The following is a 70,602-nucleotide window of genomic DNA, read 5'->3' on the forward strand; positions in this document are numbered from 1 at the left end:
CCAGGGAAGTTCCTGGACCTTCCTGTTGGCAGCAACCCCAGAGACAGACGTTCACCCTCTTGAATTGCCTAAGAAAAGACCATAAACAGTCCAGTAACACAAAGATCTGTGTTCAAGTACCGAAGGCGTTTCCCAGCTTCCCAAGGGGGACAAACAGTAAAATCAGCTGCAGCCACTGAAAGGTGAAGCTAGGAGCCTGGAGGGAAGGCTTCCCTCCTTCATGGGAAGGTCAGCCCCACAGGAAACAGTGGGAAGAGGAGCCAAAGCCCTGGTCCTGGGAGACGGCCTGCGGCTCTGGGTGGAGCCGGGGATGCTGCATTCAACAGACACCTCCCTGGTGATGCCGATACTCTAAGAGGGGCCCAGGGAGGACCTCGGAGGAGATGAAGGCCCCTGGACTTTAGAGCCTGGCCCAGGTTGCCCTTACTGAGTCACTCTGGCCATGAAGCGTGGAGGATGGGTTGGAAGGTCCAAGACGGTGGCCGTGGGAATGAGGAGGGCTACTGTCAGTATCCGACGGCCAGGGAGGAGGGTCTCAGCGGAGGGGTGGGGGGCGGCTGTTTGGTTGGAAGGCTGAAGGTGTGCAGAGGGCTTGTCCAGAGCTGCAGGAAGCCTTCATCTTCTCTCCTTGACCCCTTCCCCCGGCATCCCCCCGCCCTTCCCCCCTCCCCAGTCATCCTGCCGGCCCCAGCCACCCCTGAGGGCTGCCCAATTTAGATGCTTCCAGCTTCCAGCTTCCAGGGCACAGCGGAAGGAGACCTGCCTTATGACACAGGGCGTGGCCCGAGGGCCTGAAAGACCTTCCCAGGCCTCCATATTTTCTCTCCTCCAATTCACTCCATTCATTCAAACTATGTTTAATGGGTCTTCCCCGGTGGCTCAGTGATAAAGAATCTGCCTGTCAATGCAGGAGCCGCAGGAGGCATGGGTTCGACCCCTGGGTCGGGAAGATCCCTCGGACAAGGGAATGACAACCCACTCCAGTATTCTTGCCTGGGAAATCCCACGGACAGAGGAGCCTGCAGAGGACTACCGTCCGTGGGTTCTCAAAGAGTTGGACACGCCTGAGCAACTGAGCACGCATGCGCGACCTCTTTTTCTGTGCCAGGCCCTGGACTGGAATAACCAGGCTGGTGGGGTTTGGAGTTTCACCCAACCCGAGTCCCGAACAGCAAGGGCTGTGCCCGCAGGCACGACGGTCCTCCTGGGGGTCCCCGTGGGGGAGTTCATGGTTTCTGTTGGAGCCGGGAGGCAGGAGGAGCGGGGCGGGGAGGAGGGGGGCGGGCGGTGCTCCCTAAATGGCCGTTCCCACTCGACGCTGCTCTGCAAGGCCGGGCTTGTCCACGGCGGACATCACTCTGCAAAAACCCGTGCCTGCTTGCAGTCCCGTCTCCTTCGCTTGTTCTAAAGCAGGGAGTGTGTGTGTGTGTGTGTGTGTGGGATCACTACCTCCCTCTCCTCTCTCACGGGGCTGCTGTGACGCCCCAATGGGACAGTGAGAATCAGAACCATCTTGCCTGCCTCCCCCAGGGTCGGAAAATCGCCGCCCAGCCCTGGGTGTAGTTCCCACCAGTGGCCACACGAGGGTGCTGAGGCTGTGACTGGAAATAGGAAGGGACGGAACCGGCCGTTGTCTGCCTTGAATCCTAAAATCTCCGACTGAGAGCACGTACATAAATTAGAGGTAATATTTGTATGGTATTTCATACCTGACGGGGTGCTCTCATATCTACCATCTCATATAATTTCTAAGAGGCCCCCAAGAGGCCCATGCCGTCGGCTGCCGGCAGGGCTGGCCTTTAAACCATCCTGGCTGGGGGTTGTTTATTAAACCTTAAAGGTTTTCAGCCCCGAGGGGAGAGGGTAGGGTGCCTCTGGCTGAATTTGGTTACTTGGGGAAAGGACGCGGACGGAGGGAAAGAGGCAGGGTGTGGGCACGGGGCTGGTGCTTTTATGGGGGGGGGGGGGGGGGCGTGGACCAGAGGTGGCTAAAGGGATGCAGGGTTCTCCCCTCCTCCACCCTCAAAGAGTAACCTCAGGTCCTCCCGCCCCCAACCTCCCACCCCGGCCCCGGAGATGGAGGTTTAATATTCTCCCAGCTGGTGTGCTAAAAGTCATAAGGCATGGCTGGTCAGACTGGAACAGGGTTTCTCAAACTCAGACTGCCGACTTTTGGACCAGGTCATTCTCCTTTCGTTGCGGGTGGGGTGCGGGTGGGGAGCAGTTCTGAACACGTAGCATGTTCGGTTCTCCCTGGCCTCTACCTGCCAGATGCCGGACCCTCACCCCTGTGACAGACAAGTGCATCTCCAGACATGGCCATGTGTCCCTGGGGAGCAAAAAAATCGCTCCACATTGAGAGCCACTGGACCAGAAACCAAGAGGACATTCTTTACTATAGTGATGCCTGTCCTGCACCTGTGGCCAGGTACCCCCGTGCTCAGGCCACTGTCTTTGCACCCAGTGGCCATTGCTCATTGGTACCTGGCCCTTGCCCTGGGATGCTCAAAGGCCCAGCATCTTCCTCTACTGCTTCTGTGTGGGTCTCTGGCCGGCCGGCAAGGACGGGTGTGGGCAGGTAGTCAGTCACAGGAGCACGTGCAGGCCCATCGGCCAGGAGCCCCGGCCCTTAGGAATGGTGCTCTCTTCTTCAGCAACGGGAGGACCATTTCCAGTGGGGGTCCTTGTCTGAGTATGGGGTCTGGTGAGGGGGGGGTGGAGGCAGGAGGCAGAAAAGGCTCCCGGGGAGCTTGTTGTTAAGGGGCCTTTAAGGGAGCAGACGCCCACCTGCCCAGACAGCTCATTGACTGATTAAATGGATTCAACCCATTTTTAGAGAGCTCCTTCTGTCAGCTCCTTCAGGCAGGTGGTGAAGACACAGAAATAAGATCCGGTCTGCGTCTCTGTCTCCATCTCCAGAAACTCACAGACTAGCAGGAGAGGCAATAAGGCAGTAAGTGCTTCTCGTTCGCGGGGGGACCAGATGGGGACCGTGGGAGCCTAATCCAGGCTGGGGATGGGCTGGGCTCAGGGAAACCCTCCAGGAGGAAGTTACGATGATGCCCATTCACAGCTGAGAGAACCCACCCAACATGCTCAGCAGCCTGCCAGCAAGAGCAAACCTTCACCGCAAATATGTTCCAGGTGGGGGGGGACAAGAACAGCAATGAGCAATAATAGCAAAAGAAGCCATGAGACTGGGTGGCCTCAATCCAGGAGGTCTTCCTGGAGGAAGTGCTGTGATAGTATTTGAGGAAAACTGTCCCTGGAGACGGAGAGTCTTGGATTGAAGTCCTATGTCTGATTGAGAGACCTTGAACCAGTCTCCTGGCATCTCTGAGCCTCAGTCTCTGTTGAGGAGGGGTGTGAATCCTTCTAAGACTTCCCAGTCCCTGTGCTGAGCGGGTGGAGTCCACACAACTGTCGGCAGCGGAAACCACAATAGCAAGTTATTAGCCTAGCAGCTGGCTCTGGGGCTGTGAACTGAGTGTAAGCCAAGAGTTGCCAATGGGGCCTCCTGGGTGGCTCAGTGGGAAAGAATCCGCCTGCCAAAGCAGAAGACATGGGTTCGATCCCTGGTCTGGGAAGATCCCACATGCCACGGAGCTACCAAGCCCGTGTGCCACAACTACTGAGCCTGTGCCCTGGAGCCCAGGAGCCACAACTACGGAGCCCACACGCCACAGCTATTGACGCCTAAATGCCCTAGAGCCCGTGCTCTGCAACCAGAGAAGACACCGCAATGAGAAGCCTGCGCACCGCAACTCGAGGAAAGCCCCCACAGCAAGGAAGACCCAGCATAGCCAAGAAAGTAAGAGTTGCCAGTGGATCTGGAGCACTACAACCCGGAGAAGAGGGGGTGCGCTGGGGTGGCCCCGGACCTGGGTGAGGCAGGACCCCTGGGGAAACCCGCTTGGTGCCCAGAGGGGACCCAGCCAGTGTGACAGATGCCACTTCCTCAATTCCCCTGCCTCCACCCCCCGCTTTACACCGTGAATGGCTTCCATGGTGTCCAACCTGCTACCGTAAAAACGATGGATTAGACAGCGTCCACCAGCAGCGAGGAAAATAATATCAGGGCAGAGGAGGATCCATCCTGAGCGTAAGAGATGCCAAGGATGAGGGGCGCATGAGAGAGAGGAAGAAAAAAGGGCACAGGCCCTTCAGAGTAAGGGACGGGGGCCCGGCCTATCGGCTTGTATATATCTTGCATTATGCAGCGGGAGAGAGAAAATCAATAGAGCTGTCAGCAGTGTAATGCATTCAGTATTGCAGACAGCCCCATCTCAGGATGCTCCAGACAGATGCTTCAAATTAAAAGAAGGGGGGAGGGAGAGAAGGACTGCAGGGGTGGGAGACAAACGCCCTGACAAACCAGAGGGAAAGAAGGGGCATGACTGAGGTGCTGGGAAAATTAAAGTCCATTAATCACCAGGCTGGGAGAGCATCCTGGGTGTGACTGACTGGAGACCCTTATCATCGGGGTGGCCGGGCCTTGGCCCCTTCTGCCAGGCGGGCTTCATGGTGGGGGAGAGGGGAGAGCGTGGGGGCCTCTAGTCTGAGCGGGCGGTGGAGGCTGGGCTAGACTGGGGGGTGGGGGTGGGGGAAGCCAGATGCAGTGAATGATAACCTTTGAGCCTCCGGGGGTGTGGGGGTCTTTGGGTTGGTGGGGCAGCTCCATGGACCTGCCCGCTGGGTCCCTGCTTTCCCCTCAACCTCAGTCTCTGGCCTCCTACCCCCTCCTTACAGGAGCCCCAAGGGCTGCCTGCATCACCCCCTCCTTGGAGGTGACCCCCGTCGGGGAGCCTGGATGGTCTGTATGTCCTTCCCAGAACTAGCTGGCTCAGAACTTAGGAGCCCTGGGGAAGACGTGTGCATGGGGCGTGTGTGTGTGTGTGTGTGTGTGTGTGTGTGTGTGTGAAGGGCCCCCCCGCCCCCCCTCCCCTCCTGCAGGAAGCCCCGTGCACCCACCCTCCCCGAAGGGTTCACCTGCCCAGGGTGGGCCAGCTGAGAAGGAAACCAGAGCCGACCCCACATCGAGGTGTGGGGAGGGGGCAGGACAGTGCTGCCTCCAGGATGGGGTCACTTCTCACCAACAGTTGGCCCCCACTGCCCTCTGGATGCTTCCAGACCCCGACTGGAAACAGCACAGCAATGACTGGAGGGTCGTTTTCACCTCGGGGCTGGTTTTAAGCAGGTGTGGGCAGCAGGCGCAGGGAACCGAGAGGGAGACCGACCCCTGGCCCAGAGTGTGGCAGGGGCGCCTCAGCTGACCTCGGACAGGCTGTGGTTGGGGCGGGCGCCCCACTGACCAGGCAGCACCTCCCACTGAAGGATGCGCTCAACCCTCCGCAGCCTCTCGGGGAGGCTCGCGGTCTCTCCCCCCCATCCTGCCCTCTCTCCACGTCTCCCTCTTCTCCTCCCTTCCATCTCCCCCAGAGCACCCCACTGGCTGAACCCCACAGGGTCATGGCCACCCAGGGGACCCGGAGCAGGGTGGAGTTCCGACCTGGAGGGGCCAGCCGGCCTGCCCTCACGGCGCCGGGAGCCCGTGGACGGCAGCCTTCCGGGGGCCCTGTGACCCGGTGTGACCGCCCCGCCGTCCGGCTCCTGCGTGGTTCAGAGGCAGAGTAGTCCCTGGGCTCACCCTGCTCCCGTCTGTCCCGCCCCTCATCCCAGCGTCCGCTGCACTCCCTGGTCCCCGGAAGCCCCGCCACATCTGCAGGTTCAGGCTGGCATCCACAGGCGCAGACGCGCCCTGGCCGGTGAGCCTCCCGCCCACCCGAAAGACAGGTAGGCCCGAGGCTGCTTCTCCGGGTAGCATCGCCCAGGACACGTTCTACCAATTAAACAGGTGACCGCGTTTCCAGAAGCAATTACGGAGAGCTGCACTGCCTCCCAAGGCGAGGTGATTAAGGAGAGTGCTCGAGGCCGCCGTGCGGCTGGAAGCAGGGCCCCGAGGGGTCAGGGGACCGAGGGGTCAGGGGACCGCAGGGACGCCAGGCTGCGCGGCTCCCTGCCCCCGAGCGCGCGTGCGCCAGCGGAGAGGGTCCCGCGGAGGAAGCTGGAGTTGGGAGAAGAGGAAGCTGGACACGGCCGGGGAGGCCCTCAGCCCCAGACTTCAGAGCCACAGCTGGGTCTCTGAGCCCCTGTCCTTCCCGTCTCCTTCTCTGGTGTGTGCCAGTTTGGAAAAAAGATTTGTGCGAATCTCGGCTCCATCCCAGGGGTCAGGGAGGCGCGCTGCCTGCTTGGGAGCGAGAAGGAACGAACTGTCCCGGGTCTCCCTGGTGAGAAACCTTTGCCACAGTCTCCTTGACTTCCTCACAAAGGCTGGTGAGCCGCTGGAGGCCGCCCACGTGGGGAAAGTCGCAGCACCTTTGGAGCAGGAAGGATGGAGTCAGAAGTGGCCCCGACCAGCCTCCTTCCTGGCTGAGGCTCGGGAAAGGGCGGCTCTGGCTGCTCCCCACGTTCTCCAACTCCAAGGAACAACCCTGCCCGCCCCGCCTTCCTTCCACCTGCTCTCTGGATCACCTGTAAGGTAACATGGGCTCTGCTCTCATCCTCCCCCTGGGCTTCCCAGGTGGTTCTACCTGGGTAAAGAATCCGCCCGCCAATGCAGGAGACTCAGGAGATGCAGGTTCGATCCCTGGGTGGGGAAGATCCCCTGGACAAGGCTACTCACTCCGGTAGTCTTGCCTGGAGAACTCCATGGAGAGAGGAGCCTGGTGGGCTACAGTCCGTGGGGCAGGGCTGCCATGAGTCAGACATGACTGAGCAGGACACATTCCTCCCCGAGAGGTGTCCTGTGGTCTCTGGAAAGTTCGCCTCCCAGACGGAGAGTGATAGAAAGCGGGGGGGAAGGCCGAAGGGCAGTTGGGTCTCCCCAATTCTGCTTCCTTCTTTCCTGTTCAGAATTCCCCCTCAGCCCTTGCGGGGCAGACTGCTGTCGTGTTGGTGGAGGAGGACAGCTGTAGCTGGCTTGTGAAGGACGGCAGGTGAGGTCTTGGGGGGATACCTGGGGGCAGGGGCGGGAGTAGACAGGAGTGGCTGCGCTTGGGTGTCCACATGGACTTACCTCTCTGGGAGCAGGGCCCCGGTGGGGTTGGAAGAGGCGCTGTGTGCGGCTGGCTGGAGTCACGTCAGACCTGGAGAGGAAGCCTAATGGGAGAGCGGTGGGGGATGCTGTTCTGTGGGTTCAGGGTAGATCAGGACAGAAGCTCCAGGGGCTTCCTGGTGGCTCAGTGGTAAAGACTCTGCCTGCGGTGCAGGAGACCGGGTTCTACCCCTGGGTTGGGAGGATCCCCTGGAGGAGGGCATGGCAGCCCCCTCCAGGATTCTTGCCTGGAGAATCCCATGGACAGAGGAGCCTGGCGGGCTACAGTCCAGGGGGCTGCCAAGAGGCAGACACGACTGAGTGTCTAACACACACACTCACAGACACACACAGACACAACGCAGTTTCAGGTGCCACGCCAGCTGCTGTGGGACCCCCATGTCCCACCGTCCTCACCACAATCCTGCATTAGGCGGGATCACAGTCCTTGTGTTGCGAGTGAGGTCCTTGAAGCCCAGAGATGTTAAGCCACTTGCTCAAGGTCACGCAGCCAGAAACTGAAGGAAAAGGATGCTTTGTTACTTGAGCTTGGAGCATTTCCCCATTGAATTCCTCAAAGCCCTTTGCCTCCCTCTCCAGGGACCAAGTGGGTCACAGGTTGCTGAGAGAAGGATTCAGAATGAGGTGATTGCTTGAATTTACAAATATGTATTGGGCGCCTGCTCTGTGCTGGGACTGGGGGCGTCTTGAGATGAGTAAACACATTTTCTGTCCTCATGGGCTTGACCTCTAGTCTGTGAGGTGGGCCAGTTTCTTGGCTCTGAGTTGGCCCCACAGCTCCTGGCTAAAGAGACAGCAGCCATGTCGCTCCCCCTTCCCCATGGCAATGTGACCCTGCCCCATGGCCTTCGGAGGATCGGGCCAAGCTGGGACAATCCTGGGTTTGGAGCCAGAGCTTAGAGCCTCTGATTTGTTTTGTGGCTGATCATCTGGGGTTTCACGCAAACCAGGGGTCTGAGGAGCCTCATCCGGAGAAGCCAAGATGGGTGCATGAACGCTGGAGTCAGGGACTGGAGCTTTAGAGAAAGAGGAGTTGGTGGACACCTTCCTCGCGGCTGTGACAGCAGCTTAACTTTCTCCCCCAGGTCCTGTGATGTTCACTGCTCCCCACACACATATTTCTACCTTTTCTTGAAGCTGCTTTGAATTGGTTTGCATTTTGGGAACCAAAGGACCCCTAGGATAGAAGACAAGGTGAGAAATCCAGGTTGGGCACAGGATCCCTGCACTGGAGAGGCATGGGGGAAGGGGGTTGGGATCTTCCTGGGGTCTCACCAGGCAGAGAAGAGAGACAGAAGGGGCATCCCAGGGAGTAGGGGCAGCCTGGCAGAGGGAACAGCCCACTCAGAGATGGGCGGATGTGCAAGTGGCCGACACGCCCTGGGGCCTTCCTACAGGGGCGTGCTGGCAAGTGATTAAAGTCTGGCTTTCTGACCTAAATTAGAAGTCAGTCATTCATCTGTAGCATGTGCTCATTCCCACGTGTTAGTCCTATCACCATGGTCATCGCAGCCTGCTGATGTGATGTCAGCATTTGAATGTGGAGCGAACAGTTCCGGTTCCCGTGAACTGGTCGGAGCCAATTCGAGGAGACCACCCATGAGGTCAGCAGGTCATCACCTAAATGCAGGGGCCATGTGGAGAGGACAGGAGAGGAGGAACAAGGTGGGGTTGGGAGGGTTTTTAAGCTTTTTTTTCCTATTTTTATTTTTTGGCTGCGCTGGGTCTTCGTTGCTGTGCCTGGGCTTTCTCAGGCTTCTCACTGCGGTATGCGGGCTTCTCACTGCGGTGCCTTCTCTTTTTGCAGAGCACGGACTCCAGGACCCACAGGCTTCAGTAGTTGTGGTGCACGGACTTAGCTGCCCTGAAGCTTTTGGGATCTTCCCGGACCAGGTATAGAGCCTGTGTCCCCTGCATTGGCAGGCGGATTCTTAACCACCAGGGAAGTCCCTGGGAGGGGTTTTGAATGTCATGTTCGGGAGGTTGAGCTTCAGTCTGAACTGGCAGAAGCCCAGGCTTGATTGGGTGCTTTGGGCGGGTGGGTGAGTCAGCGGCTCTAGGCTCTTTGTGGTCTACTGCTGCCTGGCCTCCCCTTAGGCTGGTCCCCCAAACAATCCCAGGGGGGTCTGTTCGAGCCTGGTACTGGACCTGGGGAGGGGTGCATAGCATGCGAGGTGCACTTTCCCAACAGAGAGGGAGAAGGCGCGCTCTGGCTCCTCCAGCCAGCTGTGCCGCGGGCCCATCCCTCATCTTAATGAGTCCATCCAAATCTCGTTTGCTAATGAGGATTTTAATGGTCACAGGCTGACAAGCAAGACTGAGAGGGGAGATGGGAAGGTCGTTACGAAAATGAAGTGCACAGCTAAGTGGCACGCCGCTGCCACCCACCTGCCCGCGCAGAGTGACTGAGACGTGGGAAGCAAGCCCCGCTTGCCTCACTCCGGGGGCTCCTGGCTGGGCCGGGGGTCAGCACCACGGACAGGGCACAGCTTCATTCTGCTTTCCCTTGGTCTGGCACGCCAGCTCCTTCTGCTCCCTGATAAAGTTTGTTTTTCCTAAGCCTCAGATGGGGTGTCATCCCCCTCTGGAAATCTTGAGTGCAGCCCCAGATGGTGTCTGCAGGGCAATCTTTGCACAATCTCATAGCACCTATGACAGGGTGTTAAAATGCTTCATTTCCTTGGCTGTTTTCCCTGCTCATTTGTAAACCACCTTGAACGCAGGGTGTGTGTTACCCTCTCCATATTCCTGAGTCCTGACCACGTGCCCAGCACTCAGGGAGAGAATTTGTTGGGGAATGAATGAATGAGCCGGTGAATAAATGCGTAGATGGACAATGTGTTCAATGAAAGAATCAATGGGTATAGAATCCCGGCTTGGCTATTGAAGGGGTGGGTAAAGATGCAGATACAAAAAGAAACATCCCATACTTTAGACTGCACAAGAGGGACAGGGACGTTAGAACAGAGATTTCCAGAAATCTTCATATCCATCCCTTCACCATTCTTCCTTGCTACAGAGCTATTCAGATAAAAACAACACATTTCAGCATTCCATACAGTTATCTGTGGCCATGTGACTAATTTATAGCCAACAGGGTATAAGGAGAAATAGTGTAAGGGGAGGGGGCACGCCCTTCTCCTTCCCTTCCTCCTTCCTATTGCCTGAACTGTGGGGCTGATGGCTGGAGCTGGAGCAGCCATCTAAGACTTTGAAGCCAGCCAGTTTGGAGCAACAGGATAGAGTGAGTCTTTTGAGGACTCTGTAGAACAGAGCTTCTGGTCTAGTCCTGGGTTGCTAACATCTAGATTGCAGTGGGAGAGAGAAATGAATCTCTAACATTTTACCTGTTATTTTAGGCTTCAGTGCTTAGCTGAAACTAATCCTAAGTAATATATGCACCACCATGAAAGAGAGACTCCAACATAAGAATCAAGGGCAGATCAGTACGATGCAAATTATGGAGGCTGGCACTGAGCAGGGTTGTCCGAGATTCACCCAGGGTGACATCTAAGCTGGGTGCTGAAGGAGGGAGGAGGCGTGTGAGGAGCAGTAATGTGAGGAAATTGTTAGAATGCTGACTGGGTTCCCAAATCCCGGGTTCCTGTCCTCATCCAGCCTGGAGGAGCTCCCTGCATCTCTTCCTGTATTCAGCATCCTGGAAGAAGGAAGGTAGCTAGTCAGGGCTCCCAGGTCAGGGCAGCCAGGAATCCTGGCAGGGGCTTGGGACGCCGAGAAGACCAGAGACCAGGAGACAAGCGCCAGAGCCAGATTGTGTCAGATCTGTGATTGCTTTCTCCATTTCCTCCCCCAAGTGGGGAGGCTCTCAGTCATGGCTGGCTGCTGGGTCCACCAGGCTGTGTCACTCTCCCATGGCCTGATTCTGTGCCTTTGGGGGAGGAGAGCTTGGCGAGGCATGCCAAGGGGAGGTATGAGGGGCAGGATTCTCAGATGACCTCCAGTGACCCACAGCCTTCAAAATTCCCCTCCCTTGAGTGCGGGTGGGGCCTCTAACTTGCTTCTCACCCAGAGTATATGGCAAAGGCAAAGGACTTTTGCAGATGTCATTAAGGTCCCTAAACAGTTAACGGTTGAGTTAATCACAACGGAGATTATCCTGGTGGTCCTGATCTAATCAGGGAGAGCGACCAGAAATCAGAGGCCCACCCCCCCTTTCCTGCTGGATTTTGAAGAAGCAAGCTGCCAGGAATTCTATTGCTGTCAGGAAAAATGGATCCTACAAAGAACCATGTGTGTTTGCCAGGGGCCTCTAAGCCTCCGAGGAGACCCCAGTCCCAGCCACACCTAGAGTGCAGCCTGGTGAGACCCCAGCAGAGGCCCCAGCTAGACTGTGATCAGACTCCTGACCCACAGAAACTTTAGTGTCATAAACATGTTTTGTTCGAAGCCACTACATTTGGAGTAATTTGCTATGCGGCCATAAAGATTTCATGCAGAGAGTCCAGCGTGTCTGGACTAACACTGCTTTGGTCCTGCCTCCCGGCCCACCTCTCTCAAGCTGGGATGTTAGACTGTGTGTGATCTCCACTTATGGCGACGTGATGATGGGAGAGAAAATTAAAATCCAAGATGGAACGATTGGAAAACTGTAATCTCGGTGCACAGTGGTACTTAGATTTCCCATTATTGATCCCCTCAGTAGATATTCTCCAATCTCGTAATTACAGGAGGACATTTTCAATTTGGGCTGAATTGCCTCCCCCCCCCCCACACCCCTCCTTGATTTCTCTGAACTCACAGTAAGGCCAGGTGGGTTGTAGGCAGCTGTGGAGTCTAAACAAACAGTGCTAATCACTTTAATTGAAATCCGATCCCAGCCATAGGAAGGCTCCAGCAAGTGGTGTCTTCCTCTTACCTCCATGGGTCAAAGGGTGAATTCTGCCCTAGGTTTGAGGTCACTCAGGGCCATCAGCTTCCTGAGGCTGACCTCCTGTGAATTCCTGAGTTCCTGTTTAACCCTGGGAGATGCTGACAGCTGCTGGGGTCTCCTGAGCTACACGTTATCCCCCTGCCTCTGGTACGATTTAAGCATCTCTGCCAGGACCCCTGGGCCAGCACACTGAATCCTCCATTCTCTGCCTTGTTGGCCATGGGGTGGTTCTCCTTATCAGCTGGCTAACCCACTGGTTCTCGAGGTGGGAGGATCTGTTCTCCCCACCCCCAGGGATCCTGGGCAGTGACTGGAGACATCTTGGGGGTCACAACCTGGGAGGAGAGTGAGTAGGGACTGGGGGTGCTGTTCCACACCCTCCAGGGCACAGGACGGACTCCGGGTGATCTGGCCCCAAATGTCAGTAAATAGTGCAGAGGCTGGGAAAGGAAAAATAAACATGGAGTCAGCATTGCTAAGAGAGCTCTCTGAAATGGATCGTGGAGGCCGTGCGGGAAGTGTGACTTATGCATGTCTCAGCCTGGCTGGAGTCTGACCTTTTGACCTCATGCAAGAAATGCAAGATGCCTGTTGGACCCTTACCCTAAAATAACTTGTGGCAGTCTATCTACTTATCAGACCCCTGTCCAGAGCCCCTCCCACTATTGGCCAGGAGCATGTCAGGGAGACATTGTCCCACGGAAGAAATTACCACTGCAGACACCAGGGAGACATATACCGCTCACGAAAAAACATTTTCCCCTAGCACGCCCATTAAACCTGGCATTCAACCAGGAATCACAAATCTCAATCCCAGAGCGACTCTGCTGCTCTGTAGCCCAGGAACACGGGGAGCCACTGGCTTTACAGTTTTTGCTTCTCATGGCTCCTTTCTCCAGTTTTTATCAGGGAAAGATGACTCCCTGGCTGCCTTCCTGGCTCCCGCCAGCCCCCGAGAAGCCACGACGCTTTGGCTTATGGAGTGTTTGCCAGGCTGGGCTCTGAGGGTACAGAGAGTAACTCAGTTCAGGTAGAGAGTCTGCAGGACTCTTAAAGGACATGGTCCAATCCTGTCCCCATCTGAAGTGAGGGGCCTCCAGGGAGCACCTATTCACTGGCATTGTGTTGTCCATGGTCCTGAAAACTTGGCCACAGCTGTTGAAACCCATTGGGGCCAACATCCCAGACAAACAGCGGTATAGATGAGACTTGAGGAAGGCCACCTGCCCAGGAGGTGACTCTGCAGGGTGATGCCTTCTCCCCTTAGAGAAAATGGCAGCAGTGAAGCTTCCCCGGAGGGTGACAGGCTGAGGGCCAGGAGAGGAGCAGCTGGTCCCCAGGGAGGGGGCCCATTGCTCGGACCTCTCTAGTGCTCGTCATCTTCTCGTCTGTCCGTTTTCTCGTGTCCTTTCTGTAGAGCCTCCCTGTGGCCGAGGTCCTTTGTTTGAGGGACCACACATCCTCACTGGCCAGGTGGATGCCTCGTCTCCTGGCATGATAATTAAAGGCTCTTCTTTTCAAGCCAAGAGACGTTCTGGCTTAGGACCTTCAGTTACATGGGAGGGGGCCGTGAGGACACCTGGGGACAGTGTGGCCATGAGACAAGGGTCGTCCGCAGCTGGTGCAGTTTTGAGAACAGTCCCTTACTTGTCCACTAGCGAGTAAGTGCAGACCTTGAGAGGATGCGTGTAGAAACTTTCACAGCAGTTGACAAAGACATTTTATGGCTAATGATTTAATAGTAATAGAAATTAGATTTCTTTTGGTAAGTTATTTAAATTTCATTTTTCTAATAATTCCTCTTTATATTACTCTTCCAGAGTGTTAATGGTGCAGCCATTTGAGAAAAGAGGTTGGCAGTTTCTAAAAAAGTTAAACGTCAGGACCTCCCAGGTGGTCCAGTGGTTAAGACTCTGCACTTTCACTGTAGGAGGCATGGGTTCGATCCCTGGTCAAGGAACTAAGATCTTGCATGCTGTGTGGCTAGGCCAAAAAATTAAAAACAAAATTAAACATATGGCCCCTATGTTTAAAGTTACCATATGACCCAGCAATTCTGGATATATACACATATATGGCTTCCCGTATGCAATCGACATGAACATGGGCAAACTTCAGGAGATGGTGAGGGGCAGAGAGGTCTGGCGTGCTGCAGTCCATGGGGTCACAAAGAGTCAGACACGACTGGGCGACTGAACAATAGCAACAACGATACATGACTTCCCAGGGGGCACAGTGGTGAAGAACGTGCCTGCCACTGCAGGAGAATCAGGCTGTATCCCTGGGTGGGGAAGAGCCCCTGGAGGAGGGCGTGGCCACCCGCTCCAGTATTCTTGCCTGGAGAGCCCCATGGACAGGGGAGCCTGGGGGGCTGCAGTCCACGGGGTCATGAAGAGCCGGACAGGACTGAGTGAGCACACACACACAGCACTGCAGGTAGCCGAGAACCACTGAGAATCTTTTCAGACACGGGGACTGAGTTCCAGTCAAGGGCAAGGGGGGCCCAGATTCACCCCCCTGGGTGTCACAGCAGGGAGCCCAGGTCCCCAAGCGGGCCAGTGAGCTCACCGTTAGGACAGTCACCCAAACACCTGTTACTCTCTGTGAAGGACAACTCTGGACATCGGGCAGGTCATGAGAAACGGGGCACTGGGGGATCCTCCTGACACCTTGGTCCCCCAATACCTCAAAGCAAAATTTCTACAGGAAAAGAGTTTTTCTGGAAGACAGTGAGAATGGACTGGCCTTCTCGAACTTGTCTCTCTCTCCTCCCACTTCAGCTGGAAGTTGGTCACCCCAGAGACCAGGTCCCCTCTGTCGGGCAGAAGATGTGCTGCTCTGCTGGCATCCGGGGCCCACCTGCCTCCACCAGCAGAAGAGGAGAAAGGCGACTTGTTTTCCTTGCCCTGATTCTAGCAAAATCCCCAATTCCATTGACTCTGCAAAAACCGAGGGGGGTCTGCAGCCATGAGCAGGTGTGGGTAGCCAGGGCCACCTGCTGGATCCGTACCTGGCCTGCTGGGCCATGAGCAAAACAGAAACTGCCTGAGTCAGGCAGCATTCTGACCACCAGGACGGGATCACTGCTTTTAACCGGCATCTCTTTCATGCTTGGTTCTATGCTAAGAGCTTTGCAAATGCAGTCACCAGATGTTCCCAAACCTAGCTTGTTTTTAGCTTTTCTTATGTATTTACTTCCTGGAGAAGGAAAAGGCAACCCACTCCAGTATTCTTGCCTGGAGAATCCCGTGGACAGAGGAGCCTGGTCCATAGGGTCACAGAGAGTCGGACATGACTGATGCGACTAAGCACGCATGCACGCACATGTATTTACTTGGCTGCTGTGGGTCTTAGTTTCCGCACTCGGGATCTTCGATCTTCATTGTGGCGTGCGGGATCTTTAGTTGCAACACATGAAGTCTTAGCTGCATCATGTGGGATCTAGTTCCCTGACCAGGGATGGAACCTGGGCCCCCAGCACTGGGAGCTTGGAGTCTTGGCCACTGGACCACCACAGAAGTCCCCCCAGACCTCTCTTGTGGGTGCTGTTATTGTCTTGAAGTTACTATTGAACAAAAGGTGTCTTCGAGAGAAGCTAAGGCTACTTTGTGGAGGAGCTTTGAATGCAGATCTGCTTGTCTTCACCCTGCGCCCCTCTGCCCTCCAGGTGCCTGGATGGAGTGGATGGAGCAGCAGACGGAGAGGAATGAACCTGTAGAGGCAAAGAGGGAGGCGGGAGGAGACACCGGATGTAGCAGGGCCCCCTCGATGGTGTGATTTTCCCCATCACAGCACTGCTGGGGTAGATCAGTGGTTGGAAAGCTGGCTCTGGTGCTGTGGAACCCCAGTGCCCAGCTTATAGAGAGGCCGGGGAATGGACAAGATGAGTCTAACATAGCATGGTTGACACAAGGAAGGTCTGGGAGCATCACAGAATCTGGGCTTTCCGGCACTCTCTCCGGGTGTTTCCATGCTTGAGATCTGACTGCTGGATGTGTGTCTGGAGGCGCTGACATCTTGGTCCAACCATGGGGGAGCAGGAAAGATGAAGGAGACCCAGGTCATCTTGGGGTTTCAGGGAAACAAAAGAGCGTACAGAGGCCATATAAAGCAAACACTGCCAACAAGAGCAAGCTGAGACCTCCACGATGCAAGATCTCCAGGCTCCCTGGGGGAAGCTTCTAGAAGATAGCACTTTGGGGTGGAGCCTGGCAGAGAAGGGAAGGAAGTAGGCTGATGGAGGAGGTGGAGGCTGGGGGGCTGGGGGCATTCCAGGACACCTCTACCATCACCGTCATTTAACTTTCATTTTGTAACTCCAGGCATCACTCACTCGGAATGCAGATCATAAAAATTACAATTGATGTTTCAATTAGTTATAATTTACAGAGCGATTATATTTAATTTCTCTTTTATTGTATTTTAATGGCTTCAAATTTCTTGTTGATGAGATTCAGCCCCTGGTCTGAAGTCACCAGGCTGTAAAGTGGGGAAGGGGTCTCGGGTTCTTAAGGGGGTGGGTGGGCCAACGATCGCTCCAGAGCTTCTCGCTGGCCCAGTAGCCTCACCCCAGCCTTTGCTGTCACAGGTGGGCAGTGGGGTGGGAGGCAGAATAAGACCTGCCGGGTAGTCAGGGGGTGGACCGGGGGGAGGGAGGCTTGGGGGCCTTTGCCCTGCAGGAATCTGTTGAAATGATGGGAGAAGTTGAAATGATCGGAGAAAAAGCATTAGCAGCTTTTTAACTAAGGATCTGGGGGAATGAAGCGGAGACATGAGGCAGGGCGGGGAGAGAGCTGAGCGTGGCTGCGGGGGAAGCACTGAGCTGCGCCCCTCCCCCAGGCCGCCGAATCCGGGGGTGCCGGGGGTGGGAGCGCAGGGGCCCGGAGCCTGCAGCGTAGAGGAGAGAAGCTGGGAGAGCGGAAGCTGTGCTTGGCACGTTCGCATCCTGGGCAGTGCCGGCTCGGGCAGCACGTGGTCACCGCCTGCGCTTCATAAATATCAGACCCGCCGCCTCGGTTTGCTTGGCCCCGAGCTCCGGACGGGAACTCCTCCGGACCCGATCCTTCTGAAGCTCCTTGTTATTTGGAAGGAGTTCCCAGCACCCGGCCGGCCTCTCCCTTCCTCCTGCGGTGGAGGGGTAGGGGTGGGGGTGGGCGGGGGGCGATGGGGAGCTTGGGCGCAGAAGGGGGCGTCGATGTGCTTTCCAGAGACTGAGGCCTCCCAGCCCTGGCTCCGCTCCCGAGGGACCGACCCCTCTAACCTGGGTTAGTGCGGGGAGAGCGGCGGCCGCTCCTTCGTGGGGCTCGGTAATTGGACATGGCCCCGGGTGCAAGGCCTTTCTGCCGCTCGGTGACTGGACACAATGCCGCCGCCTTTGAAGAGGCTTCAAAGTGTTTGCCGGGGAGGCCCCCGAATCATCTGAGAAGCAGACTGGACTCTGCCAAGGCTGAGAACGAGGACAGGGGACGGCTCCGCGGGGCCCCCCTCCTCCCAGCTTCCCAGGTGGGGGCCAGGAGTCCGCACATCAAAGTCCCAGGAAGGAGGACCTTGGCGCAGATCACGGGTCCTGCATCAAACCGCTCCCACCGGTGGTTTTGAATTTCTATCCAGCAGGACACTGGGAGGGCTGGGGGGAGGCTGTAGAGTCTTGAGAGCTGAGGCTGGGCTTGCTGAGCAACGGTCACGCCAGCTCCCCCGGCTGGGGGCTGCTGGAGAAGGTGGAGGAAGGGTCTGACCCAGCACACCCCTTCCCCTGCCCTGCCGCCCACAGGGTGGGTGAGCAGATTGCCAACTAGCCTTTGGAGGTTCTGGAAATCTTAGCAGGGAAAGAAAGATGTTTCAAGGAATGGACATTTCAGGCTGGAGAAGGAAAGCCGGAGGGTGACTGCGTTTTCTAACTTCCAGACAATTAACCAAGGAGTAGGGTGAACGGGCCTTGTAGGGGTTTTACATCCTCTCCACCCTGTCAGAATTTTAGGCTGAAACCCTGACAGCTCTGTCTCCATGGCTTTGCGTGTACCTGGAATCATCCAATTTCCAGATAATTCCAGTGTTCTCGGCGATAACTACTGAAGCTCCAAGTTTTCCTAATCAGATTGTTTATTAAAAAAAAAGAGGTAGATCATGTATCAGTTGTACTGAAGGATCCTCCCCTTATTCGGAAATCCTGTAAACCAGGAGTCCCCAAACTTCTTGGCGTCAAGGATTGGTTTCATTCCAATCCCAAAGAAAGGCAATGCCAAAGAATGCTCAAATTACCGCCCAATTGCACTCATCTCACAAGCTAGTAAAGTAATGCTCAAAATTCTCCAAGCCAGGCTTCAACAGTACATGAACCGTGAACTTCCAGATGTTGAAGCTGGTTTTAGAAAAGGCAGAGGAACCAGATATCGAATTGTCAACATCTGCTGGATCTTTGAAAAAGCAAGAGAGTTCAGAAAAACATCTATTTCTGCTTTATTGACTATGCCAAAGCCTTCGACTGTGTGGATCACAATAAACTGTGGAAAATTCTGAAAGAGATGGGAATACCAGACCACCTGACCTGCCTCTTGAGAAATCTGTATGCAGGTCAGGAAGCAACAGTTAAACTGGACATGGAATAACAGATTGGTTCCAAATCGGGAAAGGAGTACGTCAAGGCTGTATATTGTCACCCTGCTTATTTAACTTATATGCAGAGTAAATTATGTGAAATGTTGGGCTGGATGAAGCATAAGCTGGAATCAAGATTGCCAGGAGAAATATCAATAACTTCAGATATGCAGATGACACCACCCTTACAGCAGAAAGCAAAGAAGAACTAAACTTCTTGATGAAAATGAAAGAGGAGAGTGAAAAAGTTGGCTTAAAACTCAGCATTCAGAAACTAAGATCATGGCATCTGGACCCATCACCTCATGGCAAATATATGGGGAAACAATGGAAACAGTGAGAGGCTTTAATTTTTGGGCTCCAAAATCACTGCAGATGGTGACTGCAGCCATGAAATTAAAAGATGCTTGCTCCTTGAAAGAAAAGTTATGACCAACCTAGACAGCATGTTAAAAAGCAGAGACATTACTTTGCCAACAAAGGTCCATCTAGTCACAGCAATCGTTTTTCCAGTAGTCATGTATGAATGTGAGAGTTGGACCGTAAAGAAAGCTGAGGGCTGAAGAATTGATGCTTTTGAACTATGGTGTTGGAGAAGACTCTTGAGAGTCCCTTGGACTGCAAGGAGATCCAACCAGTCCATCCTAAAGGAAATCAGTCCTGAATATTCATTGGAAGGACTGATGCTAAAGCTGAAAGTCTAATACTTGGGCCACCTGATGCAAAGAACTAACTCATTTGAAAAGACCCCAATGCTGGGAAAGATTGAAGGCAGGAAGAGAAGGGGATGACAGAGGATGAGATGGTTGGATGGTATCACCGACTCAATGGACATGAGTTTGAGCAAACTATGGGAGTTGGTGATAGACAGGGAGGCCTGGCGTGCTGCAGTCCATGGGGTCGCAAAGAGTCGGACACAACTCATTGACTGAACTGAACTAACTGATTGGTTTCACTGAAGACAGTTTTTCCACAGGCCAGGAATGGGGTGGCGGGGGGTGGTTTTAGGATGATTCAAGCTCATTACTTTTATTGTGCAGCTTATTTCTGTTATTTTTTAAAAAGTATTTTTAATGTGGACCATTTTTAAAGTCTTATGCATTCCAATATTGCTTCTGTTTTGTGTTCTGTTTTTTTCACCACGAGGCAGGCGGGATCTAGCTCTCCCACCAGGAACTGAACCTTCACCTGCATCGGAAGGCGAAGTCCCAACCACTGGCTGCCAGGGAAGTCATTGGTGTTATTCAGTCACTAGGTCGTGTCCGACTCTTTGTGACCCCATGGACTACAGCATGCTAGGCTTCCTTGTCCTTCATTATTTCCCAGAGTTTGCTGAAACTCATGTCCATTGAGTCAGTGATGCCATCCAACCATCTCATCTTCTGTTGCCTCTGTCTCCTATTGCCCTCAATCTTTTCCAATGAATAGGCCCTTCAAATCAGATGGCCAAAGTATTGGAGGTTCAGCTTCAGCACCAGTCCTTCCAGTGAAGTCCCTATTTCTGTTATTAGTACATCAGCTCCACTTTGGATCATCAGGCATTAGATGCAGAAGGTTGGGGACCCCTGCTTTAAGCAATCCAAATGGGCAGGCTCGCTCAGCATCTTGGGTCTGTTTACACGTCCAGGAGGGGTGGTGATGGGGGCATTACCTCGAGGAGCCTCTGTGTGGCCACGTGTGTCCTCACCCTGGACACACCCCTGAGGATGGGGGTCACATGACCTGTGGCTCCCGCAGCAGAACCGTAATCAGCGGCTGTGGATTTGGGAAGGGATCTGGGCTCTGCTCCACCCCCTCCCCAGTGGCTGGCGATGGGCACCTCTTGGCCTCTCTTCCTGTATTATTTCCTGCATGCTAAGTCACTTCAGTCATATTTGACTCTTTGTGACCCCTTGGACTGTAGCCCGCCAGGCTCCTCTGTCCATGGGATTCTCCAGGCAAGAACACTGGAGTGGGTTGCCATGCCCTCCTCCAGGGGCTCTTCCCGACTCAGGGCTCGAACCTGTGTTTCTTCCTGCCTTGGCCAGCAGGTTCTTTACCACCAATGCCACCGGGGAAGCCCATATTATTTCCTAGAGCTGCACTAACAAATGACCACAAACGGGGCAGCTTAGAACAACAGAAGTAGCTTCTCCTGCAGAGGCCAGAGTCCAGCTCCCGCTGAAGGCTCTGGGGCAGAATCTTTCATTACCTCTTCTGGCTTCTGGGGGCTCTGGCGTTCCTTGGCTTGTGGCCGCGTGACTCCAGTCTCTGCCTCTGTCTTCCTGTGGCCTCGTCCCTCTGTGTCCGTGGGGGTCCTTTTCTGTCTCTTACAGGACGGTCTCGTGGGACTCAGGCCCCACCCTAAGCCAGGACCATCTCAAGTCCTCACTATCACTACATCTGCAAAGATTCTATTTCCAAACGAGGTTACATTCTGAGGTTCTGGGTGGTACCAAAGGTTTTGGGAGACACTGTTCAATAAACTGCACCCCTGCAGCCCCTCCCGCCTCCTTTCCCTGGTAACACACCCTCCTCTGTTTGGGAAACTCTCCTGTCATCCCCTCCCCCTACTCATGGTTCAGTGATAGTGTCCTTCCTGTCTGCCTGGTCCCAGAGGCAGACCTGAACCCCCGGGGAAATCACTCCTGTCTCCCAGGCTCTGGGAATGGATCCAGGGACAAGAGGATCTGAGCTGCCAGTCATCCCAGAGATTCAGATGCTCCTCAGCATCAGCAGGAGAGGGAGAGGGAGATGGAGTCCCTGAGCTAGGAACACACGTGTGTGGAAGGGCCTTGGCCATCTCCCTCCTGCTGCGTGGAGCAAGCTTAGCTGCAGAAGGACACGGCAAGGCCCCACCCCCACCCCATCTCTGCTCAAGTGAGTCTGAGCTGCGTTTCTGCCACCTGCCATGGAGCCCTAACGCAACAGCACATGAAAGGATGAATAACCATCAGCAGAGGTGTTGAGGAGGGCTGAGCGAGCAACCATCAGTGGCGCTGTTAGGACAGAGTTCTGTTTTGGGCAGCTTCCCACGTGGCTCAGTGGTACAGAAACTGCCGGCCAACGCAGGAGACGCTGATTCGATCCCTGGGTCGGGAAGATCCCCTGGAAGAGGAAATGGCAGCCCACTCCAGTATTCTTGCCTGGGAAACCCCATGGACAGAGGAGTCTGGCGGGCTACAGTCCATGGGGTTGCAAAAGAGTCTTAACCTTAGCGACCAAACAACAACCGGCTTCGGGCAGGGGCTTGGACTGGGTGAGTGGTTTTGATAAGCACGTATTAGGCACCTCCTGTGTGCCACTGCGGGCACGCAGGTGAAGGACAATGATGAAGTTGTCTTGCATTGACCAAGCGGAGGGGCTGCCTCAGTTAGAGGTTGGGGGTGAGGGGACAGCGAGGCTCCGTAGCTGCCGGGTGGTCGGCGGGGGCGCCCCCCGCGGTCCTGGGGGTTTATGCACTGCAGGTATTCAGGAAGCGTCTGTTGAATAAAGGAGTTTGGATCATTTGGTGGTTCACCTGTTTGTGTCTGTCGGTGATTCATGCTGTGTACATCCTCTCCTTCGTTTGCATACCTGCCCTCCAGCCCACGCGTACACACACACACACACACACACACAGAGTCAGTTGCCAGGTATGACGCCGGGCACCTGGGAGAGCTGAGTAAGCATCTGTGGTCCACATGATGGAGTGGCTGGCAGGTGAATGATTGGCAGAAAGCTGCCTCCATCCATCTTGCTGTCGGGGCCCTCCCCGATGTGGCAGTGGGGGGTGGTGCGTGACTGGCTCCTGGAATCTGGCTTGTACCCAGCTCCTCTGACTCGCTGTGTGGATGATCCACGCTGTGTTTTATCCAAGGTCTCTCTCCCCTTGCCACCCAGGATGCTTCCGGGTCATCTCTAGCAAGAACCTCGCACCCCGGGGTCATTTCAGCGCTGGTTCTTGATTCTCAGGCTGTCTCGGCGACCTTGGGAGCATGTCCGGGGGAGAGGGAGGGAGACTGCAGCGGGAAACGTGGGATGGAGTGGGGTGGGGGTGGTGGTCTTTCTGCTTCTAGACACTTCTACCATCCCTCTCCTCGGAGGGTGAGTCTGTGCTGCAGGTTCCTTCTACGACCACTAGATGTCAGTGTTTCTTAATGGATGGAAACTGGGGTCTCAAGCTGGGGTGATGAAGCCAGGATTAAGGTGCCTGGATTGTGCCTGTTTTAGAGACAGGGCCGAAGCCGCCAGAGAACAGAGCCAAGGCTTAGGCAGGGATTCCACTGGGGGAGACGCAGTGAACTGGTTGAAAGACCCCCGGGGTCCTGACTCCCAATTCCCTGGTGTCCCCAGGACAAGAGCTGCAGACAGGTGAGCGTGAAGGTGTGGGGTTGGGGAGCGGGCCAGGTACAGGAGAATCAACCCTGGGAGGCATGAAGGAGGCCGGACCATGAGCGGGGGTGAGAGAGAGAACGTGGAAGGGCCGCAGCTGGGGCAGGCCCGTCCACCCTTCCTGGCGTGCCTCCTCTCAGCCGGTTTCTCATCCTCCTTTCTGATTTCTGCTGTCCGAGGTCAGTGGAGGAGGGACAGGCCGAGAGGCTCCACTTCTCAAAGGAGGCCCTTCTGACCCTGAACTGAAGCGCAGACTGCGTGGCAGCCCTCTTTGGGGTTCATCCTTCCACACCCCCTGGTTCCCTGTCCTGCAGCCCTGGTGTAGCGCTGGGAACCCAGGATGCCCTCCATCCGAGTGCCCAAGGAGGGGCGGGGTGGGGTGGGGAGAGGTTTGCAGAGACTGAGCAATAGAGGAGGGGGCTGGATCCTAGTACTCCGGGAGACCTGGAGATCCCAGAATATAAAGCAGGGTTTGGATTCTGAGCCCCACTTAGGGTGGCGATAGTTAAACAACCTCTGCCCCCTCTCCAGTGGAAGAAGGGGTTGGGGTTAGGGTGACTGGGGCATTTTGGGGCAGACCAAGATGGGTGCCGCTGTGGTTTAACTGGAGATAAGGAAGGTTATCTGCTGCCTCCAGTGTGTTTCCTATGAACTCAAGTTTTATCATTAGAGACTGATTTATTTAGGTCAAGCCCTGACTCCCCCTAGGAGCTTCCCATGGTTTCTTGCTTGTAATAGACCATTCAGTAAATATTTGTCAACTGAGCCTCCATTAAAATGGAAATATCCCCGAGGAGGGATAAACCAGTTGCATTTGCTAACACTTCACTGTGAATTAGTTTATTGCGCTAACTAGTGCCCTTACAAGGTTTATCAGGAGCAGAGGCCCAGCGCAGATGTGCTCTGAGGGCCTGCCTGGGGAGACAGGGAAGTCTGGAGCTCAGCCCTGAGCCCGGCTGTGACTTGGCTGAGAGCAAGGGCCAGTGGCTCAAGGTCAGCACAAGGACGCTGGGGGTGCCTGTGGCCCACAGATGTGATCGTGCCCCTCCTCAGCTGACAGCTCCTTAGTGCTCTCCCTGGTCCTCAGGAAAATATCCCAATTCATCACCAGGGGGATAGAGACCCTCCTGATTGGGCCCCCTCTCACCCTTCCAGCCCCAGGTCTTGACATTCTATTTTTTTAGAACCTTTATTTATTTATTTAAAATTGACGTATCATTGATTTGCCACATTGTGTTAACTTCAGGTGTATAGCACAGTGATCACACACACACAGACACACACACACACAAATCTATTCTTTTTCAGATTCTTTTCCACTATAGTTTATTACAAGATATTGAAGATAGTTCCCTGTGCTATACAGTGAGACCTCGTGGGTTATCTATTTTTATATATAGTTGTGTGTATATGTTAATCCCAAACTCCTAATTTATCCCTTCCTACCCGCTTTTCCATAAGGAAAAGCCATAAGTTTGTCTTCTATATATGTGAGTCTGTTTCTGTTTTGTAAAGTTCAGTTGTATAATTTTTTTAGATTTCACATATAAATGATATTTGCCTTTCTGTGGTCTTGTCATTCTAGAAACTTCAGCCAAATTCTTCCATGAAGGTAAAATGAGGACTTTATTGCATCCTCCCTTTGAACTTGCCTTTTGTTCTCTATGCCTGATTCACTATCCCACACTCTATCTGGTTAATCCCAATTCATTATTTAAATTCAGCTTGGATGTCACTTCCTCCAGGGAGTCCTCCATAACCCATCTGAGGTTGAGGTGGTTTTCCTTTCAGATGATCTTGCGGCTCTCTGTTGCTGCATTCTCGTAACAGCTATAGCACTGAATTTAACAGATTAATCAGAAGTAGTGCCTGTTCGGAGTTAGAAAAAAATTCTGGTTGTGGAGGAGGCTTATAATCAAAAGTCCCAGATGTCTGCCCCTACCAGTCAAGGTCTGATCAGGAAAATTGAAACCTCCTTAGTTATTTTAACAGAGATAATTTAATACAGAGAATTAACTCCACATGAATTGTAAGACTGAAAAGATAAAAGGAAAACATGGATATAGTAATTGCAGAAAGAAGCCGTCGGTCCTACAGCTGGCGGAACATAGGCGGGAGGCTGGGCTTATCTGACCCCAGAAGCTTGAAGAGGACGTTGCACGGAGCTGGGCTCAGACTTCTGCTGAGGGGCACTGGCTGACTGGTACTGATGTGTTTGAGGGGCCCTTTGATGAGGCTCATGGCATAAAAAACTGGATAATTGGCGTGAACTCCTCCTGCTGGGGTGGAGATCTGTTGATGGAGGGATGCGGACAAGAAGAGTGAGCAGATAGGCAGAGTGAGTCCATTCTCCCCGTGCCAGCCTTCCACCTTCCCTCTGGTTCTGTTATTGGTGGAAACTCACAGGGAGTCAGCTGGCGGAGCCTGTGCGAAGTCCCAGCCTGAGTCCCATCACAAAACCGAGTCTAGAAGGGTGAACTTGGAGTTGAGAGACAATAGCTTAATGGCCTATGCAGTCCATCCCTTTGGCTACATAGCATCCACAGACATCCTTCCACACACATCTGAACTCCACTGAACAATAACAACATGAGATTTATGCTTTTTCCTTGCCAGGTGCAGCTATCTTTGTACAAAGACCCTCAACTTGTTCTCAAAAACCTGCTCAGTTGCTCAGTTGGGTGCAACTCTGTGACCCCATAGACTGTCGCCCACCAGGCTCCTCTGTCCTTGGGATTTTTCAGGAGAAAATGCGGGAGTGGGTTGCCATTTCCTACTCCAGGGGATCTTTCTGACCCGGGGATCAAACCTGCATCTCCTGTGTCTCCGGCATTGGCAGGCAGATTCTTTACCACTGAACCACCTGGGAAGCCTGTTCTCAAAAAGAGGAGACACAAAATCCTAACAGCCATTATATCCATCTTTGGGTGACAGTCATGGTATCATTTCTGAGTGAGGTTGATTACCCTTCAAATATGGTCGAAACCCTGCCTGAATATTCTGTACCTTAAAGACCAAATAAGACAGAAATGAGCCTATGAAACAGGAACAGAATCAGGGACATAGAGACTGATAATTGCCAAGGGGGAGGGAGATGGGAGAAGGCTGGATTGGGAGCTTGGGATTTTCAGATACAGAAATCATATATAGCGTGGATAAACAACAAGGTCCTACTGAATAGCACAGGGAACTATATTCAATATCCTGTGATGAACCATAATGGAAAAGAATATGAAAAAGAATGAATATGTATGTATGCCTGAGTCACTTTGCTGTGTAACAGTAATTAACACAACCTTGTAATTCAACTATACTTCAAGAAAATATAATTTTAAAAAAGACCACATGAAAAGTGAATCACCATCTTTCTTAGAAAATCAAAGAGGAAGGAGAGAGAAAAGCAATTAGTTAATATTCACAAATATGTAACAGGTACATAGATAACAATCAAGGCAGAAGAGATTCCTGGTTTCTACAGTTCTTGTTTTTGTGAGGCCGTAGTTGACATTTGTAACCTCTGTTTCCCACTGCCTGTTCCGTATTCATGGTACTTCTCTTGGACATGGAAGTACAAGGTAGATTGTTTACCAGCTGAGCCACCAGGGAAACCCAAGAATACTGGAGTGGGTAGCTTATCCAGTAGTAACCTGGAGAATTTCCTGGGTTCCGGGTCCTCCTCAAGTAGCAGAAACCTCGGCCCTCCTTGGTAAGTAGAAGAGTAACTCTCTTGGGACTTCCCTGAAGGTCCAGCAGTTAAGACTCTGTACTTCCACGGCAGGGGCCATGGGTTCAATCCCTGGTTGAAAAAGAATGAAGAGAGAGAGAGACTCTTCTTTTTTTGTTTATTCAGAAGAGAATGATTTTGTGTCAGTCTCAGCTTCTAATTCACAGGAATCTTTATTCCGTTCTCATGGGAACATTTCTTTCTTGGATCCAAAGGCCTTGGAATCTGTGGAGTCTGAAGTGGAGTGGACAGGAAGTAAAAGTTCCATGAGAGTTGTGAGCTCTAATAGTGAGGGGAGGAACTTCCCCGGGACTTGCCCTGTGGTCCAGTGGTTGAGACTCTGCGCTCCCAAGGCTTGTGGCCCGGGTTTCATCCCCGGTCAGGGAACTTCCCTGGCGGCTCAGCTGGTGAAAGATCTGCCTGCAATGCAGTAGTCCCCGGTTCGGTTCCTGGGTCGGGAAGATCCCCTGGAGAAAGGATAGGCTACCCACTCCAGTATTCGTGAGCTTCCCTGGAGGCTCAGCTGGTAAAGAGTCTGCCTGCAATGAGAGAGACCTGGGTTTGATCCCTGGGTCGGGAAGATCCCCTGGAGCAGAGAACAGCTATCCACTCCAGTATTCTGGCCTGGAGAATTCCATGGACTGAATGGTCCTAGGGTCGCAAAGAGTCAGACACGACTAAGCTACTTCCACTTCACGCTTCAGGGAACTAGATGCTGCACGCCCACTGGGACGAGACCTTCGATCTTGTGGCATGCGGGATCTTTAGCTGGGTCATGTGAACCCTCAGTTGCAGTGTGTGGGGCCTAGTTCCCTGACCAGGGGTTGAACCTGGAAGCCCTGCATTGAGAGCTTGGTGTCTCAGCCGCTGGACCACCAGGAAGCCCCTTGCAGGGTCGCTGTCAGTCGGGGCTGCCGTGTTCACTTCTGGTTGGTGCCCGTGTATCACGCAGAACCAGCTGTAAGCAGATCTGATTTCTTTTCTTTTCAGTCAACTGGTCATAAAGAACTTCCTAGGAATCCACATGCGTAGTTTTATCCTTCAAAGACAACCACTATATTTTTGTTTTGTTTTTTGTTGTCTTCATCAATCTCTAATATTGTAATATTTCTATTTTTTTATTGTTAATTTCAAACCTGTACTGATTCCCTACTGTGAAAGATATAGTAGTTTTCTCCTTCTATCCATTTCCTCTTATTTTTGGTAATTATATTTATTTCTTATACTATTTACCTTCACAATTTTAAATTATACACTTAAAATACCCAGTTCTTATTCCCCTAATATGAGACAGTAATTCTTGAGTGCTTACTCTGTAAGATGAACATATTATTTATTTATCTTATATTTTACTTTTTGATCACGTGCAGCATGTGGGATCTTAGTTCCCGGACTAGGGATGGAACCTGTGCCCCCTGCGCTGGAAGCTCAGAGTCTTGACCGCTGGACTACCGGGGAAGACCCAAGGTGAGGATATTATTTTGTTTCCTATCCTTCCTATCTCCTTTCCTCCCCACTCCTTTTAAAGTCCCAACTTCTGCCAGCTTTATCTTTACTTTTATGTTGTCAAAACTGATGACATTTACATTCTGTTCTTTAACCACATCTGTCAGCCCGGTTTTAGCTATAGATTCGTCTTCAAAGTTGGAATCCAATCAACAGCCTTTATGTGTTGGTGATGATGTAAATATTGTTTTCCCCAGTGAACTAGGAAATACAGAGGGGTTATGTTTTCTTTTCTCTCCCTCGTATATCATAACTCATGTACAAAAACTTAAAGGAAGCACACGTTGAAATCAAATAGATTGGGGACTTCCCTGGTGGTCCAGTAGCTAAGACTCCAAGCTCTCAATGCAAGGGGCCTGGGTTTGAGCCCTGGGGAGGGATCTAGAGCCACAATAAGAAGACCGTATGCTGCAGTGAAGATCCCAAGAACCACAGCTAAGACCCAGCACAACCCAAATAAATAAATAACAAAGCAAATGCAAGAAATCAAATAGGGTATCATTTTGTATTCTCCATCAATTCTTCAAAATCATGCTTAGATTGAGGTCATGATTGTTTGGTATTAACACAATTTAGTTTTTGGAGTATTTAAGTGTACATTTTTAAGTTCTTTCGGGGAGAAAAGTTACCTTCCTCATCATTTCACAGGTATCTTTTGGTTTCTTATTGAGTCTCTCAATTGCTTAGACAACATTGAGCTCTTCTTAAAGATCTTGTGTGTGACGTCCACTGCCAGAATTTGGGGGTTTCCTTTACTAGGAGTTTTGCTTTTTCTCTCTTCCTCAGTATCCTGTTCGTTGTGTTAGAGGACCTCCTGTAGACATTTCTTTAGAAAGGGAGGTAGATTTTCTGAATTTTCGGATGCCCCTAGTGTTATTTTTCCTCCATGGGTAGTTTGGTTGGGCGTAGAGTTGGTTAAATTTTGGTGAGCACCAGACTATAAACAAGTAACCAAATTTAAAAAGTACTAATTCTAATAAGTTCTCTGCAGAAAAATAAGTAAGTGATGGGTACGAAGCAACTGAAGAGCTTCTTTAGATAGAGCAGTGGGTGGATTGTCCTAGAGAAGGTGACTTTTCAGCTATGAGTTGAAAGACAGGAGGAGCCAGTCACTTGAGTCAAGTTTGGAGGGTATGGTGCAGGGCGGGGTGGGAGGGGAGTGGTCCAGGCACGGGAAACAGTCGGTGCAAAGGCCCCTAGTCTATTCTTTCTGGAAACTACCAAACCTCCCTCCTTGGGTTCTAGGAGAGTCGATTTCCCTCTGTGTTGTCAACTAGTTTGTGTGCGTTTCTGTTACTTGCGGCCAAGAGTCCTCGGTCACGTGAGTTTTGTATCATTGTCCCATTTTTCTAAACGAGGGGTCTGAGTTTGAGAGACGCTGAGTAACTTGCCTGTAGTCACTGAGGGGAGGTTAGAGAGAAGCCAGGTGTGCTGGCGGCAAGGCTCAGCCTCTCCCCGTTGCTTCTCCCCGAATCCTTCTCCCCACATCCAGAGATAGGGATTTCTTCTTTGCTGGACTTTTGCAATCTGGATTCATGGCGCAATCACGGCCAACATTCATCTCAGAACTCTCCCCACAGCCCCAGTTTCAAATGTTGCCCCATCACCCCGCCAGCGCACTTGAATTTCTCAGACCTTTGCCCTCAAGGAGCTCAGAAGCTCCAGTCGCTATCGCTCCACCGCGTCGCATTTTTGCTCCACTCCTCACTGTCTCCTTGACTAAGGGGGTAGCAGGGGAGGCAGACTGAGAGGTGGGAGCTTCATGGGAGCGAAGAGAAAAGAAGGCGGGAGGGGGGGACCCAAGTTAAGAAAGAAAGAAGGAAGAGGGCTTCCCTGGTGACACAGTGGTTAGGAATCTGCCTGCCAATGGAGGGGACACGGGTCCGATCCCTGGTCTGAGAAGATTCCACGTGCCATGGAGCAACTAAGCCTGCGCTCCACAGCTACCGCGCCTGCGCCCTGGAGCCCGGGAGCCACGACTACTGCGCCTGCGCCCTGGAGCCCGGGAGCCACGACTACTGCGCCTGCGCCCTGGAGCCCGGGAGCCACGACTACCGCGCCTGCGCCCTGGAGCCCGGGAGCCACGACTACCGCGCCTGCGCCCTGGAGCCCGGGAGCCACGACTACTGCGCCTGCGCCCTGGAGCCCGGGAGCCACGACTACTGCGCCTGCGCCCTGGAGCCCGGGAGCCACGACTACTGCGCCTGCGCCCTGGAGCCCGGGAGCCACGACTACTGCGCCTGCGCCCTGGAGCCCGGGAGCCACGACTACTGCGCCTGCGCCCTGGAGCCCGGGAGCCACGACTACTGCGCCTGCGCCCTGGAGCCCGGGAGCCACGACTACTGCGCCTGCGCCCTGGAGCCCGGGAGCCACGACTACTGCGCCTGCGCCCTGGAGCCCCTGCTCTGCAACAAGAGAAGCCGTCCCACGAGAAGCCCATGTGCTGCAACAAAGACCCAGTGCAGCCAAACATAAATTAATACATTTATTAAAAAATAAAACGATAAAAAGAAACACAATGGATTCTGACTCCGGAAACAGAAAAAATGATGCCTTAAAAAAAGAAGGAGGAAAGAAGACAAGAAGGGAATGATGCAGAGACTCAACTGAAGGAACGCAGGCCACGGTCTGCCCTTTGATCTCAACCCAAAGGCAAATCTGGTCATGTGAATTCGCCTGACTCCTCCCTTGGATGGTGTCCTGCCTTCCTTGGGCTGAAGCCCGAACTCTCAGGCCTTGCCCAGAAGGTCCTGCCGGTCCCGCCACTTCTCCACCTTCTTTAAGATTCCAGTCCTTCTGTGAGTCTTCAGAGGCACCAAGCCCCGCCCATCCCTGGGTCTCTGCTCTGTTTGTGAGCAGGTGGGGGCTGTTTTAGGGAAAGCTCAGTCCTCATCCCCTTAAAATTGGCTGAGTGTCTGTGGCCATAGCTGCCTGAACCCCTGAGCTGCACCCTGCTGTGGGTGGAGGGGCCCCCAGAACCTGGCACCCAGTCCTGTGATCCCTGGAAAGATTCCAAACGCAGAGATGGCAGACACTCCTCATGGCTTTCTGGGTTCTCCTGGTCCAGATAGAGATGTGACCTCCATCTGGGGACCAAAAGCTGGGGGCCAGAATCAATTTGTCAGCAAACACAGGCCTGGAGGGTACATGAGGACTGAGGGGTTCAGGGTAAGAGGGGAAACCATTTGTGTGGGTGATATAAACCTAGAAAAGAGCTTCCTTGGTGGCTCAGTGGTGAAGAATCCACCTGCCAAGCAGCAGACGTGGGTTCGATCCCTGGGTCGGGAAGACCCCCTGGAGGAGGGCATGGCAACCCACTCCAGTATTCTTGCCAAGAATGTCCATGGAAATCCCATGGACAGAGGAGCATGGCAGGCTACAGTCCGTGGGGTTGCAGAGTCAGGCACGACTGAGCATGCACACACATGAACCTGGAAAAACCTTCTGAGTTGGAGGAGACTGGTTTTCTCTCGCTTACGTGGGCTGAGTGTCCACGGGTGTGATTTCCTGTCACAGTGGGGAGGAATCCACTTCCCTGTGTTGAGAAAACATCAAGGGCTGTTATGTTATTATTTTGTAAGATCGTGGACCATTTAAAAAATCTTTATTGAATTTGTTACAATGTTGCTTCTGTTTTGTGTTTTGCATTTGTGGCCCTGAGGGGATCTTAGCTCCCCTACCAGGGATCGAAGCTGCACCCCTGCTGTTGGAAGGCAACGTCTTAACCCCTGAACGGCCAGGGAAGTCCTACGGGCGGTTATAGACATTAGCCACGAGGTGTAATAAAGATGCAACTGGACCATGTTCAGAGGGAAGTAACCATGATGAAGGGAGTGAAAATCAAGTCTTTGGAGGAATCAGGCTCATGTGAAGGAAGAACCCAAAGGGGCTAGTTAGCTGTAGACACTTGGAAGGTTATCTATCACGTGGAGAAAAGGAGATATATTCCCTGTGTCTCTAACTAGAAACCTCGGCCCAGCCTACACAGGCAGATTTCAGCTCAAAAGAGTCAAGAGTAAGCTTCCTGTGTATAGTGGAGTGGATTATTGCTCCCACTTAGATCTGAGTTGCAGCATGCAGGATACCGGTTGCGTCCCGTGGGATCTTTGTTGCAGGGCGCACACTCTCTAGTTGTGGCACACAGGCTTAGTTGCTCTGCGGCAGCTGGCATCTTAGTTCCCTGACCAGGGATTGAACTTGCGTCCTTTGCATTGCAAGGCAGATTCTTTCCACTGGACCTCCACGGAAGACCACCGGACCTGGTAGTCTTAGCACTGGACCCCTGGACCTCCCTGCTTTCAGGTCTTCATGCCCTCCTTTTGTTGAGTGATCTCACGGAGTACATTTTCCTGCCCTATCGCTGCTGCTGTTAGCCATCTGACTTGCTTTGGCCAATGGAACTTTGGCAGACGTGATCTAAACTGAGGCCTCCTGTATGCTTGTTTGGTCTGGTTGGCCCTCCCGAGCTCCCTTGGTCTGCTCTTAGAAGAATGCTCAGGGTAGATTCTGGCCAGAGGAGAATATAGACATAATCAGCAGACTTGAAGCCAACTGGAGCCAAGTTTAGCCAACCCTTAGCCTGAAGCAGAACAATCCAAAAATAAAAGCCTGTTATTTTTGAGCCACTGAGGTCTGGGGATGGTTTGTTACACAGCATTATTGCTCTAATAGCTAACTCATACATCATCACTGAAGGCAATCAGCCTGGGCTTAAGACCATTTGGTTGCACATTATAAAGGAGATACCAGCATTAAGCAGCTGTTAGGGCTAGGATATCTCTAAGGTGTCTTTGAGCCTTTAGATTCAGTGGTTTTATGTTCCAAAGGGAGTTGTGGTTAACTCTGCTTATTTGAGGCTGAAACCATAGGGAATAGAATCAATACAAGAACAAAAATTTAAACTTGACACAGACCAGTGCTGCACCTCCCACCTCAGCCAGACATTTCATGTACCAGTCAGGGTCCAATCAAGAGCACAGTTCAGTTCAGTTGCTAGTTGTGTCCAACTCTTTGCGACCCCATGGACTGCAGCACACCAGGCCTCCCTGTCCATCACCAATCCTGGAACTTGCTCAAATTTATGTCCATTGAGTCCATCTCATCCTGTCGTTCCCTTCTCCTCCCGCCTTCAATCTTTCCCAGCATCAGGGTCTTTTCCAATGAGTCAGTTCTTCACATCAGGTGGCCAAAATATTGGAGTTTCAGCTTCAGCTTCAGTCCTTCCAATGAATATTCAGGACTGATTTCTTTTAGGATGGACTGGTTGGATCTCCTTGCAGTCCAAGGGACTCTCAAGAGTCTTCTGCAACACCATAGTTCAAAAGCATCAATTCTTTGGTGCTCAGCTTTCTTTATAGTCCAACTCTCACATCCATACATGACCACTGGAAAAACCATAGCTTTGAGTAGAGCACAGAAACCACTCTAAATCTTTAATACAAAGGGAATATTTGATAGGACTTTGGTTACCCAGGCCATGGAGGAACTGAGAAGTTGCATAAGGGATGGCAAGGCAACCCGGGGGTCAGCTAAGCAGGAAGCTGTGACTGTTGGTGGGATGGAGGGCCCGGGGGGAGAAGCGGGGTTAACCCAGGGCCGGGATGACCTAGTGAAAGCTGCAGCCTTGGAGGGCTGCCCAGTGGGAACTGGAGCCTCAGAGAAGATGTAGTGGCCTCCTCAACTTCCTTGAGACTCTGCCCAAGGCCCAGAGAGAGGGAGAGACCTGTCCTAGCTCCTTGCTTCTTCCCACCCTCCAGCCTCCTCCCAGCGTGTCTCCCATTGGCTGAACCCAGCTGACCCAGACTCGGGGGTCTCCCGGGGTCAGATGTCCTGTGATGCAGAGAAGGTCAAGGGAAGGACAAGCAATGGTTCCGCGACTGCAGACCAGCCCTGCCTATCCATGTGTGCCTTTGGCCAGTGTGCCTGTCTCGGTAAACTGCCTTCTCAGCCACCCAGCTGCTCGGCCAGAAACCTGGGAGACATCTTTTCCACCCCCAAGTCTACTTCATCAGTGGTTCCCAGGAGCTCTACTTCAGATTATATTTGCATAAACACCCTTTTTGTCATTTGGCCTTTCCTTGGTCACCACAGGGTCACTGCAGCAGTGCCCAGCTGGTCCCCCTGCCTCCATGCTGGTCCTTTCCCCATCTGTTCCCCACCCGGTGGCCACAGTGATATTTTGCAAATGTAAATCAGATTGTGTCATTCCTTTGGTAAAAACCCATCCAGGTCTTCGAATCCAAGCTCCTTTGCCCAACATGGTCTGTTATCTGCTACCTTTTCAAGCCTATTTTTACCCTTTTCTTTTTTATTTCTCACTGAGTTCCAGGTACTTACTGGCCTTTTCACACGCCTTAGAGCCAGGCAGAATCTTTCTCACCCCAGGGCCTTTGCACCTGCTGCTCCCTCAGTTTTAAATCATAATCAGCTTCTTTGTATCCTTCAGGTCTCAGCTGACCTTTCGCCTCTTCAGAGCTGCCTTCATGGACCACCCTAAAGTGTCCTCCCAGGGCTGCCCACTGCCTTCTCACTTCTTACTCTCGCATCATGCCATCATTCTTTCATTCATATGTTGCTTTGTTTGTTGTCTGTCTCCCAGACTTGAAGATAATCTTTATGAAGACAGGGCCTTGGCTGGCTTGCCCACTGCTGGGTACCCTGCTCCTCTCTCCATGACTAACACGTGGGGGACACTCAATAGATGTTTAGTAAAAGATTAATGGAAAAGACAGAGGGATGTCCACGGACAGAAGAATGGATAAAGAAGATATGGTGCATATATACAATAGAATATTACTCAGTCATTAAAAGAGAATGAAATAATGCCGTGCACAGCAACATGAGTGCACCTAGAGATTATCATACTGAGTGAAGTAAGTCAGACAGAGAAGGAGAATGTATAAAGGTATGGCACCCTTTATATGAAGAATCTAAAAGGAAATGATACAAGGATGTCTCTGGTGGCCTAGTGGCCAAGACTATGTGTTCCCAGTGCAGGGGGCCTGGGTTTGATCCCTGGTCAGGGAACTAGATCCCACATGGCATAACTAAAATCTGGCTCTGCCAAATAAATAAAGAAAAATAAATTTAAAAAAAAAGAAATGATATGAATGAACTTATTTATAAAACAGGATCAGACTTACAGATTTAGAGAAACAATTTATGGTTGCCGGGGTGGAAGAATGGGGGAAAGGATAGTTAGGGAGTTGGGGATGGACATGTACACACTGCTATATTTAAAACGAGAACCAGCAAGGACCCCCTGGACAGCACGGGGAACTCTGCTCCATGTTATGTGGCAGCCTGGATGGGAGGGCAATTGGGGGAGAGTGGATACAGGTATGTGTATGGCTGAGTCCCAACACTGTTAATCAGATGTACTGCAATATAAAATAAAAAGTTAAAAAATAAAGTGCTTAGCAGAGTGTCTGGAAAAAAAAAAAGACCAAGGGGCTGAGAAGCTGGCCCAATGACACTCTGAGGGGAAAAAAAAAAATAAAGAAGTCGATATGTCTGTGGACTGCCAAGGGTCAGTGGCCTGATCTTTGTGCAGAACGACTGGGAAGAGGCTGCCTTGAGTGTCTGCGAACCCGGCTCCCACCATCACTTCGCCCAGCAAGGCTTGAGGCAGGGGAGTGGAAAGGTGCTAAATAAAGCTCAGATCTCATTGTCTCCGGTCTTCTGATTACCAGGTATTTAGACTGCAGTTACACAGTCAGCGGTGATGAGCTGTAATTGCAGACGTTCTCCATGGTTATTTTTTCCCCTGGAAAATAAAGTGATACCTGTAATTTCCCCCAAGTCGCGCTCCAGCCTCCCCTCCCGAGGCCCCCCGGGCTCAGCAGCCTTCATTACCTCTAACCGTGGGGTTCCCTTCCCGCTCCTTGGCGAGTAGGTGGGTGGGCTGGGAGTTCAAAGCTCTGTGTCCCGGTTTAGATTTTGCCATTGACTTGCTGGCAGATTCTGACCCTCAGGGCGCACATCTGATAAATAGAGGCTGTGCTGGGGACTTGGGCAGGTAAGGGGGACAGGGATGAAATCCCAGTGGAGCACAAGGTCCTCAAAAGAGGAGCATTTAGGAACCAAGAGCTGAGCAAACAAGATGGAGAATCCAGAAGGCTCGGGTATCAGCATTGGCCTCAAGGAGCTACTGACTCTGCTGTGCTCAGTCGCTTCAACTGTGTCTGACTCTGTGACCCCATGGACTGTGGCCCGCCAGGCTCCTCTGTCCATGGGATTCTCCAGGCAAGAATACTGGAGTGGGTTGCCATGCCCTCCTCCAGGGATCTTCCCGACCCAGGGATCAAACTCGAGTCTTTTCTGTCTCCTGCACCGGCAGGCGGGCTCTTTACCACTAGCGCCGTCTCGTTCTGTGATGACCTCCGATCCTCGGGGCAGGGCTTCTCCCATCAACCCAGCCCACAGCCACAGCGTTGTTTCCTTTCGACTGTGTTAGGTCTTTGCTGTGGTGCACGGGCTTTCTTTCCTTGTGGCACACGAGCTTAGCTGCCCTGAGGCATGTGGGATCTTAGTTCCCCAGCCAGGGATCGAACCCCTGTCCCCTGCATTGGGAGGCAGACTCTCAACCGCTGGACCACCAGGGAAGTCCCCACAGCCTCAAGGCTGCCCTCGCCCTTGTCCCACCCCCATGCTCCCCTTTGCTAAAGCCGTTGCTCTGGCTCTAGGAGTCACCTGCTTCCGCCGCCCAGTGGGTGATGGGGTGGGAGGAGGCGGCTTCCTGCCTCCACTGTGCTTTCTCAGGAACACTGTCGCACTGACCCCTCGACGCCCTCCCTGAGCTTCCCCGTGGGCAGAGCTGGGACCGGTGGAGGCATGCACAGTATTGCTTCAATAAGAGGATGTGCCCCCAGCGCTCCAGCTCCAAACAGCAGACTTGTAGAAATTTCTTTTTTTAAAAAACTGGAGTATAATTGCTTTTCAGTGTTGTGTTCGGTCCTGCTGTACATCAGCGTGAATCAGCTATGTGTACACACAGCCCCTCCGTCTGGAGCCTCCCTCCTCTCCCCCCATCCCACTCCTCCAGGCCATCACAGAGCCCCGAGCTGAGGCCCCTGTGCTATATGACAGCTTCCCGCTCGCTCTCCGGTACAAACAGTAGACTTTTTCAAAGCACTTCTGGAGCCCAGCCTAATTCCAGGCTGGGGACAGACAGCCTGTACGGGTTTTTAGGGTCAGGAAGACAGGCAGAGGCGTGGGGGGACTTCGGCACTGGCTGTCTCCTCCCCGCCACCCCTGCGGCTGAGCTCTCTGCTCCAGCCCGCTCTGAAGCTGCCCATGGTCTCCTGATTGCTCTCCTGCTTTGTCCCTACGCAGGCCCACTGGCCGCCGGACTGGTAACCCGGGGAAACGATATAAAAAGCCTCAGACTCGAACCACCCTGTCTTTCTTTCTTTACTTAGGCTTGGACGGAGAAGACAAACTCCCCACCTGGGCATGAGTGATGAGTCATTCCTCAAAGGTCGGCAGGAAGATTTATCTGCTGAGCAGCCAGTCTGGTCCCTGACCCACATTGGCTCTTCCACCTTTGATCCGGGCCGGCCTGAGACAGTTCGCTGCAGGCTCCGCCGTGTTTCACGCGGTGGTGCCTCAAGCAAGGGCATGAAGCATCCTCGCTCCTCCACCGCTGCTCCTCTCCGCCGTGGTGGGTACCACCAGGGCTCCGTGGGTGCCAGGTTCTGGCTGCCAGCTGCAGGGGGGATGCTGGGGTGGTGGTCAGGCTTGGGGTCCCCGTCCTGCCATGGTGCCATCCCAGGAAGCAGTTCTTCACAATTCCCAGAAGGTTCTGGAGGAAAGGGGTCCCCAGGTTTGCTGCTGGCCAAAAACCTTGGCTTTTTCTGCCCAGCCAGCCTGTGCTGCTCAGTCGTGTCTGGCTCTTGCGACCCCATGGACCGTAGCTGCTCTCCCCCCACCAGGCTCCTCTGCCCGTGGACTTTTCCAGGCATGAATACTGGAGTGGGTTGCCATTTCCTCTTCCAGGGGATCTTCCCGACTCAGGGATCAAGCACAGAAGCCAAATAAAAACTATGGAGACAGAGTTTGGAAGAAATGGAAAGGTGCCTAATTCTCAGCCGGTGAGAGTAGGCTCATGACTCAAGAGCTGAGCCCTACCTTCACGAGGAGCCTAGGGGCGTACAGAAGATGAGGGCTCACGGTCAGGAGTCGGTCATGAGGAGCAAAGGTGTTAGGCTCTTGACTTCTTCCCCTTTAGTTGTTTCGAAGACAGTCACAGGCCAGCGTCAGTAACCCAGTAATTGAGTCTGGCGGTTCTGAGGCTCTGTGGCCTGCTTTCTGATATGTAACTACAAGGGGAAGGGTGTTGTAAGGGTAAACACCAGAGAAGGGCTGTGTTTAGCATAGAATCAAAGGAAAATAGGTGTGGAGCACAGCTCTTGCAGAGTTAGGGGGCAGAAAAGCAAACTTAGTTACAGACATGCAGAGTCTGGGGCAGGTAAAGTTAAAAAAATCTAGGAATGTTCAGGCCTGCTCACTGTCCTCTTTATCTTCTTTGTTCTCTGGAAAGGGAAAGAAAAAAACCTCATTCCTCGTTTTTTCCTTTTCATGGCAACAGGTTCGCAGTGGCCATCTCAAGAGCCTGCCTTGTGTTGGCTTTCTTCTGTTCCCTGGCTATCCTTCCCCTTCTTTAATTCCTATTCCCTTGGGGTCACCTATCAAATAAAACCCCCACATACATGTCTTCCTCTCCGGCTCTACTTTGGGAAGGCTCCAGGCTAAGATGCCCATGTTTCAGAGGAGCCCCCAAGAGGAACATGAAAGTAAGGTTTTGAGGTCCCGGGTCAGGTCTCAGTCCTGACTGGGATACTCCCAGAGGGCAACGGGGCAAGCGGGAGATGAAAGGCCTGCAGGGTGACCTTGCCTGCCCTTTCTACTTTGGGTTGGGAGGAGGCAGAGAGGATGTGGTGGTGACCTGAGCCTCCGGACCTCTGGGCTCAGGGGTGACAGAGGGTGACCCGTGCCCTGGTAACCTGAGGTTGGACAAGGCAAGGCTTTGGAGGAGGGCTGGGCTCCGGCTTGAACAAGCGTGGGGATGCGTGAAGTCCTGTCCACGTGACTTCATTGTTGGAGCTCTGTATCATTTTCTCCGGCTCCAGTGAGAACCCCATCACAGCCCCGGAGCCCAGATAGAAATCGATTCCCACAGCGCAGGGCGGGCGGCGTGAGAGCGGGATGGGGTGGGGGTGGGAGTCCGCGGTGCTGAGAACAATGGCTTCATTAGGAGTCCCTAATGAAAAGGAGATCTTCCAAGGCTAATGTTAATTAAGAAGTGCAAAGATATCAGGGATGATGAGAAAACCGCAGGCAGAGGACCTGGGCCTCAGTCAGCAGAATGACAGAGCCAGGGCGGGGTTGTCTGCAGGGTCACCCCAGAACCGCAGAGATCCTGAGAGGGCCTCTGAGTTTGGGGGGGTTCACAGTCACCCTCGGAGTAGGGGGACAAAGCCCAGCTCTTTCCTTTGAGGCCAAAATTTGTGCCTTCATTCAAGAAGGATGTATTGAGCATCTACTATCTGAAACCACTCTAGTCATTGGGATACATCAATGAACAGAACAGACAGCTGTCATTGCCCCGGTGGGGTTACATTCCAGCGGGGACCTGAACTTAGTGAGGATCCTAATAACTTAGTGAGTTATGTGGTATGTCAGAAGGCCATAAGTGCTATTAAGAAAAAGAAAGAGTGGAAACTTAAGAGGGACAGGATGGTTGGGTGGGATGGGGGGTAAGTAGCTTGCAGATTAAATAAGGTTGTCAGGGGAGGACTGACTGGAAGATGAGAAATGAGCCAAGATTTGGTAGAGATGAGTCATGACTTGCTGTGAAGTTCTGGGGCGGGCCTGTCCTTTCTCTGTTTTTCTCCTGGCAAATGATACCTTACAGTCCCAAGCCCAGGCCTTGGGAAAGGAACTCAAGGCCCGATTCATCTCCTGCAGTGACATGACTAGTCTCTTGTCCAGGATGTCACAGCATCCACCTTGGTTCGAGACCTCCAAGCAGACACGGTCATTTAAGGGGTTCCAGGCTGGACTCTTGGGGACTCTTGGAAGACACCCCTTTCCCTCAGCACACCTGGCTTTGCCTTCATCCCCTGGCATGGTGCCCCTTCCTCCTGTCTCCCTCCATGAGGACATTTTCATAATGGGGTGATTTCAAGCAAACACATTAAAAAAAAGCCGCAGTGCACTAAAGAAGCTGCCGGAATCCTTTCGTGCAATATCTCTGTTCACTGCATTAATGATCCTTTCCAGATTACCCATTTCCTAACAAACCATTAACACAGAGAGGAGGTGGGGCGGTGAAGAAGGAAAGAGGAGGGAGCGGGGTTGAGGATGGGGCCAGCCACTGCAGAGCTCAAGCTAACTGCAGGCAGGGATCTGCATCCTCCCCGCTTCCCCGAGGTGGCGTGGAGGCAGCGGCTGGCGGGTGGGCCTCTCTGGAAAAGGCAAGGAGGGGGTTTACCGGCCCTTCCATCACAGGAGAACATGCGGGCTCTGAATCTGGCCAACAGCTTGAAAGCTTTCCTCCTCTCCACTAGGGCGACTTGGATCCTGGGGCCAGTCTCCTAAAGGGAATCAACTCAGACTGAGAATCAACCCAGTGCTTCTCCATGCATGAAGTCAGCTTTTACAATTTGCTTGATATCATGTGGGTTGTGAGGAGTGGGGCTGGGATTTGAACCCAAGTCTCTAAATACGGGTTCCCCAGGTGGCCCAGTGGGGAAGAATCCGTCTGCAACGCAGGCCCTGCAGGTTGGATCCCTGGGCTGAGCAGATCCCCTGGAGAAGGAAATGGCAACCCACTCTAGTATTCTTGCCTGGAAAATTGCATGGACGGAGGAGCCTGGCGGGCTACAGTTCATGAGTTCACAAAGGGTCGGACATGACATACTGACTAAAAAAGAACAGGCAACAACTCTCTAAATGTGCAAAGCCCCCCAGTTCATCAGAGCCTCCTGCCACGGCTGACTGTTGCTTTTGTTGCATCCCAGCCTTCTGAAAGATTGCTGGCGGCTTCCCTTGGTACCTATGCCAGACAAGGGTCAGATCAGTGGCGTGGGAGCCTCCCATCCCAAGCGGACAGCTTCCTGCTTCCCGCTCTACTCCTTGTGCCAAGAATCCCCCTCCCTCCCTCAGGACTCCCCAGCAGCATGTGGCCCCGAGGAGGACTCTGTACAGACAGGGGTCCCCAGCCCAACAGCGCTGACCTCTGGAGCACTGCCCTCTGCCCTCCTGCCTCATTTCCGCTTCGGGTCTCACTGAGGCCATTCTTACAAGCCAGAGAATGCAGTGGCCCTCTTCCCATAGGAAAGCACAAGATCTATGGGATTTAATAAGATCATCCAAGCCTTGGCGCGATGGCAGATTTCTGGTGACACCACGTTCTTTGGGGAGGTGAATTTCCTTTCTCTTTAATCCACTGTTTCTAAGGCAGGTGACCCACTCTGTGTTATTACAAGCAGGTTATTATTACCATAAATCCTTCTGCTACTACTTCTTCCATTTACATTAAATATAGTCCCTGTTATGGTGCCTAAATTAGCTTTCATAGGAGGAAATTCCTGTATAATTTAAAGAGAATAGGGAACCCGAGTCAGGCTGGGGGAGGGGAGGGCAAAAAAGGGAATGAAGTGAAGGCTTCTCATCCCAAATAAGGAAAAGGCTCCCTCCTCCTTGATTCAAAGCCCCATGGAATGTGGGAATCACTTAGTCCTTTCATGCATCCGTTTGTGTATTTGGCACATGTTGGCGGCATATCTGAAGTGCCAGGCCACAGGGATCAAAACAATGGCAGAGCTGTAAGATTTCAACTATGTGACATTCTGGAAGAGACAAAACAATGGAGACAGTAAAAAGATCTCTGATAGCCAGGGGTGTGGGGGAGAGAGAGAGAGAGAGAATGATGAGTAGGTGAAGCGTAGAGGATTTCTAGGGCAGTGAAGCTGTTCTGTGTTATGCAGTCATGAGAGATGCATGTCATTATGCATTCATTGCAAAGAGTGAACCCTAGTGTAAACTATGGATGTCAGTCGATAATAACGTTTCGATATTGGTTCATCACTTGAAACAAATGTACAACACTAGCACAAAATAGAAATAATAAGGGAGACTGTGGGCGTGGACAGAACCGGTGTCTGGAAACGCTCTGTACTTCTCGATCAATTTTTCTGCAAACCTGAAACTGCGGTCCAGTGGTTACGATCCCGCGCTCCCACTGCAGGGGGCACAGGTTGTACTCCTGGTCTGGAGACTAAGATCCCAGAAGTCAAGCAGCCCCCCAGGCTCCTCTGTCCAGGGGATTTCCCAGGCAAGGATACTGGAGCGGGTTGCCATTTCCTCCTCCAGGGGATCTTCCAGGCCCAGGGATCGAACCTGCATCTCCTGTGTTCCCTGTGTTGGCAGGTAGATTCTTCACTGCTGAGAGACCTGGGAAGCCCAAATATCCTAGAGGGTGACGTGATATTTTGGCTTTCCAAAACTGACTTGACTGCAGGTCCGCTGGGCTCTATGCACCCTCTGACCTCCTTATTGCCTTTACTTTTTGCAGAGCATTTCCGGAAACTAGAGTGCTGCCTGGGGTGGTTGTAGGAGGAGACAAACTTCATCTCTTCCAGCTTCAGTTTCCTCATCTGCATAAAGAGAGTTGGATTTAATCACATCAGGACTCTATTTCTGCTCTAACCTTTTAAGCCTGAGACTGGGTGAGGTGTACCTCCCCCTCTTCCACCTTGCCATCCCTCCCCCATCCCAGGCACTCCACAGCCAATGAGGGGTAATTGGGAGAAAACTCCAAGTCAGATTAATCAAGGTATAGGAAAGTTATAGATATGCTAGTGCTTTATGTTAATGACTGATGAGAGTGGGTAATTGGAGATGGCAGGAGGGTGCCGAGTGGGGAAGGAATTTCGGTTCTTAGAGAAAATACTGCATTCAAAGAGCTTAAGAATGATTAATGGAGGTTCTGGAATTACAAAGAGCAACCAGTAGAAACTGTTTGGAACAGGACTTGCTCAGGGGGAATAACCTTGTGGAGAGTGTGGGTCCGGGTCGGGGACATTTTGTGGACGGGACCCAAGGAAGGAGTGGGGGCTTGAGAGCTGGTGAGGGGAGATGCTGTCCGGAACAGGAGCGGGCTTTGACCCGGAGGAAGGTGACCCAGGGTGTTCTGGCTCCGTGCCTGGACAGGGCTGGAGCCAGAGGGGCTGGTGTGTGCCCAGTCACGCAGTCGTGTCTGACACTTTGAGACCCCATGGACTGAAGCCTGCCGGGCTCTCCTGTCCATGGAATTTCCCAGGCAAGAATACTGGAGTGGGTTGCTGTTTGCGTCTCTAGGAGACCTTCCTGACCCGAGGATTCAATCCGAGTCTCCTGCATCTCCTGCATTGGCGGGTGGATTCTTTACCACGGTGCCACCAGAGCTGGGGGGCTGGAGCTGATCCTAAAAGCTGGACCTGTGTGCACCTGTCCCCGCCCCCCACCCCCCCCCCCCCCCCCGAGTATGATGGTTGCCCCATGCCTGCAGCCTGCTGTGGTCCGCAAAGCCTGATTCAGCAGCTGGGGACCCAGCTGTCCTGGACGAGACCCAGAGAGGAGACGCATCGCCAACAGAGAGCTGCTGCTGAAAGGGCACCGTTTTCAGAGCCCTGACCCCCGTGGGCGTCCTTCAGGGGAAGCGGCTCAGGTTGAAAAGAAAATGGTGGCGAAGCCCTCTGTTTCCTTAAAGGAGGGAAGGCCGGGGTGTCCCATACATCCCCCCTCTAACAGGAGGATCTGGGGGAGAGCTGCATCCAGACGCATGTCTGGGACGGGCCTGCTTTCCGGTAGGAGACCAGAGCCCCGGTCACAGAGCCAAATGCTCAGATCGCTGGCCTTGCCTCTTCCTGCCGAGACCAACACGGCTGAGATGCCGGGCACTGCCTCTTGGCATTTATAATCCTGTCAGCTGGTGGATGAAGGATGAGGAGCCACGTCCACCCAGGGAGGTCCTGCCATGAACAGATGCTGCCGATGGAGGCTGTCTTCCCCGCCTCTCCATCTCCTTCAGCGCCGGCCCCGGGGCACCCGTCACCTTCTCAACCCTCCTCGGTCAGGTCAATATCCTCGCCGCAGACAGCCTGGCTGGTGAACAGGCGCCACCTCCGACCTCCTGGGTCCTGGAGGGATGGATGCCGGACTGCGTACCTCCTGTCCTCCCCCCACATCACCCCACCCTCACTTTCAGAGAGCAGCGGAAAGTCACGGGTTCCATGGGTCTCACAGAGCCTGGAGTTCTGATGCTAAGTGTGCATGGTGAAGGAAAGAGGTCGAGGCCGTGGGCGTGGCTGGATTCTCAGGGTACCCACGTCCGTTCCAGGGAGCTCATTCTGCCCTGCTCTGGACCCAGAGAAGCCGGTCCCTTATCCTTTTTGCTGGCAGACAGAGCTTTCCTTTAGAGCAACTCACACCCCTTAGGCTAGTTTCTTCCCATCCAAGAAGGCTTTACGGTCACCTTCCCCACGGCTGCACTGGTGACTCCGTGGTGAAGAATCTGCTTGCCGATGCAGGAGACACAGGTTCAATCCCTGGTCCAGGAAGATCCCACATGCTGTGGAGCAATTAAGCCCCCGCGCCACGGCTTTTGAGCCTGTGCCCTAGAGCCTGGGAACCGCCACTGTTGAGGCCATTTGCTGCAACTACGGAAGCCCATGCACCCTGGAGACTGTGCCCCACAGCAAGAGAAGCCACTGCAAGGAGAAGCCCGAATTCCGCAACTCGACAGTAGTCTCCACTCTCTGAAACTAGAGAAAGCCCGCACAGCGACGAAGATCGAGCACAGCCCGAGATACATAAATACTTAAATAAGAATTTGAAAAAAGGTCACCTTGTGCAGTTGTTTTGAGACTTCAAAAAATAATCTGTACGGACTTCCCTGGTGGTCCAGTGGTTAAGAGTCTGAGCTTCTGCTGCAGGGGGCGTGGGTTTGATCTCTAGTTGGAGAACGAAGATCCTGCATGTCATGGGGCGTGCCCCCAAAATAAATAATAAATAAAAATAAATTTCAAAAAAATCTGCAGAGTCTTCCACTCAAAAGAAACCCAACCCAGTAGCTGCAATACATCACATTAGAGCCTCCTGCTTGCTCATCCTTCCCTCTGCCTGCTCCTTCCCAGGCAGCCTGGAGGAGTTGTAATGAACTCCTGGGTGTCCTCAGAGGCCAGTTTAGAAACCAGCGATGCAGGAAGCGGGGAAAGGGGACTTACTGTTTCGCAGGTATAGAGGTTCCAGTTTGCAAGTTAAGAGTTCCGGAGATGGATGACGATGGTGGCGATGACAATGTGCGTATGCTTAATACCGCTGAACAGCGTGCTTAAAAATGATCAGGGTGGTAAATTTTATCCCGCGTGCATTTGGCCAAAGTCAAAACAGAAACAAAAAAAACACCAGTCCAGGAATGCAGATGGGCAAACTCAGGCTGACACGGCCAGGTTTACGAGCCGCTCAGTAGCCAGGCTGGCCTCCTCTCTTTGGCTTGTGGCCTAATTTCTGGGCTCCTTCCACTCCCCTCTGCTCGGTGCTGGGCTCCTTGGATGGGTTGAAGCCCCAGGAGCAGCTCGTGTAACACCGGGAGATGGAGAGGAGAACCAGGAGTGAGCAGGAGGGCATCGGGAGCCCAGAGAAGGGAGATGAGACCGAGGGGACGCCTGTCTTTGAAGTTCTCCTCTCAAGGGCCCAGGAAGCCTCACTCATTTTCGGTGGGTTGCTACATTTTCACCAGATGAGTTTTTTAATTGCTTGATTTACTTATCTCGTCTCGGATCTGCTGATGTACTCTGCTGCCTTTTAATTGCTTGAAAAGTTGAGCAGTTTTTCATGTTTTAAGGAGTGCTGAATTGTATAATTAAAACACTAACAGTGTAAATCAACAGTGCAAAAGAAAGACAGCAGAGAATTAAGCAAGTGTGTTGGCATAATAATAAAATCAAACCGGCATGAAGAGGGCCCATTACCAGGAAGATGCTGAATGTGAAGTGGGGGCCTGGGAGGGGGGCGGGGCTCACAGGACCTTGTCCCTTCTCTTTCTGGGGAAACAGGGGAAGTGAAAAAAAGAGATGGCTGGATCTGAAAGTCCCTGAGGCCTTGGACTGAAGGTGGGAGGTGGTTTTGTGTGTACCTCCTGGGTGGCTGGGGGTTGGGGCTCTGGGATGGGGGAGGCGAAGAGTGAGTGGGGAAGAGGGAAGAGGGCGTGTGCGTGTCTTCAGGATCTCACCTTCTTCCGGGGGTTCGCAGTTTGCTTTTGGTGAGGACGGTGGGCAGGAGGAGCTAGGAACCTTTCTTCCCTCCCTTGCTTCCTTCTCACCAAAGTTCACGCCCAGTGTGATTGTTTCAGACAACCCAGAAACGTTTAGCAGGAAACAGGAAAGCCCACTCTTGCCTTCTCCTCTTCTTCCTCTGCCCGCAGACAGACGAAGTTGGAAGTGGGAGTGAAGGACGGGGATGCAGGCTCAGGCATCCATCCTGGCAGGACTTGTTTGGACCTGGCTTGGAAACTCTCCAGCTCAAAGTCGGTCAGCGTTTCCTGAAGGGTGCAAGGTGGAACACTGGCCCAGGGAGATGCTCCGTGAAAAAAATTTTAAAAAAAGCTTTTTGGCCAGTAAGCTTGGAAAACTCTGAGCTAAACAAAAGGTGCTGAGCTAAAGAGGGTGCTGAGCCCCTCTTAGGCACTTGTCATTCTGACTACAGGACTTCCCTGAACCCTGAATATGCAAGGTCTCCTTGCACCCCAGCAGGGTAAACTTTGGGGAACTGGAAGACCATTCTTTCAAGTCTCATGGATTCATGGCCCATGGCAAGTGGGTTCTGGGTATGACACTTCGGGAAATGTTGAAAGCGTTAATTACTAAGTCATGTCCGACTCTTCGCAATCCCATGGATTACAGCTCTCCAGGCTCCTCTGTCAATGGAATTCTCCAGGCAAGAATACCGGAGTGGACAACCATTCCCTTCTCTAGGGGATCTTCTCGATCCAGAGATTGAACCCTGGTCTCCTGGATTGCAGGCAGATTCTTTACCGTCTGAGCCACCGGGGAAGCCCTTGAGAAAAGCTGGGTTCAGGTGAAAAGGGCACTTTGCTTGGGTCCTTGAGCTGTGGTCACATCCCAGACCCGTCACTGACTGACCAGCTGTGTGGCCTAGGGTACCTCTCATAACCTCTCTGGGCCTCAGACTCCCCACTTGTCAGATGAGACAGATGATACCGAGCTCTCAGGAGCTGGTAAGGAGAAGTCGGATGATGCTGTGGAAGCACATGGCCTGGGGCCGATGGTGGGCCTTCTCTCGTGGTGGTGCCCAGACCGGGGGGTGTGTCCACTCCCCATTCTTACACCACCAGATACAAAGGTTGTTCATGAGCCAGGTGGGTCCTGGGGAGACCCCAGGGGCTAGGAGTGGGGAGGAGAGATGGAGTCAGGCTCTAGAAAATGAAATCAAAGACGGAAGACTAGGAAGACAGCTGGGCTGTGCTGGAATTGGCTGGAAATGAGATGAATGCAAGGCTCTGAGGAGGGCAGATATTCTGTGAAAATGCAGTTACTCTCAGGGCAGGGATTAGGGTGAGGTGGGTAAAGCATCACAAAATTTAAAGGTGTGCCCCAGACTCTGTAATCAAGAAAAACAATATTTTAGTGCAATTGTTTTTTTGGAAAGAGCTAAGTGAATGAAAAAAAACCACAATGAACAAAATACCAAAATTTAAATAAAGACAGAATCTGACCTTCATCTCACTGGCCTGCACCCGAATCCCAGCCCTGAGAGCTGAACCTTTTCTGTCTGTGCCAGCGTGTCCCCCGAGGGGCTGGATCTGGGGACCGACTCTGAGCTGAGCAGGGTCAGGGCCCCCTCGGCCCCCACCTTCAGGGACCCTCACACCTCAGCAAGTGCTTCATGGACAGACGTGGACTCGGGGGTCAGGCTGGGCCTTTCCTGCGGGGTCACTCCTGGCTACCCCCATGGTGGGCGTGGGCTGGGGGGATGAGCTTCCTTACAGCCACAGGCCTGGCCTTCCACGAGGTCACCAGGGAACAGAACCTCTGTGCCCACTCTGGCTCCGCGTGGGCCCCAGGCTGGCCAGCTCATACCCTCCCTCCCTTCTGGGCGCCCGTTCTCAGTTCATCTCCAGGGAGCCGCTTATGGCTCCCCCTCAACTGGACGTGACCTCACTCTCCTTTAGGCTCCCGGGGCGCTGAGTCCCTCTTAGGCACTTGTCAAGTGCTCATCCGTCTCCCCATTTCCAGCTTGAAATCCCCAAAGGCAGACGCCACATCTGCATCACCCACCTCCCCAGCCCCTGTCCCATGTGTCCTTGACACGAGTGGGCATTCAGACAGAACCAGCCAGGAGGACGGACCCTCCTCCGTGCTGGACGCGCTCCTGCCCACGTCACTGGGCAACATTCTGGGGGTGATGGGATGCCCGGGACTGGAGAGATTCAAGTAAAGAATCTGCCTGCAATGTGGGAGACCTGGGTTCAATCCCTGGGTTGGGAAGATCCCCTGGAGAAGGGAATGGCCCACTCCAGTATTCCGGCCTGGAGAGTCCCATGGACGGTATAGTCCATGGGGTCGCAAAGAGTCGGACACGACTGAGTGACTTGCACTTTCACGTCCCTCATGCTGGGAGGGCTCTGATAGGCCTGGGAGCCCCTGGTGACTGCCATGGAGACGACAACCACAGACAGGTCTACTTTGTAGACATTGTCCTTTTTAGTCCCCCCAGCAGCCTTGCACGTTGATGTCAATATTCCCATTTTACAGGTGAGTAAACTGAGGCTTGGGTTTTCCAGGTAGCTCAGTGGTAAAGAATCCACCTGCTAATGCAGGAGACATGGGAGTCCTGGGTTCCCCTGGAGGGGGAAATGGCAACCCGCTCCAGTATTCTTGCCTGGAGCATCCCAGGGACAGAGGAGCCTGGTGGGCTACAGTCCACAGGGTCTCAAGAGTCAGACGTGACTGAGTATGCATGCATGCAACTGGGGCTTAGAGTAGGTACACTTAGGAAGTTTGCAAAGCTAGTCAACAGCAGGGGCGGGATTGGACTCCAGGTTGGCCTGATTCCAAGCCCACATGCTTACCCTCTGAGCTCTTGTTGCCTCAGGATAAGTGGAAGTGGGGACTGCCTCACACTTGGGTGGGCGCTTTTCCAGGCTGGTAGACCTTGAGTGGGGCTTCCCTGATAGCTCAGCTGGTAAAGAATCCAGCTGCAATGCAATGGACCCCGGTTCAGTTCCTGGGTCGGGAAGATCCGCTGGAGAAAGGATAGGCTCCCCACTCCAATATTCTTGGTCTTCCCTGGTGGCTCAGATGGTAAACAATCTCCCTGCAATGCGGGAGACCTGGGTTTGATCCCTGGGTTGGGAAGATCCCCTGGAGGAGGGCATGGCAACCCACTCCAGTACTCTTGCCTGGAGAATCCCCATGGACAGAGGAGCCTGGCGGGCTACAGTCCTTGGGCTGCAAAGAGTCAGACACGACTGAGCGACTAAGCAACCCCCCCATCCCCCAACACACACACACAGACCCCAGCGAGTGGTTTCAGAAGCTCCGAGGACTGCTCTTCCCGGCCACAGAGAAGGAGGAAAGGGGAGGACTTCACCCCAGGGTCCCTGTGTATGTACTGATACTCCTCCCTTCCCTCTCGGGGACACCCTCGTCTCCCCACCTCCACCCACACACACTGGGTGGGCTCTGAGAGTTGCTCTCATTAGTGAAACCACCCCAGGGCGCATCCCAGCCTCAGCTCACTTGTATTGATAAGTCTCAGAGGCTGCAGACTTGTCTGATATTTACAACACTCCATCCCTCACCTTTATGATGGATGGTTCGCGTGTTGGGATCAATATGGCCCTCGCAAGATTTACATACTCATACGATTAATAAACAATAAGTCACCCCGGTAGCCCCACCCTACTGGGTTTTCAGGGCCTTCTGTGCGGACAGCTAACCTTGTCCCCTGTCTTGTACACCGGTCCTGATGGCTGCTATTGATCCGCTTGGTCGGACAGGGACACAGCAGAGCTCAGAGCACGTGGGGACAGAGCCTGGAATTCACACCGTGCCCTGTGCTAGGGCTCTGCCTGCCGGCTGGTGGGCTGGCTCCTTACCCTTCGGGCTGGAGGAGGACCCTTCCCCTGTGGTGGTCCTCTGCAGACAGCGGTCACGAGGCTGGTGGTGACTTTTTTCCGGTCGCCTCTTTATCCACCTTGACCTGTCCATGACCAGTCTCCTCACCACCCGTGTCCTCAGCAGAGGTCCGGATCAGCCTCCTGACTGGCCTCTCAGTCATCCCCACCCCTCTAACCCCTCCCTCTGCTCTGAGACTTTGCTTCCTCTTTTCCTGGAATCACAGCTCTGCTCCAAAATCTCTCAGTCATTCTTTATTTTCCCCCCTTTAAAAAAAAATTTACTTGGCTGAGCCAGGTCTTAGTTGCCACATGCAGGATCTTTCAGTTGTGGCAGGAGGGGTCCAGTTCCCTGACCAGGGATCGAACCTAGGCCCCCTGCTTTGGGAGCATGGAGTCTTAGCTGCTGGACCACCAGGGGAGTCCCTCTCATTCTTTTGACATACCACGTCCTCTGTCTGGCTCCCAGACCCTTTTCCAAGGGAGAGATTTTGACCACCCCAGCCTCTGCCAATTCGTCCCTCTGAGAAGTTCATCTGGGTGACCCCCACTCCACACTGTCTTGCCCTGTGACTGGCTTGGACCCTTTGTGGTGGGTTGTCCTATTTCCTTCCAGATGAATACCTGTTTTCTCTATGACATCATCCCTGTGGATAGGTACCTGAACAGCAGTTATTTCTTTTGCTCTCTGAATCCTCCATTCCTCTAGAAAAGATTTAAAGCAGACCAAAAAAAAAAAAAAAAAAAAGCATAAAATATAAAAATGTTAGTTGCTCAGTCCTGTCTGACTCTTTGTGACCCTATGGAATGTAACCTGCCAGGCTTCTCTGTCCGTGGGATTCTTCAGGCAAGAAAAGTGGAGTGGGTAGCCATTTCCTTCTCCAGGGATAAAATATAAAAAGACCAATGTCAATTAAAAGTTTGGATGGAAAAAGAAAGGATGCAGAATGGCACAGAAGTAAGCTTACAGAGCCACGTCCTGGGGGAATATACGCTGAAGTGGGTTTGGTTCTAAGTTTTGCAATAACCAGAGCGAAAGGCAAATGCATGTTCACGGTGTCCAGAAGATGAAAAGCACTCACAGCTGTAACTGAACTGGAGGAAAAAACATCAAACAGATTCTGAGCCGAGAAAACACTGCAAATAGCCTGCTTCAACATCACTCGAATCCAGTGAGTCTCACCTGGGGGCAATTTTGTCCCCAAGGGGAAGGTTGGCAATGTCTGGGGACATGAAGGGTGTCATAGCTGGGGGAGGGGGCCCTCCCAGGTGGTGCTAGTGGTAAAGAACCCGCCTGCCAATATAGGAGATGCAAGAGACTCGGGTTTGATCCCGGGGAGAGAAAGATCCCCTGGAGGAGGGCATGGCAACCCACCCCAGTATTCTTGCCTGGAGAATCCCATGGACAGAAGAGCCTGGTGAGCTACAGTTCATGGGGTTGCAAAGAGTCAGACATGACTGAAGCGACTTAGCAAGCAAGCTGGGGTGGGGAAGGGTTTGCTGCAGGTATGTAGACGGTAGGAGCCGGGGGGCTGCCTAGCATCCTACAATGAGCAGGACAGTCCCCAAACCAGCTAGCAGCATGACCCGCAGTGTTAATGCTGCCCCGTTGGGAAACACCGGTCCAACTGTTTCTCCGGCCTAGAGACACAGCACTGATTTAAAAGCAAGTCATTTTGGTCCATGTGTAACTAAGCCCTCTTGGAAAAGATTCAAAAACACCCTGGCCTGAGACTGAATCCCTTCCTCTGGGGAAATAATGCTTTCGGATTCCTCGAATCTGAGAATGGGAAAGCTAGATCATCGAGGCCAGTGCATCCATCGATCACCACGCTTATGCGGCCCCTGGCAGGCGTCCAGTCCTTGGCCAGAACCTACAGAGAATTCAGAAGTAGCTCAGCTCACGTGCCCTGCCTGTAATGGGCTCCCACCCCACCAGCAGAGACCTCTCTCCAGGGCGGCCTGGATCTTCTGCACAATCGCGAACCTGCTCTGGAGGAACCAGAAACTCAGGGCAGAGGCAAGCGACCAAGACTCTGACAGACTGGGGCAGTCTTTGCAGAGGGAGGGTATTTCCTATGCTCTCTCCTGGCCTCAAGATTTAGGCTTCTTCCTCTCCACCCAGGAAGGTCTTTCTCTCTCTTCTCTGCAGAGGCCGTGTTCTGGGGTGGACAGGTACCAGATGTGAGTCCCTTTCCTGCAGTGCAGCGTGGTGGCAAGTTCTTCCCCACGCATGGAGGAATGGGAAGGCCCTATGCTGAGGCTGGAACGAGTTTACCAGGTCACAGGTACCCCCCGCTCTTTCTTTCTTAAAACACGGCCCTGAGATCTTTGCTGCTTCTCGCGTCAGAAGGTGGGGTGCATGTCCCCCCGCCTTGTGTCTGGGCTCTGTGTCTGCTTGGCGCATAGAATATGGTAGAATGATGCTCCACCAGTGTCTGGACTCCGGTCTTGAGAAATAGACAGCTCCAAGTGAAAACTACGATGAGGTATCACCTCACCCTGGTCAGAAGGGCCACTGTCATAATGATAAGCATTTACAAATGATAACTGCTTGTACATTGTGGGTGGGAAATGTAAATTGGTACAGCCACCGTGGAAAACAGTATGGAGGTTCCTTGAAAAGCTAAAAACAGAACTACCATATGATCCAGCAATCCCACTCCTGGACATGTATCTGGGGAAAACCATAATTTGAAAAGGCACATGTACCCCAATGTTCACTGAAGCACTGTTTACAGCAGACGAGACAGGGAAGCGACCTAAATGTCCTTCAATAGAGAGATGGATAAATGTATTACCTGTATACAATGGCAGATTACTCAGCCACAAAATAGAGTGAAATACTGCTGTTTACAGCCACATGGGTGGACTTCGAGGTTATCACATTAACTGAAGTAAGTCAGACAAAGACAAATACAATATGATATCACTAATATGTGGAATCTAAAACAAATCATACAAGGGAACTTATTTACAAAACAGAAACAGGCTCACAGACTTCAAGAACAAACCTAGTTACCAAAGGGGGAAGGGGAGGAGGGATAAATTAGGAGTTTGGGATTAGCAGATCCACACTACTACATATAAAACAGATGATCCTCAAGGGCCTACTGTAGACTACAGAGAACTCTACTTGAGATTCTATAATAACCTATATGGGAAAAGAATATGAAAAATAATGGGTATATGTGTGTGCGTAACTGAATCGCCTTGTTGTACACCTGAAACGAATACAACATTGTTAATTGACTATGTCGTGGTTGTTCAGTTGCTAAATTGTGTCCAACTCTCTGTGACCCCGTGGACCGCAGGAGGCCAGACTTCCTTGTCCTTCACCATCTCCGGAGTTTGCTCAAACTCGTGTCCATTGAGTCGGCGATGCTCTCTAACCATCTCATTCTCTGTCACCCCTTTCTCAGAAAGGATAAAAAAAAAAAAAATGAAATGGGCAGCTCCAAATTCCTGCCTCTTGGGACCGTCCCTCTCACACTCCAGCCTCTGTGTTGTCAGGGTGGGAAGAGACAGCCACACAGGGTGGCTGGTGAGATGTTCCGGCCCACAGTCTAGGTTGCAGCCCAGGATGCAGACAGTAGCTAATACTCTAAATGTGTGAGATTTCAGTCAATTCCAGCCCCTTGCTGCTGAGTCAGCCCCGTCTTTGAGCCACGCGGAGCAGAAATGAGCTGTCTTCCCAAGCCCCGCCCCAACTGCCGAATGAATGATCGCTGTTGTTTCAAGCCTCTGCATTTAGGGTGGCTCGTTACAAAGCAATAGATAACGGAAACAGCGTCCTTCCTATTTCCTGCATCTAGCCATTCAACAAGCGTTTTCTAGCACCTGTCGTGAGTCAGCCACAACTCCAGATGCTACGGATAGAGCACGGAGGAAAATGAACAAGAATTTCACCCTCGTGGGGCTTATGTTCCAATGAGGGAGACAGACAAGCAAGAAAAATAAAATCAAACGCGCGACATGGTGGTGGAGTAAAACAGAGAAGGCTTTGAAATCGGGCTGAGGGTATGGTTTTATACGTCGGGGTAGCGGGGCGGAAGGCCTCGCTGAGCAGGTGGCATTGTTTAAAGCCCCGAAGGACATGGGGGAGCTGGCCTGGTGAAAGAGCTTTCCAGGCAGAGGACGTGCAAAGGCCCTGGGGAGGGGGAAGGAATATTCAGGGTGGGCGGTGGAGGAAGCGGCAGGATACCGAGGTCCGGGTGGTAATGGGCTGCGTGGTGTAGGATGCTAACCCTCACGGGTGGTTTTAGTTAATTAATAATTTATCATCGAATAATTTTAATCAGTTCATTAATCTTATTGATATATTTATTTTTAATTGAAAGGTGCTTGCTTTACAATATTGTGTTGGTGTCTGCCACACGTCGACGTGAATCAGTCCTAAGTACACACGTGTCCCCTCCCTCGTGAGCCTCCCTCCCACCTCCCACCCCACCCCTCTCTTCTAGGCTGTCCCAGAGCCCCAGTCTGAGTTCCCTGAGGCATACAGCAAATTCTCTCATGGGTGGTTTTTTTTTTTTTTTTTTTAATATTTATTTATTTTTTTGCCTGCACTGGGTCTTAGTTGCAGCCCTTTGGATTTTTAGTTGCAGCATGCAAACTCTTAGTTGCGGCATGTGGGATCTAGTTCCCTGACCCGGGATTGAATCCAGAGCCCCCTGCACTGGAAGTGTAGAGTCTTGACCAACAGACCACCAAGGAGGTCCTTCATAGGCTGTTCTGAGCAGAGGAGTAACACATTTTAACAGGATCACCATAACTCTGGGAGTTCAAACATGGAGTTAGGGAGCCTACTTAGGAGGCCATTGCAACAATTAAGGTGAATCAGCTCATGCCTTTCGGGGGGGCCTGGGGGTGGATCATTCCAAATTCTGCATTTTACATTATTTCTTAGAGTTTTCCTGGGAGATGAAGCCCAGTTGCCTTCTTCGGTAGCTGGTTAGTAACAGTCCTTTGTGGCTGCCTTCCCTTCCCTGGATCACTTCTCCATTCCCCGACTGGGGTCCCTGGTACTTTGCAAACCCTCTTGGGGCCTGCTGCTCGGGGGAACAGACCAGCTCTCAAGGAGCAGAATTTGGGGAGATGGTGAGGTAAAGCGGTCCCCAGCCCAGGAAATGGCCCGAGGCAGGACTCTGCAGTGCACACAGGTGACCCCTGGGAGCTGAGACTCTAGAGCATGAACTTGACCCACCAGTGGAGGAGACAGGGGCCTTCCAAAGCGGCCCCAGGGCTTCCCAGGTGGCTCAGTGTAAAGAATCCACCTGCTGATAAAGGAGACTCAGTTTGATCCCTGGGCTGGGAAGATCCCTGGAGGAGGGCATGGCAACCCATTCCAGTATTCTTGCCTGGAGAATCCCATGGACAGAGGAGCCTGGGGTTGTGAAAGAGTCGGACACAATCTAGCAACTAAATAACAACAATCTGGTCTAGTTTTGGAGCACTGCTAAGCCACACCCGAGGGGTGGCCTCTGAAGGGGGCTCTGCAGCTCTGACCTCAGCAAGGTCTCTTTCATTCTTGGAAGGGGACAGGGTCCTGGGTGATGCTGGCCGTCCCGGCAGGGCACTCGGCCTGCAGCTGGTTCCGCTGGGAGGCGCAGAAAGCTTTCTGCTCACAAGGATGCTTTTCCCAGGCAGGCTGACACTTTGCTAATGGGTTGGCGGGTGTGAACGCAGGCTTGCCTAGAGCTGAGAGCATCTGCTCCCTTTGGGGCAGCCTTCCCTGAGGTTGGCCGGACGGGGCCAGACAGCAACGGCCTCCAAGTGCTGGCTGGGTCCTGGGTCCTGGAGCCCAGGTCCCCTGATTTCCGCCCAGAGCCTCTTCAGCTCTGAGCCTTTATTTTCCCCGCTTTGACCCCGGTCTCTCTCACCTCCCTGTGTCTGCTCGCTGCTTCCTGAGGGCTGCAGCCTCTGCCTGGCCGGGCCTGGGCAGCCCAGAGCCTCTTGGGGACCGGCCTGCTTGAGGTTTCCCTCCCATCCCCGCCCTGTCTCCCCATTGAAGGCATATTTCAGAGGCAACAGCGGGATTTACTGTAAATGAGTGACTCCTGCTTGCAACCAGGTTTATTCAACAACTGGCAATTCTGAGCGCCTGCTGTGTGCCAGGCGGGGAGATTCCACAGGGAACCTACCGTCGAGAGAGAAAGTAAGAGCATCTAGAATGAGCCCCAGGATAGGGGTGCCTCTCGTGGAAGCGGAATAACTCTTCCAAGGGCCTCCTCTGGGCTATGGGCTGCTAACATCCAACTGTCCCACAACGCTGTGTGTGTGTGCTAAGTCGTGTCTGACTCTCTGCGACCCTGTGGACTGTAGCCCGCCAGGCTCCCCTGTCCATGGGATCTTCCAGGCGAGGATACTGTAGCGGGTTGCCATTTCCTTCTCCAGGGGATCTTCCCACCCAGGAATTGAACCTGTGTCTCCTGTGTCGGTAGGCAGATTCTTTACCACTGAACCACCTGGGAAGCTCAGTGATGCTCAAAGATGCTGAAAGATACTCAGTCTCCGGATCCACTCTCCATCTCTCTCCATCTGCTCTGAGCCCCGGAGACAGTCGCATCAGCTCACTTGACTCAGGCCGCTGGACAGGTGTTGCGGAAGGCTGGGGCTGTGACGGGGAGAGAGCGGAGGGGTGGCCCCCGCCCTCTCCCCGTCACAGGTGGGTCCTCTCTCCAAGACCCCGCCCCTGTGCGCAGGTCCTCTCCCCCGGCGGGGTGACAGGCTACACATACCTGCTGCGGCTCCAGGACCGTCCCTGCCCTTGGGGTTTCTGTAACCTTGCCCCCATCTGGGTAAAGCGTCCCTTCCATCTTCACGGACAGATGCTCTGTGCTGTCTCCATGGGCTGAGAAGGGCCCCACCCTTGGTTGGATGTTCCACTGTCATCACCTTGAAATTCTTCATTCTTTTTGAACAAGGGGCTCTCACTTTCCTTTCACGCCTTGTCCGCAAATGGACGCTTCTGGCCTCTCCATTACGCTCTCCCGGTCAGCTGGGGAGCACCAGGTCCACTCTACATCAAGCAAACACAGTGGGAAGGAAGTTCAATAACTTGCCTGAGGCCACACGGCTACTAAGTGGCCGAGCTGGGATTTGAACCCAGGACCTCTGCCTCCGAAGCCCACGCTCTTTCCAGCTCCAGGAGCCCAGAAGACTCGCCTGCCGTGGAAATCTGCAGTATTTTGCATATACACTGATTGTTCCTCCTTTGATGGGAAAGTCATGAGGCTTCCCGGGGTCTCTATCTCTCTGCTCATAATTTGGCCTGTTTTTCTGATTGTTGTGGCCCAGCCAGGTTCAAAGCCGCCCAGCTGAGCTGAATCTCTAATGCAGCTGCCCTGACCTCCCGGTGATGGACAGACCAGCTCCCCTGTGCTCTGAGCCGGGCTCACTCCCAGCCCCTGCCCACCCCCGCCTGCTCCAAGCACAGAGACCTTCACTCCCAGGCTGTGGCCGGGAGCTCTGGCCCTGACGTGACAGACGAGCAGTAGAAATTTGGAAGGGGCTGAATGTTCTCGCCAGCTGCCTCTAATTTTATTTCGAAGGGATGAAGGAGAAATGGGAGCACTGGTGAACAGGAGATATTTCCCCTGATGGAGACAAGCAGAGAGTCAAGATAAATGGAGGCTTCTTTCGGGTCCTCATCAGACCACCAAACTCCGTTTTCTTGGCAGGTGAATCCCTGCCTGGGGGGCCTGGGGCAAGTTGCAGAGGCGGGCCCCTTGGTTCTGCTGCTAATCAGATACCCCTAGGACGCTGGCGTCTGCAAGGGGGAATTTCACGTTCTGTCTTTGGTCCTGGCCATTTCAGCCAGCCTCAGTGCCTTGGAGCCCACCTGGACCATGGAGATAAAGAGGAGGGACATTGAGTCTGGAATCCGACGAGGCAAGTTTATTTGCTCATCCATTTCTTGCAACTGTGATGCTGAGTCCAGTAAGACGGGTCCTGCTTGAACACTTGTACACGGACTCTACTGCCTCCCAGCTGGATGAACTTGCACCAGTTCCCAGAGCTTCTTGGGGGCACAGGGAAAGTCAATCCAGTCCTCAGCATAGATGTGAGCCTCAGAGTCTGTATAGATAAAGTGCCTCACCCCAGATCTGGCTTCAAATACACGAGACTCCAAATATACAAGAACTGCAATAGTTCTTTGGACTGGGGACATGGCTCAGGCAGGGGAAATGTGTCCCAAGTTTGCACTCAGTTTATAAACACGCAGAGACTGGGCGTGGGGAGGTGGGAAGCTGGAGATGCCCGGTGCCCCGGAAGCACAATTCGAAGGAAAGCACCCCGGTGCCTGCCTCTCAGCCTCATCTTCCAGCTGCCCGTTTGCAGCTCCACGGCGGACCCCCTCTCCTTCCTCCCTCGTTATTTAAAGTCGGAGGGGTGTATAAATCAACCAAAATAATTCGTGAGAATCATTAGGCAGCATCTTTTACCGGCAGCATTAAATTAAAAACAGCGCAAAACTGCGGCTTTTTAAAATGCATCAGCTCAGCTTCCTCCCTCCTGCCTGCTGTAATCGAAGGCTGCTGGGATCTAATGAAATGAAATTAGCATCTCCAGTCTCCCTCTGGCTACCGGGTACGTGAAAATGTGGTGTCTTTACAACGGGGAGCTGAAGGCAGAAGACAGAAACACAAGTGGGGGGGTCCCCCTTCTCTCCCAGCCCCTCTTTCTGTGCTGCCCACCTGTCTGCCCTTCCTTCCAGAGTCCCTGCATGGCTGGGGACGCAGTGGACCAGTTGGTGTTGAGCAGCTTTGATTGTGTCTGACTCTTTTGTGATTCCCTGGACTGTAGCCCGCCAGGCGCCTATGTCCGTGGAGTTCTCCAGGCAGGAATACTGGAGTGGGTTGCCATGTCCTTCTCCAGGGGATCTTCCCAACCCAGGGGTCAAACCCAGGTCTCCTGCATTGGCAGGCGGATTCTTTACCAGGGAAGCCAGAGGGGCCTGGAAGGAGCAAAGTGTTCTGTTTGTTCATTTTCGTTTTCAGGATCTGTGTAGACACAGGGCAGCCTGGCGGTATTCCCTCGGGCTAGCCCCATCACGGGTCTCCTGCCAAAGGCACAGCAAGACTGTTTCCATCCTAACCCCTCACTCACTGCACCGCCCTGCTACCTGGGTGCCTCTAACCTGATATCCCCACTCACATCCCGGTGCACCACAACTAGTGAGAGTGTGCTCTAGAACCCGGAGCCGCAACTACTGAGCTCATGAGCTGCAACTCCTGACACCCGAGCTCTAGGGCGCATGCTCTGCAACAAGAGAAGACACCACGATGAGAAGCCTGAGCACCACAGTAGAGAAAAGCCTGCGGGCAGCAACGAAGACCCAGCACAGCCAAAATAAATAAACGCATAAAGTTATATTTAAAAAAGAAAGGAAAATGCCTCCTGGGTCTCAAGCACCCTGCAAGAGGGGTGGGGGTGCTGCCGCCCTGATCGAGAACCATTGACGCCCTCTCTCTCTCCTCCAGCTACTCTCGCCTTAATTCCGACTTTTCTAAAACAGAAGCTGATCATTTCAGCCCTTAGAAACATTCACTGACTCCCAGAGTCATAATTCTGTCTTACGGTCACTGCACAGAGGGTGTATCTGCACTGGTGGGGGTGGGAAGAGGGGAGGGGGTGTCGGGGTCTGTGGCGGGTTGGAAAAGAATTTCCAGACACAGAGTATTTCAGAATAGAGTTTATTGGAGTGGGAGATGCTGTTAGAACAGTGGGCCATCTCAAGGGAGAGTCGATGCCTTTCGTGGGCTAGTAGGCAATTTTTATAGCCTCAAGACAAAGAAAATTCCTGCTGGAAGTCTGGCATTGGTTAGGGTGCTACGGGTGGATATTTTATCTAGCATGGAGTCAGGGGATGGGGCTGGTTTAGGTTTGGGGGCTCATGGCAACAGTTGCTATGGGGCTTGGTCAGTTCTGGAGATTTTTGTCCTGTTACCTCGGTACAGGGCTCCACACCTCTGGCCTTGGCATAGGGCTCCATGGGGTGATGGACGAGGTACCCCTCCTTCATAGGGGTTACCCACCTGTGACCTACAGTCTTCCTCCCCTGAGCCACAGACTGTCAGCCTCCTGGCCTCACCTGTGTGGTGTCCCCGCCCACCTGTGATCGCCAGAAAATAAAGTACTGACTCCTTAGCCCGGCACCTCTATGGCAGAGTTGCAGCTCCTGCCCCAGCCCTTGACTCTGCTCTCCCCGGCCGAGCCCTTGGGGCTGCCCTGCTCTGCTGGTGTCTCTGCCTGACAGATCCTACTTGTGGACTGAGCTCTAGGGAATCATTCCTGCATCACAAGGGGGGTCTGAACATTCTGCCATCACCCAGCATGACCCCATATCCAGAGGAAGAGCTGAGATTCACAGGGAGCTGAGGCAGAGAAGGGAGTGGCTCGCCCCACCCTCGGGGCCCACACTCTGGAAGTTTCTTAAAGTTACTCATTCACCCTGCAGTTCATTGTTAGCATCTCCATCACCCGTCTGTGCTCTGAGTCCCCGTCTCTGACCAGGGAAGGAGGAGCACCCTGGCAGGTGCAGACAGAGAAGGAGAGGCATTAACGCCCAGGTCAAGCCCCCTGCCGGGGGGAGGGAGTAAGCTACTCCATTACCTTTCAGCAGGACACTTACAAGGCACGGCAGACTCGGAGTGGTGGGCTTTGATCAGCCTTCCAGATTATGTCCTGACTGTTGAAGTCCTTCTCCAGATCCCGGCTCTTGGCTCAGCCCCCTTCCCGGGCATCCCACGTTGCCCGCATTCTGCCCCGCCTCCCCCGCTCCCCCCGCATCCCAGACCTGCCCGGAGGCCTGGATCACAGCAGCCGCCTGCTCAGAGTGCTTGATGGCTGTGTTGTGAGCCGGAAGGGCTGGTTGTGAAAGTGTACTCAGTCAAAGCTGTGTTTATAGACACAAGAGCCGGCGTCTTTTTATTATGCATAATCGCACGCTCCTTAATGTACAGGCATTACGAGCCATTTTTCCTCCCCCTGGTGAAGTGGCAGTGCGGGTGGGTATGTGTTTGGGTGGATGGGGGGCTGCCCTCCTCTCCTGGACTTGGAGAGCTCTGAGCCCAGAGCTCCGTGGGTCCAGCTGATGGGTGGTGTGACGAGCCCTCTAACTGAGAAAGCTAATTCTTCCGAGGGGATGTGGGGAAATGAGACACAGCAGTGCCCACGTGGAAACTGCAGATCAGAATGCTAAGCCCCGTGTCTCTCCCTCTTTGTCTTGGAGCCGCAGCCTCAGATCTGCACATCTATGCTCCTCCTGGAATGAAAATGGTCCATTCTTCTTGAAAAGCATTTTCAGGATCTTCTCTCTAAACTTCACAAACTTGACGCTAAAGCTTGACATAGTCATTTACTATACCCCTATCATTAGAGTTTAGATGGCTTTTAAAAAATTTTTTTAATTAAAAAAATTTTTTAGCCATGCTGCAGGCATGTGGGATCTAGTTCCCTGACTAGGGATTGAACCTGTGCCCCTTGCATTGGAGAAATGGCATCTTAACCACTGGATCACCAGAGAAGTCCCTAGGTGACTTTTTTGATGATGATGATGATGATAGTAATATTATTATTATTACTATTAATGAAAGCTTTTTGTTTGTACAGTACAACAGTGATGAAGAGCAAGGCCTGCAGGGTCGAACGACCTGGGTTCACATTCAGACTTCACCATGTATTTGAAGAGCTACCTGGTGGCTCAGACAGGAAAGAATCTGCCTGCAATGCAGGGGACCTGGGTTTGGTCCCTGGGTTGGGAAGATCCCTTGGAGAAGATAATGGCTACCCACTTCAGTATTCTTGCCTGGAAAAGATGCTGCTGCTAGGAAAGATTGAAGGCAGGAGGAGAAGGAGATGGCAGAGGATGAGATGGTTGGATGGCATCACTGACTCAGTGGACATGAGTCTGAGCAAATTCCGGGAGATGGTGAAGGACAGGGAAGCCTGGTGTGTTGTGGTCCATGGGGTTGCCAAGAGCTGGACACAACAGCAACCATATATTTATTGGCTGTGTGACTTTGGGTTTGCCACTTAACCTGTCTGAGTCACAGTCTCCTCATTGGCAAAATAGGAACATTAGTTCCTATATCATGCAAAGCACCTGATCCTGTGCCTGGCTCATAGGAAATGCTCTGGAAATGATAATTTGGCTACAACTTTGATTCCCCACATTCTCCCAAACACAGGAAATACTTGCCCAATGGTTCAGTGAGTAGTAGTTTACTATTTAAAGATGTTTTTATTTCCACCATCCCATGTGATTCTCTAAACAACCTGTGGCCTGGGCAGGCCTGCTACCAGCTCCTGTTTCAGGAATAAGAAAGCCAAGTCTCCATGGATATTTGTATACATGTGGCTGAGTCCCTTCACTTTTCACCTGAAATTACCACAACATTGTTAATCAGCTATACCCCAATACAAAATAAAAAGTTTAAAGTTTGAAAAAAATGTATAAAATTGAGTCTCAGAAAATTCAGGTGTCTTGTCTGAGCTTGACTAGGAAGTTGGCCGCAGAGCCCAAACCTAATGCCCTGTTTAATAGGCCATTTGTCACTTTAATGTCAGTGCTAGTTGTTTGATCCTCCCTCCAGTTGCAGTGAGCAGGGGCCACTCTAGCTGTGGATCGTGGACTTCTCATTGTGGTGGCGTCTCTTGTTGCAGAGCACACTCTCTGGGGCGAGCGGGCTTCACCGGCTATGGCTCCTGGACTCCAGAGCACACGCTCAATAGTTGTGGCACGTGGGCTTAGTTGCTCAGAGGAATGCGGCATGTGGAATATCTCCAGATCTGACGTTGAACCCGTGTCTCCTGCGTTGGCAGGTGATTTCTTTACCACTGAGCCACCAGGAAAACCCTGTTCCCCAGCTTTTAAACAGAGAGCATGCTAGAGCTCTGTGGTGTTATGAAAATCCTCCCTCTTCTCCCTTCCCGCAAAGCCTGCTTCCGTCACAAAGCCCTCCTGGGGTGAAGCTGTCAACCCACTCTTGAGAGCCCCTCTTCTGGTGGCCTCCTTCTGCAGTCAGGAGGGACTTGGGGAGACTGAGGAAACACACTGAGCCAGCCAGATTGACGCTGAGATGGAACTTCCCCTGGAAGAAGTAGAACTGTCTTAGGGGCCAGATACGTGCCCACGTGCCTGCTTGGAACTCCGATTAGAAGCATGGCCAGGTGTCCGGGTTGACTGAAAGAAACTGCAGAATGTAAGGGACTCTGTCTGTGTCTGTGTGTCCGCAGTCACTCAACTGTGTCTGACTCTGCAACCATGGACTGTAGCCCACCAGGCTCCTCTGTCCGTGGAATTTCCCAGGCAAGAATACTAGAGTGGGTTGCCATTTCCTCCTCCAGGGGATCTTCCCAACCCAGGGATTGAGCCCACATCTCTTATGCCTCCTGCATTGGCAGTTGGATTTTTTTTTTTTTTTAACCACTGCACCACCTGGGAAACCTGTAAGGGGCTTTAGAGAGCCTCTGTTTGAACCACCTTATTTTAGAGATTAGGAAAAGAAATTTCAGAGAGGTCGAGGTCTCGTCCAAGGTCGTTTAGCCGTTCTCTGCAGAGTCGGGCCATAAAGAGCTCAGTGAACGGGAGACCACTTGTCCCCACCCCCACCTCCCAGGTCCAGGGTCGGAACTGCTGAGACACAGACGGAAACCGATTCTGAAACAACTTGGGTTTTGCTGCCTGAGGTCGAATGAAGAACTCGTCAAGGGGTAATGGCTTCGTAATGCAGGCGCTAAAGTAATGGAAGTGAGAGGCAAGATCACCTCCTGCATCTAAATCTCTGGGGGACCGCTGGCGGGGAGAAGGGGGGAGACGGACAGAATGGGGGCCTCGTTGTCCCTGAAACAAATCCAGAGAGATGTGCTGGGAGCTAATCACATCTACCACGAGGTGGGGGAGGAATGCTCTTCCGGTGGCAAATCTCTCCATGACCAGGGACGGTTCCTTTGCCGTCAGTTTGGGGGCTCACCCAGGTCATGGCTCAGGCGCTTGGCGTCTCCCCGGCTCCTCAGCTCTGAGGCTGGTCCCTGGCGCTGTGCAGGGAGCTGGGAGGCTCTGAAGCGCCCCGTGCCCCACTCCCAGCTGTGACAGCCCCACTCAGGGAAGTCACCAAACCCCTAGAACAGCCAGATTAAGCAAATGAAAACACAGGATGCCCAGGGAAGTTTCAAAAACAGCTCCAGCTGCCCACACCAGCATAACAGGGTTAGAAAGTCATGACCCAGCCCCAGGGCTGTCTGCCTCCTCCGCTCACCTCCCAGACCTTGACCCCAGCTCACCAGCCAAAGCCAGCCACTCACAGGAGGGGGCTGGAGGGAGGAATTGACAAAGTTAATGGGAGACAGCAAAGGACGGACTTGGACTGAGATTCTCTCATTCAATGAACAAAGTGCATTAGGAATTGATTTCTCCCCCCTCCTGTTTACCACGGCTTTCCCCCCCGCTCTGGTGCGGGGAAGAAAGGCTTTGCATCAGGATGAGATATTCCACAGTGACACTGTAATAGGCCCAGAGAGTTTATTATTATGGGAGCTCAAGCACCACTGAGTCCCTTGCCCTTGCTTTTCTTCTGTTTGCTTCCTTCTCCTACTGACAAACAGAGAGATCAAGTCTTCCTAAGTTGTAGGTCTTGGGGTAGGGGGGATAAGGGTGAGGACGGGGGGAGGGACACTTTTTGGACCAACGATAAGGGCCTCCTGGCCAGGAGTCTGAGTGGGCGAGGACCATGGACGTCACTTCCCCAGGATCTGGGAAAGGAGAGCTCCTGCCTGCACAAGGTTAGCTGGGACAGAGACAGGGAGAGCAGAAGGCTCTGAGAAGGATGAAACAAAATGAACGTTTCCCCAGGAGGGGAAATCCCCAGGAGGATTCTGCAAAACTACAATCCTATTTTGTAAATAGAATCATCTTTTTTTTTTTTTTTTTAACCCATTGGAGAGGCGATGGTGAGATGCCTGTCTGTCCAAACGTGTGGATGCAGTAAGTGATGCAGGAGATGATGGTCCCAGAGGCTTGTTCCGTTTGTCTTTGAAGCCTGGGATGAGTCAAGGCCCAAACTACTCATCCGCCCATTCAGTTCAGAAATAGACCCCAGGGGACAACTGGGATAATACGAAAGAGAACGGATGGCTGCTCTGAATCCTTTCTGAGTTTTCCCCTTTCTAACTAAGGGTCTGGGCTGGTATGCTTGGGACAGGGGCCGGAACCACCCATATTCATTGCATTTCAAGGTCCTCAGGGTCATTGGAAAAGACCCTGATGCTGGGAAAGATTGAAGGCAGGAGGAGAAGGGGACGATGGAGGATGAGATCATTGGATGGCACCACCGACACAATGGACATGGGTTTGGGTAGGCACCGGGAGCTGGTGATGGACAGGGAGGCCTGGCATGCTGCAGTCGTCGGACACGACTGAGCGACTGAACTGAACTGAAGGAAGCTCAGCAAAGCAGCTGACGTCAGTGCCTCATGAAAGCCCAAGAAGGGGACAGGCTTTACCTCTGATGAGTGCGGACACTGAAGGATTTTCAGCAGGGGGTGGTGTGATCAGACGTGTGTTCTAGACGCTGTCGATGGCCACATGGGGTAGGGGGTGGCCAGGACGGCAGGAAGGAAGACCAGGAGGAGATGATGCAGGAACCAGCTCAGAGTGATGGTGGCGGTCTTACCACGTGGAGCCCGAGAGCTGGGTCTGGATTTCAGGCCTGTCACCCCTCGGAGGACCCTGGCTGGGGCACTGGGTGAGTGACGATGCTGTTCACTGTGGGAGGCAATGCAGAGGAGGAGCCAGTTTGATGAGTGAGGTACTTGGAACTCAGGCGGGAGGTCCGGATCAAGCAAGTCACTTGGGGAATTTTGTGATATTTAAATCATACCTCAATAAAGTTTTATTTTTTTTAAAGGCAGCTAGGAAGGAAAAGTCACAAGGGTAATAAAACAGGAGTACGTGGAAGATACGATGAAGGAAAGGAGACGATATTAGATGTATTACTCAGGACTCTCTGGAGAAACAGAATAGGACACACACAGATATATGTGACAGGAGACTTAAGGGCTTCTCTGGTGGCCCAGTGGTTAAGACTGAGTTTCCACTGCAGGGGGCACAGGTTCGATTCCTTTTCAGAGAAACCTGCAAGTTCAGTGGTGCGGCCAAAAAAAGAGAAGAGATTTGTAGGCATTGGCTTCTGAGGTTATGGAAGATGAGAAGTTTCATGACCTGATATGCCATCTGCAGGCTGGTATAATTCAGTCAGTCCCAGATCAAAAGTCTAAGAATTGAGAGCTGTCATGTCCAGGGTTGCTGGGGCCAGGGGGCAGGGTGGGAGGGGAGGGAGGGAAGAAGGATGGCCCAGCTCCGGAACAGAGAGAGGGAACCCACCCTTCCTTCACTTTGGTCCATTTGGGTCCCCAAAGCCTCGATGATACCTGTCCATACTGGGAAAGGCAGATCGCTTTACTCAGTCTGCTGAACCAAATGTTAATCTCTTTGAGAAATATCCACACAGACACACCCAGAAATAATGTTTCACCAGCTACTGGGGTACCCCTTCACCCCATCAAGTTGGCACATGAAATGAACCATCACAGAGAGACTGTCAAGAGGGCTGACAGCATCCACCTCCCTTAAGAGAAGCTGAACAAGATCTGAAGAGCTGAAAATTTCCATTACGCTCAGCAGCAAGGCAGCTAGCTTCACCCTCAGTAAAAGGAGGTCTAATGGCGAGGTGGAAGCGGGACACTGGTAGGTGGGGGTCAACCTTCTGGTTCTCAGCGGTCTGGGCCGTCCTAGGGCTCTGCGTCCCTCCTGCCCTTCAGAGTTGGAGCTCAGGAAGGCAGAAATGAATGATTGGTGTCCAAGGAAATCAACCCTGAATATTCATTGGAAGGACTGATGCTAAAGCTGAAGCTCCAATACTTTGGCCACCTGATGCAAAGAGCCGACTCATTGGAAAAGACCCCGAGCCTGGGAAAGATTGAAGGCAGGAGAAGGGGATGACAGAGGATCAGACGGTTAGATAGCATCACTGACTCAATGGACATGAGTTTGAGCAAGCTCCAGGAGACGCTGATGGACAGGGAAGCCTGGTGTGCTGCCGTCCATGGGGTCGCAAAGACTCAGACATGACTTAGCAACTGAACAATATTTGCCAATTATTGGTGACACCAGCTGGCTGGCATCTAGGGAGCCCCAGGATTAATAGTGAGGAAGAATAGTAGGTATCAATGTGCTATTTTAAATATTGATTTATTTGTCGGTTGACTTATTCGGCTGCCTTGGGTCTTAGTTGCGGCATGTGGGATCCTTGTTGCATCAAGCGGAATCTTCCGATGTGGTGCTTGGACTCCTCAGTGTGGTACTTGGGCTTAGTTGCCCCGCAGTTCGTGGAATCTTCCTGGACCAGATATAGAACCATGTCCCATGCACCAGCAGGCAGCTTCCTCACCACTGGATCACCAGGGAAGTCCTCCAAGTGTCCTTTTAAAAGAACAACGTAATTCACAGAACAGTGACTGTCATCACGTAGAAAGAGCTCTGGACCTGCGGTTGGATCAGACATGCATCTTAGCTTGTGAGCTCTGGCCAGCACCCCTGGCAGCGTTGTGTGCGCCAGCAGTAAGGGAGAGCTGGTGATGTGCTGGCATTTTCCCAGGGGCGTTGCTGGGCAGAGGTGGTGCTACCCCCGCCAGGGGACAGTACAGCAGGCTCCCTCTCAGGGAGCCCCTCCTCTCCTCTCTGGGAAGCACCAGCCTCTCTTCTGAGCGACTCCGGTGACCTTACCATTGGGTGTCATCTACAGCCGGGATGAAGAAGTTGCGGGGGAACCAGTTAGGAACCCGGTAGGAGCCACTGGGCTGCAGGGTCATGCTGGGACAGGAGGACACCCGTGGCCTCCGGAGGGCTGGCACCAGCTCCTGACTTTGCCCAGGGCATCCCAGGGGCAACCCGGGGGCTCAGGTGGGGCCGGAGGGGAGAGGGCAGCCCAATTGCCTGAAATCCAATTCACTCTCCAGCCAGGATGCCAAACGGTCCATTTGCTGGATTTACTTGCTGCCTTCAACTCTTCAGTTTTTGTTGACTGGTTTTCATTTTGTCTTTATAACGGCGTTTTAAGGAATTGACCTGCAGCCCATAAGAGGTTCTTGAGGATGTCAGGCCCAGAGACTCACTTGGGCTATTTCACGTAATGGTGTTTATGGATGGACACAGCAATAGGAAAGCAGAGACCCCGCAGGGCCCAGGAACAGCCAGACTGTCAGACGTCACAGAAAGAAGTGGAGGAGAAACAGATCCTGCGTGGTGGGGGCTCGGAGGGGGGTCCTTCCAGGTTGTGGCAGCTCCGGGAGCCGGGTGTCCTCACCTCTCAATGGCTGGGATGCTCCTGGTCCCTACTAAAGAGTGAACCTGCCCATCCACAGCAGATCAGCAGGCTGCACGCAGGGACAGAAATCCTCTCTCCTCCCCAGAGTTTGTCCCCAGCGCCCCGCACATGGTGGGTGCTTAAGGATGCTGGGTGAAGGCGAGAATAAACAAGGAAGTGGTTTGCGCAGCTGGACAGGAAATTTTAAAAAAGATGCTACAATTTATTTTAAAAAGTTATGCTATTATACTTATGGTTATTTTGTTTATTTCCATTTTTTTGTCCATGCCTCAAGGCGTGTGGGATCTTAGTTCCCTGATCAGGGACCAAGGCAACCCCTGCATTGGAAGTGTGGAGTCTTAACCTCTGCATCACCAGGGAAGTCCTTGAACTGGAATTTAAGGCTTAGCGTCCTCTCACTTCAGGTAGCTCCCTGCCCAGCGAATCTGCACCAGCCCAGCCGGGGCTGGACTTCCTCACTGCCCAAGGGTTTTGCTGCCCGGACCTGGGAGAGAGTTCTAGCACAGACACTTCCGCAGGGAGGAAAGGCAGGAGGAGGGATGGCACGCAGTGACCTGGGGCCAAGCCCGAGGCGGGCGGGGGTCATGGCCTTTGGGGGCTGTGCCCAGCCTTCCCGGGGCCTCTGTCTGCGGCCGGCCCTCCTGCCTGCACCCTCTCCTTCCTCCTGCCCTGCTTCTCCCGTCTCTTGACCACGTCTCTCCCCCTCTGCAAGGACAGAGGGCCAGAGGAGGCCCCGCCACAGGCAGCCCTGAGGCTCCGGAGAGGGCGGGGCCGTGGGGGTGGGAGGGGCTCGCGCAGGCTCGGCTCCGCCTCCCGGGTGAGATGCTCCCTCCGCAGGGCCTGACACACCCCGTGTGGAAGTCCTGTTATCTCCCCCATTTCCCTGATAGGAAAATGAGACACGGGGTGGTGAGTGAGCAGTCAGACTCAAGCTCCTGTTTGACCAAATGTTCCCACTTGCAACCCACTCTTATTCTTTGCTGGGGAGCCAAGCGGTTGCCTCTGACCTTCTCAGTGGTGGGCCCAGGGACGGGGAACTTGGATCGCTGGCCTCCTACTCAGGTTCTGGAGAGAATTTGTACTCTTTCTTTTCCCAGATGGACTGTTTCCCTGATGGCAGATATAGTTTGATTTTTTTTTTTTTTTAATATTTTTTAGTGTCAATACTTTTTTTTTTACGGATTTTTTTTTTTTTTTTTTTTTTCCATTTGGAGGATATTTGCTTTACCGGCTTCCCTGATGGCTCAGTCGGTAAAGAATCCGCCTGCAAGGCAGGAGCCCTGGGTTCGATCCCCGGGTTGGTAGGATCCCCTGGAAGAGGGCATGGCAACCCACTCTTTCTTGCCTGGAGAATCCCCAGGGACAGAGGAGCCTGGTGGGCTGCACTTCACAGGGTCGCAAAGAGTCAGACAGCATTTGCTTTTCAATATTGATTTTTCTAGGAGCAGAAGCAGCCTTTGTTGACTGCTGGGCACCCATGTCATTTGGCCCCTTGTTGTCCCTTCCTTTTATCACTCAGTCTTGCCCTATTACTGTTTAGCATTAAAAAAAAAATATTATTGCTGTTATTCAGTTGCTAAGTTCTGTTCAACTCTTTGTGACCCCAGGGACCACAGCACGCCAGGCTTCTCTGTCCTTCACCATCTCCCAGAGTTTGCTCAAACTCATGTGCATTGAGTCGGTGATGCCCTCCAGCCATCTTGTCCTCTGTCGTCCCGTTCTCCTGCCCTCAATCTTCCCCAGCATCAGGGCCTTTTCCAGTGAGCTGGCTCTTCGCATCAGGTGGCCGAAGTATTGGAGCTTCAGCTTCAGCATCAGTCCTTCCAATGAATATTCAGGGTTGACTTC

The 70,602-nt window shown here is 52.8% G+C and overlaps 1 long non-coding RNA gene across 3 annotated transcripts; it reads left to right on the forward strand.

Moving 5' to 3' along the window:
* The first annotated feature begins 1,601 nt into the window (after positions 1-1,601).
* LOC133056179 (uncharacterized) lies at positions 1,602-43,294 on the forward strand. Of its 3 annotated transcripts, XR_009692750.1 has the most exons (9): positions 1,602-1,684; positions 2,854-2,953; positions 6,330-6,538; positions 6,913-6,995; positions 8,200-8,308; positions 8,922-9,007; positions 28,047-28,143; positions 37,602-37,843; positions 42,761-43,294. It is a non-coding gene; the product is annotated as an uncharacterized LOC133056179 (long non-coding RNA). The 3 variants fall into 3 exon arrangements; XR_009692751.1 differs by lacking the exons at positions 1,602-1,684; positions 2,854-2,953; positions 28,047-28,143; positions 37,602-37,843; positions 42,761-43,294 and adding an exon at positions 14,786-14,886 and having other exon boundaries at positions 5,804-6,538; XR_009692752.1 differs by lacking the exons at positions 1,602-1,684; positions 2,854-2,953; positions 28,047-28,143; positions 37,602-37,843; positions 42,761-43,294 and adding an exon at positions 9,418-10,032 and having other exon boundaries at positions 5,804-6,538.
* Positions 43,295-70,602: the final 27,308 nt, after the last annotated feature.

This window comes from Dama dama, chromosome 5 (genome assembly GCF_033118175.1).
Source record: "Dama dama isolate Ldn47 chromosome 5, ASM3311817v1, whole genome shotgun sequence".
NCBI lineage: Eukaryota > Metazoa > Chordata > Mammalia > Artiodactyla > Cervidae > Dama > Dama dama.